The following is a 72089-nucleotide window of genomic DNA, read 5'->3' on the forward strand; positions in this document are numbered from 1 at the left end:
TTCATCTGTATGCTTGTCCTTCTCATCCCACCCTCCTTTACCTCCCTCTCTTTGCAGTTTATTTCTTGAAGAAACTGGGTTGTCAGAGTTTCTCAGTTTGAATTTTGCTGATTGCATCCCATTGTTTTATTTAATATTCTGTAAATTGGTAGTTAGGTATAGAGGCTTACTCAGATTCATGTTCAAGTTTTTGACAATATTTTAGAAGCAATGTTGTGTCCTTGAGGCACATAATACACCATTACTTCTCTTTTTTGTGATCACGTTCATAGCCATTGTGATATCTTGTCCACAGTGGCTGATAGGAATGCTCTTGATATCTTGAGGCTAGCTGTTGTTAGTAATCTAGTTTTTTTCCTCTGGGAATTCTTAGTAACTTTTTTTTTACCCCTGAGTTCTGATTTTTTACAGGATGTGTCTCAGGTATGATACACTGCAGTTGGCAAGCCTTTTCAACCTGAAGACTGTCACCTCAGATCACTTTTTTCCTTGTATTTCTTTATTTTCCCTCTCCACTGTCTCTTTTTTTGTTTTGTGACTTACTCTATCACTTTATTCAATTCTCTGCTCAAATGTTACCTTATCAAATCACATTGATCAATCTCTGTGAAAGCATCCTGCTACTGTCTTCTTATTCTAGTTTTATTTTTCTTTATAACACCTGATATGTATTTATAGAGTCTCCTATGACTTAAATAAATGCAGGGACTTTTTTTTAATTCACTGCTGTTTCCTTAATGTTTAAAACACTGTCTTCTACATAGTAGGTGCTCAGTAATATTTGCTGAATTAATTATATTAGGTTGTTGGACTCATGGGTCATTCATCTTGATCTCTTAACTTTTATAGCATATATTTTTTAAAGATTTTATTTATTTATTTGAGAGAGAGAGTGAGCAAGAGAGAGAACACAAGCAGGGGGAGTGGCAGAGGCAGAGGGAGAAAGAAGCAGGCTCCCCGCTCTGCTGAGCAGGGAGCCTGATGTGGGACTCGATCCCAGGACCCTGGGATCATGACCTGAGCCGAAGGCAGACACTTAACCGACTGAGCCACCCAGGCACCCCTTTTATAGCATATTTTAAATATATTTTATTTCTTCTCTACATTTAGAGTGTTTCTTTTCTTTCACTATCTTCCAGCAACCACTGAATGTTTGCTTTTGATAACTGTATGTTTAAATTCTAACATTTCTTATTCTCTGGTCTTCTTTCACTACACCATGTACTTAATGGCTGCAGGGTCCACTTCAGTCTAGGGATACTAAGTAGACTCCTCCACCCTTCCTTCTCCCCCATTAGATTATCTTCTGATCCCTAAATTTTCTTTATTCTTCCTTTGTTCATCTTGGTTCTTTATTTATTGTAGCTGGGTCTTTCTGGAAGCTGGGTTGGGTTTCATCAGTAGCTGTTTAGATATATTTCTCTAGGAGAGCTCTTTCATTTAAGTGGATGAGGTGGGCCTCCCAGTAGAGTGCTTGGACCTGTGGCATGGAGCAGAAGGGTAAGAAGGAAGGGTTCAGTTGGCCCAACTATTCTGAATGGATTTAATTTAATTAAATCCATTTTTGTGTGTGTGTGTGTGTGTGTTTCACAGCCAACTCTTCCTTGCTTCCAAGACTCTCGAAGAAAGAATTCTGTTTATTTGTGGTGTCTTTTGGCTATGGTTTTGCTTTGCTTTTATTTTTCTATCAATTTCATCCTGCTTGCTTACATTTTGTAGGACTCTGGCAAAATGTCTTTTTAGATGATACCCTTTTTTGTCATCTAGTAGTATGGTTTCATTTCTTTTTTAACTTTTTACAAGGTTACGTTCTTGGAAATGGTTGAAGAAATATACATATGTTCATAGAGCAAAATTGGAACACTCATTTTCTTCTCTTCCCCTACAACTTTAACTTCCCTCTCTGGAAGTAACCACTATTAATAATTTACTTATGTTATTTTTAACATAAATATGATCATTACTCGTTAGCTTACTTTGTTGACTTAATCATGTCTTGACCATTTTTCCATCTTATGAATTTATTAAATTTTTTCCAGATGTATACAATTTCTCTTTTTACTAATGAGTTAAAAGTAATATTTTATTGTTTTAATTTGCATTTCTTGATTAGAAATTAAGTTGAACATTTTTTTTAAAGATTTTATTTATGTCAGAGAGAGAGAGAGCACAAGCAGGGGGAGTGGCAGGCAGAGGGAGAAGCAGGCTCCCCACTGAGCAGGGAGCCTGATGCGGGGCTCGATCCCAGGACCCTGAGATCATGACCTGAGCTGAAGGCAGATGCTTAACCAACTGAGCCACCCATGTGTCCCTAGTTGAGCATTTTTTAATGTATTTTTTGACGATTTGTATTTCATATTTTATGATATGCTTGACTTGTTTCTACCTTTGCCCATGTTTTTAGTTATTTCTTAATGATACCTAGACATTGTATGTATTCTTATATTTGCCATGAAAAAATGTATTTCATTAATAGTTGCTTGTAGAGTACCTCTGTCTTATTTTATTTATGTTTCTTTTTTTTTTTCTCAGAGGCCTTACTATTTATTTAGCTAAATTTGTTGATTTTTTTTTCCTTTATGGATTCTCCATTTTATGTTTTACTTAGGTAGGACTGATGTTAGTTTTATCCTCAGTTACTTTACAGTTTTTATGTGCTATTGTATTTTTAAGTATCTGTCTTCTGTCACTTCAGTGGGTTCTTGGTAGGGAAGGGAATTAGGTATGTGTGCTCAATTTGCCGTCTTCAGCAGGAATTCAGACAGATATTTAATTATTCCATGTTCTAGGGTTTGTGTCCTGGCTTAATTTAATAATTGAGTATCAAGAAGTTTCACAAGAATGTAGTCACTCATAACATTAGATACGCTTCCATTTTACGCATTAAAACTATTCTAAGTTGAATTATTAGCAAGTAGAATGTAGGCTCTACTGAGGCTTAAATATACTAGCATAACTTAAAAATCCTTTTAAAATTTTATCCCTCAAAATCTTTATGATTGGGGCGCCTGGGTGGCTCAGTCGTTAAGCGTCTGCCTTCGGCTCAGGTCATGATCCCAGGGTCCTGGGATCGAGCCCCGCATCGGGCTCCCTGCTCCGCGGGAAGCCTACTTCTCCCTCTCCCACTCCCCCTGCTTGTGTTCCCTCTCTCGCTGTGTCTCTCTCTGTCAAATAAATAAATAAAATCTTTAAAAAAAAAAAAAAAAAGAAAAAAAAAATCTTTGTGATTAAAAAAAAAATCTTTGTGATTAATAATTCTTGTACGTTTGTGTACTTCCAGTTGGGTATTTAAAACTTTTATTTTAACAAAAAGCAAACACACATGCATGCATGCAGAATGGGGGTGTGAAGGACAGAACATGACAACACTGATATTTTAAGGATTTTGAGTGAGGCATTTTGGGGTAAAGTTACTTTTTCAGAAAGAATGTACAAGTGTCACCCCTTTCACCTTGAGGATCATAATCGATGAGAAAAAACTTTATAATTTCCTAATACTAAGGATGAGGTAATTATCTTTGGAAGTGTAGTCATGTGTTGTTTGCAAATGATGCTTTAAAAAACAAGTCAGTAGGGTGCTGAAAATTAAGGAAGAGTGAAAAGACTTGAAGTTTGATCCTTGATCTTCAAATAATTTGTCATGTTACATTGTATGAGTCACTTGACTTGTTTTCACATTTGTGAAATGAAGTGCTTATGCTAAGTTATTTCAGATACAAATTGTACAAAGCTTTGGCATTCATGGTGCAGGTATAATGGGCAGATGGAATCTATGAATACATTCACCAATACTGTGTTATGGAGAACTCAGTCACTTAGACTTTGGATAATTTTTTTTAAGTTTTTATTTTTAAGTAATCTTTACATCCAACATGGGGCTTGAACTTACAACTCTGAGATCAAGAGCTGTGTGCTCTACCGACTAAGCCAGCCAAGAACCCCAACCTTCAATAATTTTACATGTAAAACAGAGAATGCCAAATTTATGAAGCACCATTTCTTCATAGGATATGTATAGCTGTTTAAAATAAAGAAATAAAGCAAAGCCCACCTTCTGCCCACTAAAAAGATGGAAACAGACCCAAAGAATATATAGATGAAAAAAAATTCTTGTCAGGATTTACCTCTTTTGAAACATGGGGAGTGTGTATAAACACTTTGATTCTGAATCTTTGGTGCTGGTAACCTTATAAAATAAGGATTTTACTATTACAAGCTCAGGGCAGAAGAGCTCTTTAGCTGTGTGGTTGCTTCTTAAGCTTATAGGCTTAAAAAATTAGGTGAGAATATATGTAGCTCAGTGGTTCTTGGCCATTTGAAGTGTTTGGAAAAACACACAAAAATAATGTGAACATAAGGTACATTCCATTAAAAAATATTTGTACACATTCATATATATTCCTGTAGTCTTTCAGTAAGAAATATAGGCTAATGGTATATGACAGTGATAATTAGCTAGAAGATTTGCCATGTATGACTTAAGGATCTACTAGTGTAGATTCTCCACTTATTTAATAAAAATATCTCTGAGATTTTCTATTACTGTTTATTTACTCACATATAAATTCAAAGCAAATTAATTTCATAAAAGTACAGCTACTTCAAAAATTGTGATTTAGCGTATAAGGGATTCCAGAGTTGTATCATTACACACTGAACCCTGGACCCAGGATAATAAGTGAGCTTCGATTATATTGCCTGGATGTTGTAAATGTACTTCTTTTTTCTAGAAAATCTGGTATCAAAAAGGTCGGGGGTACCTGGCTGACTCAGTCAGTAAAGTATGACTCTTGATCTCAGGGTTGTGAGTGTGAACCCCATGTTGGGTATAGAGATTGCTTAAAATAAAACCTTAAATAAAAAAAGGTTGTTGAGTGAAAAAAATTTAAGTAGAATGTGACTTACTGACATGTGTTACTTATCTGTCATTGGCTACTGCTATCAGTAAGAAATTCTTTTGGATTATTATTCAAGTGATGAATGTATCAAGTGAAAAATAAGTGGTAAACATATCTTGGGAGAAAAGAAAAATAAAGTATTGCATTTTATAAACTTTTATATAGACTTAACTTACTATAATACTAGACCTTGTACTTTAGAGATATCCTAGGACAATTTGCCTTAACTTTTACAGGAGAGAAATTCTGGGAAGGTAAGGGATTTGCCCAAAATCACATACTTAATAGCAGAGTAAGGTTTAGAACTCAGGTATCCCAACTTTCAGACCACCTCTCTCCCCACCCATCATTATATTCTTCTGCTCTTAATTCATGATCAGGCAATGACTTCTAGTTGGAAAACAAATCACCGTTTTTCAAAAATTTATGTTTTAAAATCTTTTAAACAGACTGCAGATTTTTCACTCAGAATCAGTGAGTACAGATTTAGAATTTTAGATTAAAGATGGCTAAGCATGAAAATGAACTTTTTGAGACTATGAACAACTTAGCCCTTTATTTCTTAATTTGTTTTTGTCTCAAATTGCAATACTTATGTAAAGCATTATTTCTTTACACAAAAGGCTATATTCTTTTTTTTTTTTTTTAAGCTGTTTGGAGATATGTGTTGCTTTGGGGGAGGTATGTAAAATATTCTTTGGCATCAAATAATTAAAATTGCAACCTTTTTTTTTTTTTTTACAAGTTCTATTTGTAGGCACAAATATAATTTATTGATTCATTTTTCCACATTAATTTTGGAATAGGGAGTAGTTTTTTAATTATTAGGATGTAGGAGGGTTAGTCAGGCTCAGTAAATTGTTATTATAAAACCAGTGGAGTAGAATTGTTTATGGCCTCCCCTATACATTGTATTATCTGAATTTTCCATCTGTCAGTCAGTAAGTTTTTTCTTATATAAGACTAGCAAAGCTAACATTTGGGGGTTCATGACTTTAAAAAGAAATTAGGAATTCAAAAGATAAATAAATTGGAGGTGTGAGTACCCAAAGTTTAAATGACATCTGGACTTAAGTAATGTCCAAAGCCAAGGTAGTTGGGGCTATAATCTGTCTATATTCAAGGTTTTAGCATCAGTTACAGAGGTTTTATAACAAATGCATTTTTAAAAATTATAGTGTACTAACTTTATTAATTAAAATCCTCTTGATGAAAACTTGGCCTTAGGCATTCTCCTTTAATTTATTGATTTAGAACAAAGTGTTTGAAAAAGCATATGAAAAGATTTAGGATAATTGCAATGCACATGGTGTCCAGCTTGCCAATGATATTTTTTCTTTTTTGTAGTTTATAAAGCAAAGTATTTTAAATTCCTCCTACAATGGAATTTTACTTTTTCATTAATAAGCAGTGTTTTACTCAGGGTTTCCAACATTAGCTTTCGTTTTGTAATGTAGAAGCTTCCCTGTGGTATAAAGTGTTGGGACAATTTAATTAGGAAAAGAGATCATGGAACTCCATGTGATGGTATAAATTTTCCAATGCTTCCATGTTCTACTAAATTGGAATGAAAATACATTAAAATTTACATTAAATTATATCTGTTTTCAAAGTTGAGGAGTCAGGGGAAAAGGGGATGGGATAGAGATTGTGGAATGTGTTTGGGGCTCCATGGTGGGAGGTGGGGTCAAAGAAGCCTTTTAATCATAAGTAGAAAGGAAATTTTGACGAGGGCATTTAGGTTACATGGTTCTTTCCCCCTTTTTTGTTTGTTACAGGCAAAGGGGAAGATAGTGATGTACTCAGTATAAATGCAGATGCTTATGACAGCGACATAGAAGGCCCATGCAACGAAGAAGCTGCTGCTCCTGAGGTCCCAGAAAATACAGTCCAAAGTGAAGCTGGTCAGATAGATGACCTGGAGAAAGACATTGAGAAAAGTGTGAATGAGATTCTGGGACTGGCAGAGTCTAGCCCAAAGGAACCCAAAGCAGCCACCCTGACTGTTCCTCCACCAGAAGATGTTCAGCCTTCCGCACAGCAGCTGGAGCTGCTAGAACTTGAGATGAGGGCGAGAGCTATTAAAGCCCTAATGAAGGCTGGTGATATAAAAAAACCAGCCTAGTTATTTGACTTGAATCTGAGTTCTAGGTGTGTTTGAGCAAAGCCCCATCATATAATTTTGTATATGAAGTTTATTTTTAGTCTTATGTGATATTTCTCATGTAATCCTTATTAGATAAACTCATTTTAGGCCTAAAATACCTGTGGTTTTTTTTTTTACTGTTGTTACTTTTATATATGTGTTATTGCTTTATGAATTCATGGCAGATATCATTGGATAACCTGGATACTTTGTTAGATGAGCATTTAGCTATGTCTGCAAATTAATATCTGAAAAGCAATTAGCAAAGAGTCACTGTATATTTTCCTTCATTTTTAAATGTTTTGGCATCAAACCTAAAAGCTTAAGAAAGATTGACCAAGCATGTTGCTCTTAAGGTTACCTATATTTTGTGGTAGAATATTAAATTATTGCTTTTAGATTTGTTAACAATTTAAGAAATTTAGTCATGCTTATATGCACTTTTAAAACAAGTCTGTCTTGGAGACACCTTCTGTGGGTGTGAATTTACTGGTAAAAACAGAAGAACATTTTTTGTTGTAAGGCTTAGAGGTCTGAAATGGCTGAGAAAAATGTTTTTTATAAAAGAAAAAAAAGGACTTAATTTAAGGCCATTTTTAAAAATGTAGAAGTAATTGCCCAACTTTAATTCCAGCAGACAAGCCATTCTAACAGGTATTTGATATTATTGGACACTTGGTTCAAGTTTTTTTCTTCAGTAAAAAGGGAACATATTTGCATTTACATTCCAAGCTATTAGGAAAAGAGTATTTTATTGTACAGGCTTTTATCTCATGTTTTTGCTTGAAGATCTGATGTGCTATAATTCCATGAATTAAAAATAATAAAGACTATCATCCTGGATCTGAAGACTTTTGATACATTTCCAAAAGCAAAATTAATTTCAGGAAGCTTTGATAAGTCGATGTTATAATTAATCTAATTTTGTATAGTTTTTGTAAATAAATTAACATCCCGCACAATAATGGATGCTTTTTGCCCCATCACTAATTGTAGTTGTTTGATACTGAAATTTAGGTAGAGCCTCCTAAAATAAATTAATTTTTTTTCTAAAATATAAATCTGAAACCACTGTTTTTATAATTGCTAACAAATTACTATATTTTATTTGTAAACCATGCTCTACTAATGTATGAGGATTTTCCTCATACATAAAACTTATTGGAATTGTGTTATATTAGCTGGCTTAATTATATGTAAATTTTAGAGAGTTTCTTGTGGAAATAGAGAGTGTTTATGAAACATAGAGTTGCAAAGTTACAAATTTATTTTTTTGTTGTTTCTGAATATGCCTTTAAATAATCCTGTCATATTCCTCACCCCCCCCCCCCCCCCCCCGGGAATCTTTCTAATGTAGCACAGGCCTATGTCATCTGGAGTACTTCTCTTAGGCTGGTGAATGTGGGTATGATTCGAATAGTGAGTTCTGCTTCAAGATGAAAAAGCATTGATTATGGCAAAATAATTTTTTATTCCAACTGGAAGTTAAAATAATAACAAAGTAGTACGGAACAAACTCTATTGCTGCTTACTAATTATAAAATGCAGTAGATGACATTTGTGTGATTAAACATATAGCAGTAGGTAAGGGTCTGAGTGCTTTGTAGCTGCCTAGTTACCACCTTCATGAAGCATTGTGTGTCTGCTCTGTTCATTGTGCAGAATGGTCTAGAGGACGTTTGACTAGAGTGGTATGTGTGAGGTAGAATGAGCTTAACAAATTAGAAGCCACTTAGTTTCCTACCTTGGAAAATCAGCTCTTCTTCTAACTCTTTTTTTTTTTTTTTTTAATGTTGAAAGACACAAGAGCTTTTTGAAAAATGAATGGCTTTGGAGAATAGGAATACGTTTGTTTTAGGGAAGCCTACGTAAATGGGAGAATACCATATATTGATCTAATGTTGCCATTTAAATCGTCAGCTCATAGGTATTTATTAAATACCTCTGAGGTGTTTAGTCTTGTTCAGAATCTCAAACTCAGGGATGTTACAGTATAGATTTTAGCACAGAATAGACTGAGTAATAGTAAAGATACAGGTGCTACTGCTTTTTATGCTCCTCCCTTTTGCCAAAGTAAGGAGAATTTTTATGAAATGTGTAATTAGTAAATTAGAAGATCAAGAAAGGTTTTGACAGCCTTATTTTTTATTCAAATTGAAGTAATCCTGGTATTTGATCAGGAACTTGAATGATAGGTGGTAACTGATAATAATAGGTCCTCTGCGTTCGGCCTTGGGCCACTTTTTGATGATCCTGCTAATTCACACACTCAGTGGTGGGGGGGCAGGTTATTTGCTTGTTTTAATGTTAATCTTTTCCCTATCAAATGCCTTTCTTGAACATTTCCAGTCAATGAAATAAGGCATAATGGCATATGTAGCCTGCCTATGTGATGCCCTTGTTGGATTTGCAGTTGCCTCTCTACGTTTTCTTTCAAGTAGATTCCCTTTTTAAAACAAAAAAAAGCTAATGAATATTATCAATAGGAATGCAAATATATTTGTTTGATAATCATTTTAAAAATGCATTGTGATGAAGTGAAAAGCCTTTGAGTTAAGAGCAGAGGGTTCGATTCTGCACAAACCAGCTGTGTTACCCTGGAAAGTAACTGTAAAATGAAATAAATTGTTAGCCAATATATCAGATTTGTTTCTGCTATAATACTGTGTGATTTCAGTACAGAATGCTGTACAATTTGGTAAACTTATTTCTTACTTCCCTTCCCCTTTTCCCTGATTCAAAAATGAAGCAGCCTGTTTATTTTTTTTAGAGATTTTATTTATTTGAGAGAGAGCGCGTGCACGTGCAAGCGTGGGGGGAGGGGCACAGGGAGAGAGAGAAGCAGACTCCCCACTGAGAAGGGACCCTGAGATCCCAAGACCCTGGGATCATGACCTGAGCCTAAGGCAGCCTGTTAACCAACTGAGCCACCCAGGTGCTCCTGAAGCAGTCTGTTTAATCCTTTTTTGTACTACAGTGTTGCTGGCTGTGAACAATCCAGTTTTTGGTTTTTTACTTTTTTCTTTTTGCCTGTTAGAGTCTTTATTGTCAGGATTTTTTGGTAAGTACACTGTCTAGAATTATTCACATTGGCCCATAAATGTAAGTTATCTTTAATTTACTGTTTTATTTAATTTCAAGATAGTAAGTATATAATTTTAAGTTAGTAAAGGGTTTTTTCCCCAAGGCTTAAAATGAAAACTCTCCTTCCCTATTCTTTTTATACCAGCTTTTGCTGCTAAGAGATAACCACTTTCAAATCTTTTAGTGATTTTTCTATTTATCTCTGTATTTCTAAGTAACATGATTATTATGCTCTTTCTTGATAGTTCAGTTTTAGGTTTTATTGATCTATTTTGGAATATGAAGATGAAGATCTATTCCTTCTACCTCTTCCCTAAACACATACCTTCCTCCTCCATCCTTTCAAAATGGTGCAGTTACATCACACTTTTTGATAACATTCAATATTAACACTATTTTGACTATGTAAATACTATTCACAACTGGGTTGTGTGGTATCTGTAATTACATTTTCTTTTTGGGTCCAGTTATGTTTTAAGTTTTGGGGAATTAATAATGTAATTACCTTATTATTTCAATAGCTCAGTGTTCTATGTAGCACACATTAACTTATACCCTAACTGTCCTCCAGGATTAAAAATCTCTTCTCAGTAAGTTCAAATACATTATATAACCTAACTTTTTTTTTTTTCTCTAAAGACATTCCTCCTGGAACTCTGTTCTATGCTAATCTGGACTGGTTATTCTTCATCTCTTTCATGTTGGATATCCCAATTTCCTGAATCTTCTGTCTTCATCTTTTAGTTTATTCCCTCATTTTGGTGGTGTACCTTTTCTAGCAGCTTCCTGTGAAAGAATGCAGGAAGAGTAAATTGTTTTGATTCATTGGTGTGACTCCGCATGGCTTGGTTCTATCTATACACTGCATTGAAAGATTATGTGAGTGTTGATGTCTAGGCTGAAATCATTGTCCTGAATTTTATAGGATTACTCCCATGCCTTCCAACTTCCACTGAAGCTGTTGAGAAGTCATTTTGTCATTTTGATTCTTGATACTTAAGTGTGTCTTCTGTTTGTTTCTCTTCAGAAGCTGTTAGGATCTTTATTCCCAATATTCTGAAATTTCTTGGTGACGTGTCAGAGAATGGATCTTTTTCATCCATTGAGTTAATCACCGGTGAACTTTTTTAATGGGAAAATTCAATGTCATTCAGGTCTGGGAAATTTTTTTTTTTTTTAAAGATTTTATTTATTTGACAGAGACACAACGAGAGAGGGAACACAAGCAGGGGGAGTGGGAAAGGGAGAAGCAGGCTTCCCGCTGAGCAGGGAGCCCGGTGTGGGGCTCCATCCCAGGACCCTGGGACCATGACCTGAGCCGAAGGCAGACGCTTAACGACTGAGCCACCCAGGCGCCCCAGGTCTGGGAAATTTTTAAATATTACTTTAGGTAAGTTCCTTCCCTCTTTTTTTTTTTTCTAAAATCTATTTTTGGAGCTCCTTTTATTAAGATACCGGTACCTAGCCTTGTTATTACATTTTTTTATCCCATATTTTCTGTTTTTCATCTTTTTCTTCTACTTTCTTGTATATTTTCTCAGTATTCTCTTCCAGTTCTTCCACTGATTTTTAAAAAAATTTCATCATATTTTTAATATCTCAAAGATCTTTTTATTTTTTACTCTCTGAATATTCCAGTTTATTTTTTATTTATTTATTTTTTTGAATATTCCCTCTTAAAAGTAGCGTTATGCTCTTGTGTCTGTGGGGCAGTGGCTGCACCCTGGTGTCCAGGTGACCTTGCTCATATCCTGGTAGGCCATGCAGGCAGAGCTTGAACCTCCGGCCAGCCTACGTCTTGGTGCAACAACCTGCAGTCCTCCTAGGAACATGGCCAGACAGGTAGTCTTGTGGAGTCTCACAAGAACATTTAATTTACCTTTCTTTCTTGAGGGAGGCTCCCTGTCTTGCAGAAAGATGTCTTGAATCAGTTTTCCCATCTGCCACCCTGGTTTCTTTGAAACCATCTGGTCCCTTTTACTTTGGTGTCTCCCTGCACAAGGGCCATGAGGACTTGGCACCTTTGACTACTGTTTTCTCACTGTTTATGTAAGTAATAACCTGCTTGAATCTAAAAAGAGCTCGTTTTTTTTTAACCGACTAAATTTGGGAACCCCTGGGTTGGCCTTTGGTGGATGTAACATTTTACCTCTCTGAAGATGTTAATTAATTTTAGTGGTTGTTTTCAAGTTTTCTTCTTTTTGTCTTCTGTTTTCTTCAAGTTAATGTTTTTCTTGTTTTGTTCTCTGTTTTCTCAGATTTCCTTAAATCTTTGGTAATATTTGGCTGCTTTCATGTGTAAGAGTAAGACACTAAAAAGCTGATTGGGAGTTCTGTTTATGGATGAGGCACTTTAATGGGTGTAGTTCACTTTTCTCTTGGGTTGGCTAAGGATATCCACAGTTCACTCTCAAGACTTTTTACTTAATCCCCCAATTTCGATAGGCTAACCCTGCTGTTAACCACTTGGTATGCCCAAGTTTATCATTTCATGCTTCAACTTTGCTCAGGTCTTCTGTGAAGTTGGTGAATGAATGGTTGACTTTTGTGAGGAGACCAACTTTCTTTTTTTTTTAAAGATTTACTTATTTTAGAGACAGAAGACGTGTGGTTGGGAGGAGGGGCAGAGGGAGAATCTTCAAGCAGACTCCCCGCTGAGCGCAGAGCGTGATGCAGTGCTCAGTCCCTTGACCCATGAGATCATGACCTGAATGGAAACCAAGAGTCAGACACCAAACCGACTGAGCCACCTGGACGTCCTGAGGAAACCAACTTTCATGTTTCATCTGCTGTTCTCTTTGTTACTGAGCTTTGCTTGGGTTTGTGTTTAGAATCAAGTGGCTTCTTAGTTTCATTTGTCTATAGGCCCATAGGTTGCAACCTTCACCAGCTAAATCCATCCCACTCATGTATTTGTATTCCAGTTCCCAGATTTTCTTGACCCATCTCTGTCTTCTCTGCCACTGTCTATCTGAATAGATTACTGCCTTTAATCTCTTTACTCGTCATTTTAGTGGACTTTCATAAAGGCACAATGACAAATCTGTTTAGTATGCTTTGTTTAAGCAGATACTGCTTGGTTTTTTAATGTTTTTACCTTTGTCGACTGTAAATATTTTTTTTTTCTAAATTCCATGTTTAGATTAATGTAGAATCTTAATTGATTATAAGTGGAAAGGTGTAAGAAAGAGAATATACAAGGATGACAGCTGATTAGAATCAGTGATAACCTGAGGCTGGCAAGAACACTGTTGCTTAAAGGTGGCCATATTTCCTTCTTTCTTTCACTCCAGTAATTTTTACTAGAGTATGTGTTGGTGTTACTCAGTATTCATGTTCTCAGACATGCAATGTACTCTTCCATTATGTAATTTCACATCCTTTTCTTTTTTTCTTTTTCTTTTTCTTTTATTTTTTTAAAAAGATTTATTTGAGAGGGTGGGGAGGGAGGGCCAGAGGGACAGGGAGAGAATCTCGAGCAGACTCCCTGCTGAGCGTGGAGCCTGATGCAGGGCTTTATCTAACAACCCTGAGATCATGACCTGAGCTGAAAGGACGCTTAGCAGACTGAACTACCTAGGTGCCCCCCTTTTCTTTTTAATTTCAAGAACATGTACTTGAATTATTGTTTTGTTTGTTCTTTTGCCTTGCTTTGGTTTTCTTCTGGATTTTCTATTATTTGCATTGGGTCTTCTTGTCTATCATCAATATATGTCACTTTTTTGTGAATTGTTATCTTCATTTTGAGTTAAAATTTTTTCCCTTTTCACCTATTTAAGGCATTATCTTTTGTGTTTATTCACACCTGTGCTCCTTCTAGTTTAGTTTTCATGTCCAAAATGGTTTTTTTTAATTTCTAATTCTTCCCTGAATTCTGTCACCTCATATCTAATTCTGATTCGTGGTTATTCTTTTATGGCTTTTATCAGTTTTTAAATGACTGACATTTTAAATGCAAGTAATAGTTTTGATGTGTTCTGTGTGTCTGTCTTTCTGGTGAACTTTTATTGTCTATAGGGATCTTATTCTGCCCCTTATTTATTCTCTTTTAATTTATAACAGTATTGCATAGGATTTGACCTTGATATTTTTATTTCCCATTTTTTATGTGAAGCTCATTTTTTGGAACTTTATTTAGAAGGAACCTGGTTCAGATTAGTTTTTCTACTGTCATGGCCCTTTGACTGTTTCTTGTTCCCTAATATTCAAATTATGGTGGCTTTCTTTCTGAGATTTCCTGGCTCTGTTCCCCTCCTCCATTTTTACCTGGACTTCTCTTTTCATCCTGTTGTTTTTCTCTAGCTTGCTCAATTTGATTCCATAACCAGTTGATTCATTCTTCCTGGTGTGGAACTCTGTCCTAGAAGGGAGCCCTGGCTGATCAGTTTTAAGAGTTCTTAGGGGTGAGACTTTCCCAGCTTCTTCAGACCTTCTTATACCTTGCATTCACCTGATATTTTCACCTTCCAGTTTCAGTTCCTGTCTCAAGTTGATTTGCCATGATTTCTACTTAGTTTTTCCTACTGTCAGGTTTATTAGATTCCCAAATGGTTTCCCTTCTCTTTCTCCCACAGAAGTGTTGATACTATGGTTTTATGACTTGTTAGTGGTTTGTTCTAACCTACTTATATTTGGTGTTGTGAGGATACCTATACTTTTGTTTTATGGTTTTGGTTTTCTTTCTGTTGGTCAGCCTGGTATTATGTAGAGACTTGAAGAGATTAAGGAACTCTGTATTTCATATTAAGGAAAACTAATTTATATGTAAAATAGCTTACTGAATTATTTACAAAGTATTCTTAAAATTATTTGGTGAATTTTGACGAGTCTTTTTTTTTTTAAATATAAAGTGATATGAGAGTTTTTATTTAAATTCCAGTTAGTTAATATATAGTGTTATATTTCAGGTGTATAATATAGTAAATAAAAACTTTAAAAAAATGAATTAGGTTTGACAAGTCTTTCTTAAGTTTTTTTTTTTTTTCCTTAAGTTTTTAAAGTTATTCTAAAAACAAAGCCTGTTTATCTTATTGGGTAGAAGCAGTTGTCAGCCTAAGGAAAAACAAGTTAATATTGCTCCCTAATAGCAAAGGAATTTGGCTTTATTAAGTATATTTTCAAAATTGATAGTTATTGCCAGTTGAAAGATTTTTTTAATCTGTTAAGATTAAAAGTCATTTATATAAAAAAAAAAGATGACATGATAGAGTTAAAGGACCAATATTTCAATGTTTTAAAATTTGGGGAATAGAAGAATTGAATTCACTGTGTCATTTTTTAAAAGATAAATTGTTTCTTCCTTTGAACAATTGATATTTATTCATTACTCTTCTGTTTTAATATATTTTCTCTGCCTGGAACATATTTTCTCAAAGTCCAAAAGAGAACTGCATGTTTTGACAACTGATTTTTTTTCCCCTCCAAATATATTTGATGTAAGATTTTTAATAAGATTCTATCTTTAAGTGTGATATTTAAAATCACCAGATTAATGAAAATTTGGTATTATTGCCTATCATGTTTATCAGTCTATCATAACAGGGACACAAACAAACAAAAAGCACTCTGCCCAAGATGAGATTCAGAAAGGATGAGTACCCACTCCTATAAAGTTTTTCTGTCTGTCCCTTAGTGAAAACGAAAGCTTGATATAGTTGAGAGCTATAAAACAATTTTGGTATTGAACACCTGTGTGATAAATAACTTAGTTATTCTGGGATTTTTTTATTAGTAAATATGGAGGAGGAGAGTATAATATCAAGAACACTAAGATACCAAATTAAAATCTGATTATGCAACCCTTTGGCTTACTCATGATTATTTCAGCCTTCATGTTTATTTCTAGGGCAAATCTGCAGTGTGTAAAAAGAGAAAAAAGTGTGTTACATTTGTTTATCTTATTTACAGCCAAACTTAAATGTTAAAATGCCACATTTTTTTTTTTTCTGGTCAAGTTTCATGTTTTATAGGTCTTTCTTGCCATTAACATTAAAATATGTAAAGGGAATAGTTTTGCATTCTGAAGCCTACAAAAAGGTTTTTGCTGCACACTAGTTAATCAGACTGCTGCTGTAGTCACAGAAGAAGGAACTGAGATGATCACTATATATACAGCATGGTTGTGAGACTGGAAGACAAGTAATTATCCTTGGTTTTTTGTTTTGTTTTATTTTTTAAGTATATTCCTACTATCAGCTATTCTCTCTCTCTCTCTTTTTTTTAAGATTTATTTATTTGAGAGAGAGAGAGCAGGGGGAGGGGCAAAGGGAGAGGGACAGAGAGAGAATCTCAGGCAGACTCCCTGCTGAGCACCAGTGCTCAGTGCAGAGCTCGATCTCATGACCCTGAGATCATGACCTAAGCCAAAATCAAGAGTTGGTTGTTCAACCAGTTGAGCCACACAGGCACCCTAGTATTTTCTTTTAAATATACCCTAAGATATCTTTTTCCACCTAATCTGTAGACTCATTAGTCGGAACCTAATGTGAATTTTAGCTTACGGCAAAAATCAGTCTTAGATAACTTAGTGTTTTCCATGCTGAGTAAGTGAAATCAGTTCCATTTGTAGAACATGTTTGTATCAACATATGACAGCTATAAGAACTTGGTTTTCACATTTCTCTTTCTATATTAATTAATGTTAATTGATTTAAAAAAAAAAGTCTGCCAGCCTTTAGTGAAAGATAGGCATTTCATTGATATTTTTTTTAATACCCAAAATGAGCCTTTATTAGGTGCATTAATTTGGAATTCAGGAACCTTTGAATTGTAGCTCTTCCTCGAAGTATTTAAACATCATGAGTTTTCAATCTCAAGTGCATTTTATTATGAAATTTATGAAATTATGTGCCTTTAATAGCTGGATGGTAATAGAAAATAGAGTTTTGGTTGGTAGAAAAATGGAGTTGACAAGCTTATGGAGAGGAGGTGGAGGGGTATAGTTTACCCACATTAGCTTTGTTGATACGCCTGCCTTGAACCAGCCCTACCTGACCAACCCTCTTATTAAATCTTTTTTTGTCCTTTTTTCCCCCTTTGCTCTTCCACCTCACTATTAACTCTTTCCTTTGCTCTTCTGCCATTTTCCTATCCTATACTTTCTTCCTTAATCAGGATTTGAGACAAAAGCTTTTTTTATTCTTTGTTGTCTTCTCAACCTATACACTTTAAAAAAATAAAAATACATGTCAAAAACCTTTGCTTAATAACCTGTTTTTCATTTTTAAAGTAGATAATTGAGAATTGTATAATCATAGAAAACCAGAGAAACAGAATTTCCAATTGGATGGGATATTAAAGATCTAGTTCAAAATACCAAGAAATTGAGGGGCACCTGGGTGGCTCAGTTGGTTAAGAGCCCAACTCTTGGTTTCGTCTCAGGTCATGATCTCAGGGTCCTGGGATTGAGCCCCATGTGGGGCTCGACACTCAGTGGGGAGTCAGCTTAAGGATTCTCTCTCCCTCTTCCCAGCCCCTCCCCACCAACTTGTGCATACATGCACTCTGTCTCTAAAATAAATATTTTTTTTAAATACCAAGAAATTGAATGTTTATTACATATGATTGTCAAAAAAAATTTCTTTTTTAGTGTTTTTCTCTTACAAAAAAAGATTAAAATTTTTGGTCATGCCACTTCCTTCCTCCATTTCCCACAATAATTTCAATGCATATGTCACTAAAATATTAATTCTCTTCCTCCTACCTTTCTCTCACAACTTCAGTTTAAATCATCAAAAGTACCTAAACACTTGGGGTGCCTGGCTGGCTCAGCTGGTAGAACATGCGACTCTTGATCTTGGGGTTGTAAGTTCGAGCCCCACATTGGGTGTAGCAATTACTTAAAAATAAAATCTTTTTTTAAAAAAAGGACATGAACAGTAGGAGATTTGGAACAAAGCCTTTTTTTTTTTTTTTTAATTTTGTTTCCTAATTTCTTATTTCTCATTTTCAGGTTTATTGCATTTGTAGATTGATTGCAAATAACTTACATAAAAGAGGAAAGTATAGAGAGGAACTCTACTATCTAGATGTAATCTATAGTATTCTGGTTTCTCTTCAGATCGCATAAATCTTTCTAGATGTAATCTGTTAGCCGTTTTGCTTTGTTCTCCAAAATTTAAAATCATGTGTTGATCAAATTAGCAGTAAACACACACATACACACACTACATGAGATACTCCGGGTTGGCAAGAGTATAAGGAGTTAAAAGGCACACAGTCTGAAGGAAAAGGATTTGTACAAATATGAAAGCCATAGGTTTGATACCCTTCAGATATCAAGATCTAAGACACATAATCAAGAAATCACCAAGTGTCGGTATCCTAGAATTGTGTATTAACTATGGTTGCTGATTCGTCAGGCTCAGAGAAGGCAGGGGTGAGTGCTGGGAGGTGTGTGGAGGCTGGCATATACAATGGGGGAAGGCGGCACCCAATGAAAGAAGAGCTGAGGGAGTGTGGTCTTTGGATACCATTTAGCGCAGGGGCAGATTGTATCCCACTCCGTTTTTGTGTAAGTACTGCTTTACGATACAATAATTGATGTTTCTAATGAATCTCAGTCTGCAAGACAGAGCTTCTTGTGCAATTGTGTGCGAATAAGTTTTGTTGGAAAAATGTATAAAAAATGTTTTGGTGTAAGAACACTAGATAGGCAACTTCTTTTCTTGATTTACTGGTTAAATGAGGTGTCATCCTCGGGCAACTATTTGAAAACACCCTATAATATCCACATACATTTGCTTTGAGTCTTATCTACAGTCAGAATTTTTAAGATTGCTGGAAAATATATAATTTCTGTTCACTGAAACAATAGAATAAAGAAAATGTACTTGTGTACTTTGTGGTGGGTGGCCAGTTAATGTCATTTGAAGATAAGATATGTTTATCACTGAAAGTTGAAATTAGCCCCAGAACTAGTGGGCTGTGTTTGACACTTTAAAGATGTAAACTCAATGAGGAACATAATTAGAGATAACGGGCTTTTATGCCTGACAGGGGTAAGCGGCACATTTACTTAACATACATTGCCTAATGTTACTCTCTTGACAGATTCTCCAAATATCTTTTTTTTTCCCCATGGCAACATGTGCTCCTGTATCTGGTGCTTAATATGAACAAGATTTTTTTTTTTATGGGTGATTGCAGTTAAATGATGAGACTCCTGTGGTATGGTCAAAGTGACTTACACTTTCTATGTAGCAAGTATGAGTATTATAACTTATCTGAAACAGTTCAGTTACACCACAGTAAAAAAAAAAAAAATCGAACTTTTTATTAGCTGGGGGTTCACTGTCTCGGGCTTCCTCACAATTCAGTGCAGTATTGTGATGAACACTTTCTCTGGTGCCTTGTTTTAAATTTTTGTGTTTGTAATATCCTGAAAGGAGAGCTTCCAAATTATATTTTCATATCTAGTCCCTATAAATTTTTAAATTTAACTAGCCAAAGAAATGAATAATCTTTGTTGCAGAATGTTTAATAAACAAAGCCCAAGTAAAATAATAGAAACACAATAAACTTAAAATGTCCTTTTAATGTTTTAAATCTGTGTCTTTTCTTTCTTTTTTGTTTTAAAAGATGGGGGTGGGGAAGAAAAGAGAACTTCAGGTTTTATATTTAATTGAACTAACAGCATGTGCTGACAAGTAATAAATAACAGCCGTTCGAAGTGACTAAGTAAATTGGTTTCCACAAGCAATGATTCATCTTCTGTCTTTCATTGCCATCAGGCTAAGAGACAGCTTCTTTTTGTCAGCTTATAGGAAAAATATTTGATAGTATAACAATCCTATTTCTGTGTATACAATAGAAGCTCATGGTTTTCTATAGTAGTTGCATTTTAAAGTATTTAAAGACAATAATTAAGTTTACATTTGGTTGTTCATTTACCTAAAACTTTGTGAAGCTGTAATTGCTCAGTCTTTGTGGTGTTTTACAATATTCTGATAGGTTTGTTTACCTCTTAATTTTTTCTTTGGCTCATGAGTTATTTAGAAATGTGTTACTTAGTTTGCTAATATTAGAGGATTTTCTAAAGATCTTTCTATTATTGATTTTTAATTTAATTCTTTTGTGTTCATAGGACATATTTTTGTGTGACTTGAATCCTTTGATACTTATTGAGATTTGTATTATGGCCTAATATATGGTCTATGTTGGTAAGTATTCCTTGCACATTTAAAATGCATATTCTGCTTATTGTATGGTGGGGTGTTATATAAATGTCAGTTAGGTCAAGTTGGTTAATCGTGTTGTTCAAACCTTCTATAATCTTTTTTCCCCAAGTTTTTATTTAAATTCTGATTAGTTAACCCAATGCTAAACCTTCTATATTCTTACTGATTTTTCATCTGTATCTTCTTTATTTATTGAGAGAGGTCACATTAGTTTTGTAGTGCTACATAACAAATTACCACCAATTGGGCTTAAGGCAGCATGCATTTATTAGCTCACAGTTTTCGTGAGTGGGGAATCTGGGGACAGCTTAGCTGGATTCTTTGCTCAGGGTCTCAGGAGACAGCCATCAAAGTGTCGGCTGCAGGTGTGGCGTCGTCTGAGGCTTGGGGACCTGTTCCAAACTCATGTGGTTGTTGGCAAAATTCACTTCCTTGCAGCTGTAGAGCTCGTGGTAGCCTGTTTTTTTAAGTCCAATAGGGTCGAGGTCTCTGACTTCCATCTCTAGTCTCTAGACTCTGATTAGGTCAGACCCACCCAGGATAATGTCTGCTCTAATAAACTCAAAGTTAATGATAAATGATCTTAATTATATCTCTAAAATCTCATCACTTTTGCTGTATAACATAACTTAATCATGGGAGTGAAATTCCATTTTACTTACCAGTCTCTGCCAGGGATTATACAGGGCATGTGTAGCACGGGTGAGAATCTGGGGGATGCACTTAGAATCCTGTCTACCACAGAGATAGTAAAATCTCCAGCAGTACTGTGGATTAGTCTATTTCTCCCTGTAATTCTATAATTTTTGCTTTAAATATTTTGAAGCTGTTATTAGGTAGATAAATGTTTAGTAACAAACTATAGAAATGATCCCTGAAAGTATAGTCTTTAGGTAGATAAATGTTTAGGATTATTATATCCTCTTTAAAAATTCATCTCTTTATCATTATGAAATAACATTATTGTCCCTGGTGTAGTGCTCTTTGCTCTGAAATCTATTTGTTCTGGTAGTAGTATAACCACTTCTGCTTTCTTTGGATTAGTGTTAGTATAGTGTATCTTTTCCAACCTTGGAGGCAGCATATGGTTGGGTCTTCTTCCAGTATTGTAGTCTCTACTTTTTATTTTGGCCATTTACATTTTTAAAAATTTGTTTACAGTTTATTTTTTAAGCATAATATTTGTACATAGCATATCATTTGCAACACTCTCGCACCTTTGAGGTATCTTCCACAATATTTCTGTCACTTCTTTTGTCAACTTTGTTGATATAGAGCACTTGAGTGGGGGGCCAGAGGGGCAGAGAGTGAGGGAGAGAGGACCTCAAGCAGGCTCCGGGCTCAGTGCAGAGCCCAATGCAGGGCTCAATCCCACAACCCTGAGCTTATGACCTGAGCTGAAATCAAGAGTTGGATGCTCAACTACCCAGGCACCCCAAAGCTCGCTCTTTTAAAGTGTACAGTTTGGAGGTTTTTAGAATTATACATCCATTAACACTATCTTAATTCCAGAACATTTTTATCACTTCAAAAAGAAACGTAAAACCCATTAGCAGTACTCCCCATGCCCATCTTTCCTCGGCCTCTGATAGCCATTAATATACTTTCTGTCTAGGGATTCGCCTATTCTAGACATTTCATATAAATGGAATCGTACAATATGTAACTTTTTGTATCTGGCTTCTTTGTTTTCAGGGTTCATCCATGTTATAGCATAGGTCAGTGCTTGATTTCTTTTTACAGCCAAATCATTTTCTTTTGTATGGATACATCACGTTTTGTCCATCTGTTCTTCAGGTGGTTGACTATTGGGTTGTTTCTGTTTTGGGCTATTATGAATAATGCTGCTATGAACATTTATGCACAAGTTTTTATGTGGACATATGTTTTCATTTCTCTTGGATATATGCCTAGGAGTGGGATTACTAGGTCATATGGGAACTTTATGTTTAAGTTTTTGAAGAACTTGCAAACTTTTTCCCAAATGACTGCACCATTTGGCATTCCTACCAGCAATGTATAAGGATTCCAGTTTCCTTGCCAACACGTGGTATTGTTTGCCTTTTTTCTTTTACTATTCTGAAGATGTTGCTTCACTGTGTTCTTATTTGCTCATTTTCCACTGAGATATCTCCTGTCATCATTGTTCCTCTGTACATTCTTTCTCTGCTTTTAGGGTTTTCTTCGTTACTAGTTTTGAACTACTATGTGACTTAATGTAGTTTTTCTTCATTTTTTTTTATGTGTGTGTGTGTATGGGGTTCATGGTATTAGATTCGTGAGTTTATAATTTTTGTCAAATTTAGAAAATTATAAGCCATCATTTGTTCAAATATTTTTTTATTGCTCTTTTCTTCCTTTGAGGATTCCTGTTACACACAATGGCATACTTCAGGTTTTTACCCTAGTTCATCAAGCTTCTATTCACCTTTTTTTAATTCCCTTTTTCAAGTTCACTGTTTTTTTTTTCTCCAATATCTAACCTGCTGTTAATCCCATCTAATACATTTCTCATATTATACATCGTGATTTTCAATTTAAGAAGTTTGATTTGCATCTTTTTTATGTCTTCCATGTCTTTGCTTAACATTTTGAACATATAGAAAATGGTTATAGTAACTTTTTAAAGTCCTCATCTACTCATTCTGTGTCAGTTCTGGGTAAGTCTCACTTGATGAGCTTTTTTTTTTTCCCTAATGATGGGTTTGTATTTTCCAGCTTCTTTATAGGCCTGGCAATTTTCGATTGAATGCCAGACACATTGTGAATTCTACTTTGTTGGGGCTGGATTTTTTTATTCGTATAAATAGTCTTGAGCCCTTTTTTTATTTAGACACAGTTAAGTTACTTGCAACCAGTTTGACTCTTTCCGTTTTGGCTTTTAAGATTTGTTGGATCCCAATGGAACAAGCTTGTTCTAGGGCTGATCAGTCCCCACAGCTGATAAAACACCGTTGGTGTGCTTAATGACCTGAAAATCGTGAGGTTTTCCATTCTAGTTGTTGTGAATAGGCACTACTCCTAGCCTCATGTGGGTGCTAGGCACTGTCACTTCCTGTCCTTACAGTGATTCTTTCCCGGCCCTGGTAGTTGGCTCACACACCTGCCTTGTTTACTCCTCAGCTGAAGACTCCAGGGGCGCTCAGCAGTCCCCCAGAGTTCTCTCCCTCTGTTGCTTTCTCATCTCTGGTTTACAGTGTACATCAGAGTTTGTTCTCAGTGCAGACTTTTCTTCGGCTGGTTTATTCTGACTTCTGTTGTTTACGGTATTTCTTTAATCTTAATAAATTTGGGTCAAAACATACTCTGTTCAGGAGATCCTAAGCCTGTCTCTCCACCTCCGCTGACTCCTCTTTTCCTCTCTTCCCTGCCTACAGAGGAAAGAACTATTTCTCTTATATGATGTAGTGTCTGATTCTGGAGGCATCCTCATCTCTGTTTTGAAGAAGTAGAGAAGGGAAATGTTAATTTGTTTATCCACGTTCTGTTCTGCGAGAGGGTACTGCTTGTGCGAGAGCTTGGTTAGTGGAACTGGCAACTGCTAGTCATTCGTGTCACCCTCGTTTCGCTCAACAGTGTCAGCTGTGATTTCCATTGTCATCTTCCCCTCGTAACTGTTTCCTCAAAAGGCGTTAATGGATGCTGCTAGTAAATTTGAAAAAAATCTCTTTAAGACCTTCTTCATTTACAGTGAAATACTGTATTTTCATCTGTTTTTCTTAATATTGTAGGTAATGAATTTTAAAAAGAGTTGAAATGGTAACTTTAGGCCCTTATTAAAGTGGCAAAGAAGAATTATTGGGGAATAAATGTACAATTCTATGAATCATTGCTTTCTGGTTGTAAAATAATGTTTGTGTGTTGTTTAAATAATACAAAGGCAGATGGTTAATAACTCCTATATGAAGCCATAAAAGTAAAATAAATTTGTTTAAAAAAATTTTTTTTTATCAAATGGCATGTGGGCAATTAATCTGTTGCTATCTTTTGTTGGGAACAAATGTAGAATGGTATAAAATATTTAGAAATTTCTCCGTTGTGGAACATAGTTTCCTGTTTTCTTTCTCATTGATACCTCTTTGTTCTTGCTGGAAATGCTGAAGTATTAGAATACCTGTTTTCTGTAGAGGGTGGTCCTCCCTTTTCTCCAGGAATAGGTTTTGCGGCAAATCATTGAGTCAGCAATTACTTGGACTCTAACTGAAAGAGATAAAGTTCCTAAGAATTTATTATATATGTGTCTTGCCACTGAGTGAGCAAGAAAAATACATACCCATCAGTGCTGACTGGTTGGTAATTTCTGAAACGCGATGCCACAGCTCCTCATAAATAACAGAGTAACAGAATCACAAAGAATTTGGCAGAGATCAATCTCTAGATGGATGAGTTGGTCTATAAGCAAATAGCTACTCAACTTCTTTTGACTTTTAAGAATGTTCTATGCACTTTCTGATCCAGACCCTTGAATTTCACCGAGTCCTTAGAGATCAAGTAATTTTTGTAGAAACCAACAAAGACTAACAAGTCAGCAACTGTGTACTGGTGTATGGAGGTACATTTTTATTTCAGTGGGAGACCCCCATATGCTGCTTTTAGGAACTCTACTCCTTAACTTGGTATTATGGACATCTGCCATGACTGGTCAGTGAGTTGATTTGACCCTGATGTCATGGGATGGAAAGTAGAGGTTTCATCAATGATCAGCAAAAACCTGCCAATAAAATATTTGTGCTGCCTAGTTGTTTTATTTTTGGCATATTTGTAAGACTGAGTTATGTGCTATTTTTGCCATTTTGTCAAATGTCAATTAACTTTTTTTTAAAAGACTATTTATTTGAGAGAAAGAGAGAGAGAGCATGTGAGCATGAGTGGGGTGGACGGGGGAGGGTGAGAAGGAGAGAGAAGCAGACTCCCTGCTGAGCAGAGAGCCCGGCCCCTACAGCGCTCCATCCCAGGACCCTGAGATCATGACCTAAGTTGAAGGCAGACGCTTAATCAACTAAGCCACCCATGTGCCCCTCAAATGTCAATTAACTTTTATAGAAGCACAACCTTGGTAGCCAAAAACACTTCCAGCCCTTGCTACGTTTCTCTAGTATCTGTGCCCAGGGACTGTAAACTTGTAGCTCTCTGATAGGTATGTTGCTTAGTAACCCCTGCTTCCCTGTTTTGAACCTGCCAACATTCCCTACTCTATAAATGAACTGTGATTGAAAAGCAAGTGACTATGATTTGAACGTTCGAGTGAGATAGGAACCCAAGCTGTCCTTTATCCATCTGTAGACAAGGAAAGAAGTGGAAGGAAATGTCTGGAAATGTCCCCTGAGGTGCCGTCAGCTATCATCTTAGGTGTTTTGGTAGGTGTGGGCAGGCAGGGTGCTTAGAAGTCCAAAAACCATTTAAAAAATTATGTCACATTTTAAATAGTCTTTCTACAGTGTTTGCTTCATTGTACTGCTTCTTATAGAACAAACTGAGGTTTTTTTTTTTTTTAAGATTTTATTTATTTATTTGCGAGAGAGAGAATGAGAGATAGAGAGCATGAGAGGGAGGAGGGTCAGAGGGAGAAGCAGACTCCCCGCTGACCAGGGAGCCCAATGCGGGACTCGATCCCGGGACTCCAGGATCATGACCTGAGCCGAAGGCAGTCGCTTAACCGACTGAGCCACCCAGGCGCCCAGACTGAGGTATTTTTAAAAGGGTTTTTATTCCAGTAGGTCACTTCGCAGGGACAAAACTGTTGTTTGGGGAGTGTTAACTAATTTGGGGATGGATGGCCTTAGAAATAAGCCAGGTGCCTTCCAGGCAACCCACTGCCTCTTTCAAAGTGCCCTTTCTGCTGAAGGGACTTGTGCTATCTCTACTGGCCCCAAAGAGGGAAGAACTCTCACGTACACAAAGGTAGTAGGGACTTTGTGTGTTGCTCATATAAGCAGTGACATTTTAGGAGACGACCAAGGGAAATGGCAATGCTAGCAGTAAAGGTTACCTACTGTGTGTGAAGCACTGTGCAAGAGCTTTATATACATTGTCATCCCTCACGAAAGCAACCTTATGAGAAGTGATCCTTATCCCCATTGCCCACAGTCACACAGGAAAACAGCAGAGCGAGTTTCATCTGCAATGCAAAGCCAACCTCTTGCCTTTGGGTTCTGATTTTCTATTATGAATGGCTGATAACTGGAATTTTAGACATCCCAAGAGGATATAATTTTAGAGTAGGAACTCTTTTCAGCTTCCTGGAAGTAGGAGTGACAGAGTTCATTCTGGAGCCGGAGACTCCTTCACACACTATACGAATGTTTTCCTGGCTCTGAGACCATGGATGAATTCCAATGTATAATACAGCTATGAGCCAATGATAGAAAATAAACAAACTAAATACCTTGATAGTGATAGGAGGTCTTGTGTGATCATTGGAAAAACACCCTGGAAAGCGTGGCACCCATGGGCCATTGATGATTTTGCTCATTTGTACCTGAATGCCCTTAGTGCCTCTCTCTGAATATCAAGGGAACAGCATCTCCTTGCTTGAGTAGCTGCAAGGAGGGGTAAGAGCATCTTTAATCATTGATAGAGGCAGTGTTTTCTAGCTGTTCTCGTCCAATAGCATAGAGGTCACTTACCATACACTGTCCATGAGAGAGTTCCAAGTGGGTATTCTTGCTTAATTGGGAAATAAAGTGAGGGCAGGGAATTGATGGCTGTATGTAGGTCTCTTTTTGGTCACTTGTCAATTTTTATGAGGGATAGCATGTTTCTCACATGTCAACTCCAAATAATGGTAAGGCCTGCTCTGAGCACTATGTTAAAATGGATTGTGAGACCCAAACCTGGATTCTGCCAAAGGTGCAAGAAGGAGTAGTGAGTCATGAGTTTGCCACATCTTGTTAGGTCATTAAAATACATTCCAGAAAGACCCTCAGATACCAGGTGGTTTTCTCAAAACACTGATCCTGAGAATTGAGAAATCAAATACTAATAACCAAATACTAATTCTGCTCTGACTGCTTGGGTTCTAATCCTGGCTGTGCCACGTTTGTAACATTTGGCCTCAAATTCCTCTGTGCTTCAGTTCCCTCAGCTGTAAAATGGGGTTGATAATAGTATTTACCTCGATGAGTTGTTAGTTTAAACAAGCTAATACATGTAAAGTTCTTAGAGCAGTGCTTGGCACATTATAAATGTTCAATAAACATTAATTATGATTAATAAAAAGAGTTTTGAGTGTGTATTATGTATAGGCACATTCTGGGTTTTATGCAACCCCTCTGGCCTAACCCTCTGCCCAACTTAGGATAATGTTTATTCAAAGTGCTTCTTGATTTTCACTTGGTATCACTCTTTCTGCTAAAGACCAAGTGAGTTAGAACCCTCTCAAAACCAACCAGTCCTGTTTTGGTCTAATATGAAAACGTTGTAACTGGAAGAGTTGTAGAGCTTATGGAATCTACTTCCTTGTTTTCTCCAGTTGGGGAATCTGAAGCTCAGGAAGGTTGAAGACACATCCATTTTTGTTACTTAAGTATTTCTCCTATTTGCTAATGAAAAAATCAGATAGGCTGGGCGCCTGGGTGGCTCAGTTGGTTAAGCGACTGCCTTCGGCTCAGGTCATGATCCTGGAGTCCCTGGATTGAGTCCCGCATCGGGCTCCCTGCTCAGCAGGGAGTCTGCTTCTCCCTCTGACCCTCCCCCTTCTCATGTACTCGCTCTCTCTCATTCTCTCTCTCTCAAATAAATAAATAGAATCTTTAAAAAAAAAAAAAAAAAGAAAAAAATCAGATAGGCTGTGATTAGCATATTAAGACTTAATGTTTTTTTAATGTGTCATAGTAAGTAATTATGTGCACAGCAATGCCTCCATAGAAGGAGGTATCTAGAATAAAAGGAAAATTGGGCACTAGAAAGGAATCAGGTATGGGAAGATTTGATCTTTTAGGCTGCAAATAGAGTGTGTATGGCCAAGAGATGTGGGCCTCTCCTGAAAAGGATATACAACAGGATGTCTCAGGACTCCACCACAAAGAGGGGAGCACTGAGGTCTAGAACATTCAGGATGTTCCACATCCCCATTGTCAAATCACATAACGAAGGACAGGGATTGTTCATGTTGAACACCTGATTCCTAATCCCAACGTCTGCTAACAAAAGACTCTGACTATAATGTGCAATAATAGGGAACATGGAAATATTAATAAAAACGTGTGTGTGTGTGTGTGTGTGTGTGTATGTGTGTGTGTGTGTGTATGTGTGTGTGTGTGTGTGTGAAGCTATATTGTCTGTAAGGAGCATCCCCTCCAAACCTAAAGGCAGCATGAGAGAACTAAAGCCCAAACAGCCACTTCAGCAGTCCAGGATGGCAATCTCAACTGTTGACCTTGACCAAAAATTCTTTAGGCAGCTAGGCAGGTGACAGTGTGCCTACTAAGTATTTTAACAGTCAAGTACTAAAGACTATTATTTTTTTGTAAGAGGAAAAAGCAGTATTCGGTTTGGGACGTTCACTTGGAGAACTCTGAGAGTAGAGCAATCTAAATGGGATAGCATGAACAGTACATGGTATATAGAAGAAGCAGAATAAAAGATATTTCCCTTGTTGTCTTTTTGGAATATCTGTTTGAAGTAGTTGAAAGAAATGAACAGGATCATGGATTGTCAAACCTGGGTTTGCTCTGAAATCACATGAGGACCTTTTTGACAACTACTGAACTTCTGAATCAGAATCTCTGAAGTGTAGCTAAGAAACCTGTATTTTGGGCGCCTGGGTGGCTCAGTCGGGTAAGCCTCTGCCTTCAGCTCAGGTCGTGATCCCAGGGTCCTGGGATTGAGCCCCACATCAGGCTCCCTGCTCAGCGGGGAGTCTGCTTCTCCCTCTCCCTCTGCTGCTCCCCCTGCTTGTGCTCTCTCTCTGAAATAAATAAATTATTAAAAAAAAAAAAAGAAACCTGTATTTTTTAGGAAACTCTCAGGCAACTCTGATGCCCAACTAAGTTTTAGATCAGTGAACTACGTGAACTCTCGTTCTTTTGTGTTGTTAGTTTCATTGCTCACCACTGTTTATTTATCTCTTCCCCAGTTGCTGGACACTGGGCCTGTTCCTAGTTTGGGCTATATGAATAAAGCAGCTATGAATATCACAAGTCTTGTGGATGTATTTTCTTTTATATTGCATAAATACTTGTGTCTGGGACTGCTGGCCATTGGGTAGAAGAAACCTCCAGACCTTGGCCCAGTATGGTTGTGTCATTTTACCCTGCCATCAACCACGTTGTACCAGGTCTGTCACCTTGTCCTTGATTGGTGGAGTCAGTCTCTATATAGTCATTCTGGAGGGTTGGGGGGGGGGGGGGCGTCAGTATAGTGGCATCTCCTTGTGGTTTTAATTTGCATTTCCTTGATGACAAATGACATTGGATATTTTTTCTTGTGCTTGTTGGCCATTCTCGTGTATATACTTTTTGACTCTTTAAATCTTTTGCCCATTTTTAATTGGTGTGTTTGTCTTTCTGTTGTTAAATTGTCACAGTTCTTTGTAGATCCTGGATAACAGTCCTTTGTCAGATACAGGGTTCGCTGATGCTTCCTTCAAGTCTATAGCTTGCCTGTTTATTTTCCTAATGGTGTCTTTTGATGAGAAGAGTTTTTAATTTTTTGATGAAGTCTATTTTTAAGGTTATTGCTTTCTATGACCTAAGAAATCTTGGCTATCTTTAAGTCATAAACACATTCTTTTATACATTCTCTTTAGAAAGCCTTAGAGTTTTACCTTTTATATGTGGGATATTTATTTTGCCTTTTCACAAGTTTTCAAGACTAGATCTTCTAAAAAAAAAATAATGCCCAGTTAATGTTACTTTTACACATAAACAAATAAATGAAGCTGAATCATGTTAGGAGAAACCTATCACAATGGCTTTCCTGAAAAAATATGTGCAAATGTGGAATAATTGAAAAGATCAGAGCATCTTCCACATTCATGTTTTTTTTAATAAGATTTTATTTTTAAGTAATCTCTACACCCAGCATGGGGCTTGAACCCACAACCCCAAGATCAAGAGTCCCGTGGTCTACTGACTGAGCCAGCCGGGCAGACGCCCCTTCATGTTTTGTTTTCAAACACATAATTTAAGAAGAAGAATGGATTCTTTGATTCTAGATCAGCCCTGAATTAAAGAGGTGTTCTCAACATATATTTGTTGAGTTAAAAGAAAATTGACGGCTGTATGCATTTGTACGTAATGGTGAATGGTGGGGAGAGAGGAGTAGTCCTACACCCCCTGTGTGGAATCTGAGAAGAAGGGGAGAGCGGAAACCCTGTCCTCTTCGATTACACGGGAGAGAGAACCTTACTCTGCGGGTTCCCATTTGTCTCCATACTTGTTTTCTTCTGCCCCACACGTTCAGATCTGAGAGTCAGAAGATGACTCTGGCCGTACTGCCTCAGGCAGAGAATCCCTTGTGTTCCTTTGCAGGGCCTGGCTCCCAGCTGTTCCCTCGCAAGGGGAATCTGACACACTCCTCAGTGCACGGGCCGTCTGATATTCCATGCAACACGGGCAGTGGCTCATTTCAACTCTCACGTAACATTTGCTCCAGAAATGGATTTTCTGACACTTTCCACTTAAATAACTGTGGATTCACTTTCAGGGAGGCCAACATACTGGAAACTAAGCAGAGCATATAACCCCAGACTGTTGCAACGGCAGGCGCGCATTGTCACGATTCTGCCTTAATTCACTGCATCTTACTTCCTTTGAAATTTGCAGCCAGATTCTACACTATTCACCTTTTAATGTCTGGAAATAACGTAAAGCATTTGGCCATTTGTTCACCTTGTTTAAGCTGTACATCTGAGGAGGGTAAGAATATATTTGCCAAAGCATAGTGTACTTTTCTAAAAGATTAGACTGGTTCTCCTAACTTAGATAAGCCATAGAACGGTAGTGATGGTGTTTTTATGCAATCCTATGAGCGATAACATTACATATTATCATTGCCTCCCCCCAAAGTTTTTTTTTTTTATGAACTTAGAAAAGTTTCTAATATAAAGGTTATATTATCAACAAATGCTAGTTTGAAAGAACCAAATAGGATTTTGAAGATTACTTTTCTTTAACAATGCCTTAAATTTTTATCTCCTTATCCATTCCTCATTGCTTTCTTTCTCAAGACATTATGGTTTTATTGTGTCTCCACTAGGTACCTTGCATGTGATTTACACAGTGAATGGCCCTGCTTTCGGAGCAAGTTAATGATATAATATCCCCATTTATATTCAGAGCAGTCAACACTTTCCAGCTCTCAGAATAATAAAAGCACCTGCATTTAATATACATGGAAGAATGGGAAGGCAAATAGCAGATAAGGCACAATCAGGTAAGTGTAATCAGATAAAATATCACAATATTATAGTAGATCAGCATCTGGTAATGACTTGAATTTTGAAAGACTGACAAACAGCATGGTCTAAAGCAGCCAGGCATACCTCATTCTGAGCAACTTTTCCCAGAACTGATTGCTCCTCTCATGTGTTTTCTGGCAGATTAAGCAGGTTGGATTTCTTATTTTAACTCTTCTGGAACTGCTTTGTGCCACTGGAAAAACACTGGCAATCTTCCTTTTGAGCCCAGATCAGAAACAAAAACAAATGACGTATCCAAAAGTAAAGCCTTGCATCCCCCTGGCAGTTATCTCAAGTTGATCCAAACCAATTTTATTAAAAATAAAAATAAACCCTGCAGTGATAGGCAGAGAGCTTTCATTTCCATCTCTGTACTTGCCTGCATGGCGTTGATATTTTATTCTAACTTTTTTTTTTAAGGCAGGGGAAAGCAGTTTATTAGAGACTGATTTGTCTCTGAGAACTTCCTCACTTTGGGCCATGCAGATGGCAAACCTAGCTGTGTATCTCAGCTTGTGTGAGCCCTCATGTAACACAACCATATGGAGTCAAATAGAAAGCTTCAGATTTGCAAGTCAGAACTGAACAAACCTGGCTTGTGGAGTGGGATTTAGCAGTTTTCCTCTCCTTTTAAGTTATTCCCTGTGGGAGGCCAGCGATCTCGTCAATGAACTCCCTTGAGCTTACCAGATACCACTGAGGAAATGCGGGGTGCAAGGTACAAGGCACGGGGAGGGCGCAGGTGCAGGGGGCTGTTTGGCAAACACAGCCTGGCCCACACTCTGCCCTGACGTTCACCTCTTCTGTGTCAGGGCTCCAGCTCCTTCACAGGGATCACTAGTGCCTTTGCTCTTACCTGCTGCAATTGGAGTAGGTTATCATTTGTAGAAAATGAAACTGATCGCTCGTCTTCTGAGAAGAGCTGTATTCACTCTCTTGTTCCCCAATTCTGAGGCTTTTGTTTGCTTTTCTAGAGTGGCAGCCCCGGGTACTGGTCAAAAGGTGTGTGTTTAAATGAAAATGTTGGAAGTGTGAGCATGAAGGAGAGGAAATAACTGTCCATTGCTTTTAGAGCAACTCTATTTTTATGGAAATGACTCTTACCAAAATCTCTCTGTCTCCCCAGCTGGTTTAGTCAGCTCAGACTGTGGTAACAAAATACCGAAGACTGGGTGACTTAAAGAACAGAAACTTATTTTCTCACCATTCTGGAGGCTGGAAGTCCAAGACCAGGGGGCCAGTGTGGTCGGGTTCTGGTGAGACTTCTCTACCTGGTTTGCCAGCTTTGCGGATGCTGGCCATCTCAGTGTGTGCTCATATGACCTCTTCTTTGGAGAGAGAGAAAGCAAGCTTTCGGGTGTGTCTTTTGATAAGACATGATTCCCATGAGCCCCCCCCCCCCATGACCTCATTTAAACGTGTACACCTCCCAAAGGGCCCGTCTCCAAACACCATCACATTGTGGGTTAGGGCTTCACCGTATGAACCGGCGGGTGGGGGGGACACAATTCAGTCCATAGCATCACCCAATAGTATTACTGTGGCAATGTTAGTAAGGCTGAGACAAAGAGAGCCACTGTCTGGCCAAAAAGGTTGACATGAAGAGTATCAGTAGTTCAGTCCATGATGGAGCAAATGTCTGTTCTCATCCCTTTATTTCACACATGCCCACACCCTGTCACACCCAGGTTAGACTTGAAGAGAGAGAGATCACAGGAGAAAGTGCTGGGTCAGGGATTAAGTAGAAAAGTAACAACTTTTAGGATGTTCATGGTGTCAACATTCTCTTGTCTTTTCTACTGTACTTTCTACCTTTATGGTTAACAGGGACTAATCACTGATTTCAGAATGATGAATTGGCCCACAGGGGAGCTTCATTCACCAAGAAGTTTTCAGTTATATTCTAAATACCAAAGAGAGAACTAATTTTCAGAAGATTTCTAATGACCGGAGTGAAAGTAAGGAGTTTGTGGGGAATCATGGGTTCATTACAGCCCTCTCTTTTCAGAGCATCCCGTTTTATGTAATGTTTTCTTTTACAGAATTATTCATTATTGAATGCTTTTGGGAGGTGGACTGAGATTTCCACTTTATAGTAGAAAAACTGTAAGCTTCTTCAAGGTCATTAGAAGAGATCTGAATTATCAATTGAAGCATGAACTGCACATTACCGAAAATTGAAAACACCTCCCCCAGAGGTTGGTTTGTTTGTTGGGGGGTTGTTTTTTTGTTTTTGTTTTTTGTTTCATTTTGCATTTTAGTTGTGGCCTAAGAGGAACAAGCAAAGCAGCCTATTGTTGTTTAACTTGTCATCTTGTGAGTCTGAGCCATGAAAAGCCATGCTAGTCATGTTAAAAAGAGATGTATCACTATCTGATCTGTGATAGAGATAGCCTTAGATAAAGCACAACTGGGGCTATGTCAGCCTCTAAATTGAAAACATTTCTGCTTCTGCCTGAAGCCTCATTGAGAGGTGTTTAATAAATAGTAACAGTGATCATGCAACCAGCCAAATTATTTTCTGGTTCCATCTGCATTCCTCACCCTTTCATCAGTCCTCTTCCTGGAGGGTGAAGATACTATGGTAAGTAATTATGTAGTAACACAGTTATCTGAAGGAGGGTGTGTGCATTGATTCATCTCGAGCGTTGAGGTATGGATTGTGCTGTATGTAATGGGGTACGATGCATAAGCTTCCCTAACTTAAGACTGGGGTTTATATTGGGCGCCTGGGTGGCTCAGTTGGTTAAGCGACTGCCTTTGGCTCAGGTCATGATCCTGGAGTCCCGGGATCGAGTCCCGTATCGGGCTCCCTGCTTGGCAGGGAGTCTGCTTCTCCCTCTAACCCTCCCCCCTCTCATGCTCTCTGTCTCTCATTCTCTCTCTCTCTCAAATAAATAAATAAAATCTTTAAAAAAAAAAAAAAGACTGGGGTTTATACATTTTGCCACCATCATCCCATTTTGGGGGCAGGTAACGTGCTGATTTCTTAGAAATGATAGTGGGAATAGATCGAGGAGAATAAAAAGACGTGTGTGTGATGGCGTTGACCGTAAAGTGGGAGAAGAATCGTTACCTGGAGGGGCACCTGGGTGGCTCAGTCGGTTAAGCATCTGCCTTGGCTCAGGTCATGATCTCCAGGTCCTGGGATCAAGCCCCACGTCGAGCCCCACATCGAGCCTCGCATTGGGCTCCCTCTTCAGTGGGGAGCCTGCTTCTCCCCCTCCCTCTACCTCTCCCCTGCTTGTGCTCTATCTCTCTCTCTCAAATAAATAAATAAAATATTTAAAAAAAAGAAAAAAGAATCATTACCTGAAGACAGGATTTGCAATTACTTCTTAAGGACTGCATGATTTGTTCTTTTCCTCTGAACATAATTTGTGTTGAAGGTTTTGGGTGACAAGAAAAAGATACTTGTTAGTTACCTTTGCAATTATATTTGAGTCCTATGCTCTAAGGGAAGTACCTGAGTCTGCCTTTGTTAAGTGCACACCCCAAATCTAAATCTCAAGCTTCGAGAATGAGAAAATATTAGATCTTCATGCATGTTCGTTCTTAAAAAGTCATTTAACTTTTTGCTTCAGCTTTCTCATTTCAAAAGCAGGAACATATTATTTTCTGCCAGGTTTAATAATCTACTCATTTCTTAGCTGAATTCTCTAGGTATTTGTCAGAAGATTTTGTCATTACATGATGAGGCACAACAATTGTTTAATAAATTGTTGCTATAAAGACATTATAAAAATACATATATGAATACCTCTAAGAAACAAGCATGCATAGTTGGAGATGACAAATTGTTAAATATCAGAAATGATTAGTGGAGAAAAACCATTTGAAAAAAGAGTAACTTAGCTGAGTAATGAGTACTATGATTAACATATTCTGCAAATCTATCAATACTAGGGCTCGGCATGTCCTTGTTACTCTCTAAAATTAATAATGACAGATACCAAGACCCTATTAATATTTTAATAGTCTAATAGGCACAGGCAAGCATGCAGCAGAGAAGAATGTATATCAGTGGTCAGGGGTGCAGGGCCACCTCGAAGAGAGTCTGCCCAGTGGGAGAGTGAGGTCCTCCTACAGCTTTCTTCTTCCTGGGTTCACCCTCGTATCAGCACCCAGGTTCAGAAAATGTACTAATTTTGCATAGAGGGATGTGCCAACACAAGGCAGAAACCCACAGAGTGTTTAGCATTCTTTATGCCCACAGTGTATTTTAAGAAATACTAATGTTCTTGTCAGTGTGTATCCTTCAGTGCTCTGTCATCTGAAAACTAGTAGGAACTCTTACAAAGAATGTATTTTCTGGGAGTTTGAAGAAATAGGTTTGTCTCTGATTCTGACACTGGCAGTCTCCTTGCTCAAATCATCCCCAAGTTCATCCTCAGTAGAAATGATATAATGTGTACAGACTACTGTGAGATACTTGGAAGAATAAATGTGAGTGAAAGAAGGAAAGGCAACCATTAAAAAACACGTAAAGGACTTGCGGTGGTGCCTCGCACAAAGGAGGACCACAAGCAATGTTGGCTTCCCGCTTTTTGCTTCTGAGGGGCCCCTTTCTGCAGCGACCTTTGCTTGACCTTCCTGTGTGACTATTTTGCAGCATTCATGAAAGTTTCCTCAGAGTCGACTTTGAATTTGAAGATGTAATGATAGTTCCCTCTTGTAATAATATGTCCCTATCATTTGACACCCATAGAGGTTGTTCTGTAGAGAAGGAGGGGCTGCTTCTCGAAGGCTGTCAATCAGCACCTCCTCACGGGGCGGTTTTGAAGGATCATTTGTTAGAGGCTATACAGGTCCAGAGAGACTACATCACGGAGACGAGTATTTTTCATTGAATTTTCTTTTTTTTTTTTAATTAAAGATTTTATTTGTCAGAGAGAGAGACTGCGCGCACAAGCAGGGGGAGCAGCAAGCAGAGGGAGAAGCAGGCTCCCCGCTGAGCAGGGAGCCCCACGCGGGGCTCGATCCCAGGACCCTGGGATCATGACCTGAGCCGAAGGCAGATGATTAACCAACTGAGCCACCCAGGCGTCCCGAAATTTCTTATCTAAATACCACAACTGATTTCTACAGTGAGAGAGTAAAAGCCAGAAGAAAAGAGGCATGATTCCAAAAATAAAAGGAAAGAAAAAGCAGTGTTTTGCCAGGAATGGGTATGCTCGCCCCAGGACTAACACCCTTAAATGTAGGTTTGGTCACAGCTGCCAGAATCTGTCCAAGACCAGTATTAGTTCTGTTCCTGGAGTTTCCTTATACTTCATGTGACGATGATTCCCCCCCTTTTTTTTTTTTTTTGCAATGGTTCACTTTTAATCACCTGATTAGAGTTAGAGCTCAGAGACAAGACATACATTTCTTCTCTCTCTCTCTCTCTCTTTTTTAAAAGATTTTATTTATTTATTTGACAGAGAGAGACACAGCGAGAGAGGGAACACAAGCAGGGGGAGTGGGAGTGGGAGAAGCAGGCTTCCCGCTGAGCAGGGAGCCCGATGTGGGGCTCGATCCCAGGACCCTGGGATCATGACCTGAGCTGAAGGCAGCCTCTTAATCACTGAGCACCCAGGCGCCACCCCCCTCTCTCTTTTTAAAAATATTTCCTTACAACTTAAAAGAGGTCGGTTTTTACTTTGGTCTCGACTCTGCTGCCGAGTTGCCTGATGGATTTTTCTCTGTGCAAGCCCGACCCAACTCCCACTCTTCCATTTGCTTGCCATGTTTTCTGGGGATTCTCGTGATTTCAGCCCTCACCACTTTTCCCTGAGCTATTGCGCCGGGCACATCCTGGAACTGGCCGCCTTCTTGTCCCTGCCAGCTCCTCTGTCTCAGGGTCTCCTCCAGCATCACCTGTCAGGGAGGTTTTCTTTTCCCTCTCTCTCTGTCTGGTGACCCAGCACATTGAGCATTACAGAGTGTACTTGCAGGATGAAGCGTATTTGTAGGCATGCTTGTCTTCTTCACTGGGTTGGTGGCTCCTTGACCACGGGGGTCTGCGCCATTCATTTTTATAGGCGCTGCCGGAACATTTTACTGAATGTTCAGTACATTCTCTTTTGTTACATGCAACAAAATAATCCGAAGTTAGCAGGGAGCGTTTGATGTGAAAGAGATTCGTGAAATGAATAAGAGCTTATATTTTATTGTTTGCTCTAAGACTGGGAGAGCAACATATATTTAAGAAATATGGGTAAAGGGGAACATGGGTGGCTCAGTCGGCTAAGCGTCTGCCTTTGGCTCAGGTCATGATCCCGGGGTCCTAGGATCGAGTAGGGCTCCCTGCTCAGCGGGGAGTCTGCTTCTCCCTCTGCCTGCCGCTCCCCCTGCTTGTACTCTCTCTCTCTCTCTCTCTGTATGCCAAATAAATAAAACCTTTTTTAAAAAAAAGAAGTATGGGTAAAAATAATTGATATGGTGATTATGGGGCAAACCTTCTTGGAGGATGGCATAATGAAGCACAAGTTCACTGGCAGAGTTCTAGGCAGAATTTTGCCACAGAACCTCGCCATAGTCCCTGGAGCCTCCCCTTTCTGGGCTTAATTTTCTCATCTTGTAGAGCAGAGAGAGAGGACGAAATAGTCTTACATGACTTTCAGGTCCTTCAAGCTCTGAAACCCTATCATCCATCATAACAGTGGCCGTCAGGAATGGTCCGTCACTGCCAGGAAGGCTCATCTCTCTAGCCCCATATAAAGGCACCCAAACATTTCTTGTACCTTATTCAGATTTGGGGTCCTCTAGGTTCTTTTTCTTAGTGTCCTCTAGTCAAGCTCTATCTTCCCCTTCCTTTAGACCTGTAAGTTTTGCCCTGGAGCTGCAGAATAGGTTGAACATAGTATTACATGGCTCTCCCATTCTTCTATAGGGTGACCTTATTCCCCTCCCCACTGCCCACCTCTGCCTCATTGCACCAGACGAGCCTTAGCACCTCTCCAACTAGCCCTTATCTGCAGCTGCCCCAGGTAGGATTTTAGGGCCTCATGGCAAAATGCCCTGTCTTCATTTTTTGTGCAAAAGCCGTATTACCATGAACATCTGCAGCCACTTCACCATCAGCACACCTCCTTTTTTTCTCCTTTCCAGAACCTCCCCCCCTTTATTTATTTTTTAATTTTTTTATTATGTTATGTTAATCACCATACATTACATCATTAGTTTTTGATATATTGTTCCATGATTCATTGTTTGTGTATAACACCCAGTGCTCCATGTAATACGTGCCCTCTTTAATACCCATCACCAGGCTAACCCATCCTCCCACCCCCCTCCCCTCTAGAACCCTCCGTTTATTTCTCAGAGTCCATAGTCTCTCATGGTTTGTCTCCCCCTCCGATTCCCCCCCCTTCATTCTTCCCCTCCTGCTATCTTCTTCTTCTTTTTTTTTTTCTTAACATATATTGCATTATTTGTTTCAGAGGTACAGATCTGAGATTCAACAGTCTTGCACAATTCACAGCGCTCATCATAGCACATACCCTCCCCAATGTCTGTCACCCAGCCACCCCATCCCTCCCACCCCCCACCACTCCAGCAACCCTCAGTTTGTTTCCTGAGATTAAGAGTTCCTCATATCAGTGAGGTCATATGATACATGTCTTTCTCTGATTGACTTATTTTGCTCAGCATAACACACTCCAGTTCCATCCACGTCGTTGCAAATGGCAAGATCTCATTCCTTTTGATGGCTGCATAATATTCCATTGTATATATATACCACATCTTCTTTATCCATTCATCTGTTGATGGACATCTTGGCTCTTTCCACAGTTCAAAACCTCCCCCCTTTAATACAACAGTAGTAAATAGTTCTGCTTACAGAAGGTTTAGTGCATGCCAGGTGATTGTGATAGATATTTCCTTATACTGCTGATCCTTGCAGCATCCAGGGTAGATATTTTATATTAATTTTAGAGTTGAGGAGACCAATTCTCAGGTTGTGTAAATAAGTCCCCAGATTGTCCGACTGCAAGGCTGGTGCTGTTCCTGCTGTCCTGTGTTGCATTTCAGCACGCGGAGGCCCAGGGCAATTTTTGTTGTTTTGTTCATGTCAGCTCTTTACTTTGAGAAACAGTGTTGTCTCACCGAAAAGAAAAACATTCCACTGCACTTTATAACACATCAACTTGCTTTTTTATTTTTCCTTATATACTCTTCTGCTCAGTTTATCTTCACACATATTTTAAAGAGTTAAGATCATAATGTGGATATAATCTTTATTCTAAAAATAATTCCATAAGCACTTTCTTTGTTGCTCTCCTCTGTATTGTCATCTTAATGGCTGCATAATTTTTGTCAGATGGATTTATCATAGTTTTAAAAGTTTTTTTCCTACTGCAGAACTTTGAGGTTATTTCCATCTTGCGCTGAGATAAATTATGTTATAATAATGATATTTATGTGCTTTTTAAGATTAATGGTAATATAATGGCTTCTAAACCTTTTTTATTGTGGAAATTGTGACATAGTCACAGGAGACTAGAAGGGACCTGCATCTATCTGTCACTCCGCTTCAACAAAAATCAACATTTTGCTCATGTTGTCTCAGCGACTCCCCCACTTTTTTCTTGAGAACGTTAAAGAAAATTTCCAAGTATCTTGTCATTGCATTAGGATAGACTTGTAACTGATAAGGACTTTACCCAGTGTCCTCTAATAGTCTATGTTTAAATTTCCCTGATTATCACCAGAATGACTTTTCACATTTACTTTGTGCAAGTTAGGATCCAAATACAATCTACACATTGCAGTTGGTTGTTAACATCATTAAAGTTTCATTCTACACAGTGCACACACAAACACACACGTTTCTTAATGCCATCAATTTGTTGATGAAACCATGTCAATTTCTGTAAAATGTCCAACATTTCTAAGGTTGGTGGTTTCTTCAAGGTAGCCTCAACTACTATGTTTATCTACTATATTTGTTTTAGGTGATAGTTAGATGTGAGAGCTTAAGAAGACTGTGGTTCAGTTTCCTAAGAAAGAATACTTTGTAAGCGTGGGCCTTTTCACTTTGAGGTCAAACTTAGCATACTTCTTAGAATATTTTACCAGATCATAAGCTTCTTTTCTTTCTTGTTCTGCCAAAAAGCCTCATGGGTTGGCAGTTTATTCATATACAAGCCCATTCATGTCAGGCGCATGTAACTGGCTTGCTGCCAATCCCGGCCTCTTCTGCCTCATGTACTGGACCCAGTGTTAACATTAACTGATGTCCTTATAGCCCTTTCAACCTTAGTAGAAATCTAGGAATTGCCTGAAATACTTTTGAAAGCAGTTAGTGGCCCAAGAGAAACCTGGATTTGAAAGAGAAATAACTGTGAGTTGAGGAAGGATGCCTCAATTGCAGACAGGTTAAGTTCAAGTTGATCAGGCATGACTATCATATTGATGCCTTTACATGTCAGAGAAGGGCTGAGACCTACCTCTGTTTTTAGGCCTCTATACTCTTTGAGCTTAGGGTAGTTTGAGGTTCTTCTTTCTTGAGTGTTAATGTGAAAAGCCATTGTCATAAACCACTAAGTTCTAATGCATCTGCTTCCATCATACTGAATCCCTGGGCACCATGAGGGGGCCCTGGCGAGAGCTGGGGAGTAGGACACTTTCCTTTCTCCCTAGAACACATTCCTCCTTGTATTTTAGATACAGTGTTTGGGGGCCTCTTCAGGGCCACATGTAATGCCCCAGATCCCATCAAACAGAACAAAGAGATGTCCAAGATGTGAGATTCCCAGAATTGTCCAGGAATTGGGAGAGGCAGAGTGAGTCTCCTGTCTTTCTGGTCCCAGGAAATTGTAAGGCATGTGTGGTTTTGCCTTTAGGTCATTAGGCAAAGTGAGATCTTCCACATCCTAGTTGCCTGACTATTCATTCCAACCTACTACCTCTTCACACTCTGTAGGTAAAGCCTTAGCATTCCCGTGCAAGAACACGTAACATCCCACGGCAACCCTCTCTACCATCCCTGCAACTAGAAATGCAGGATCAAGGTGCTATTACATTTTTCAAACGTATGCCAAGGGCAGTTAATGTTACTGTGTTAATGGGAACATGGGTGGAAACAGCTCAAGACAATAGCTTCAGTGAGAGGAGAGCTGTGAAGTGCTTTATTTAAGGGGGTGGCTTCTCTTTGGGGACTAAATTCAAGGATCTGAATGTTTTTCTTTTATCTTTTTGAACAGGCTAGGGAGTGGAGACTTTGAATCTTGACTGTGAGCTGTAGGAATACAGAGACTTTCCTCATTCTTTTAGCTTTTGGTTGCTCATTTGTTTTATTCATTACCATTGTATGGTATAGGCACCCTCACTGGAAGGTCAGTCACAGAAATTGAGGATCTGAAAAAGGGGGGTGGGGGAGACTCAACAGTAGATCATCTAATCCGATATGCCATTGTTTAAAATTATTTTTGGCAACTTGGTCTTTTCCCAGTTTAAGTGTTAACCATTTTTTCCTATTTACTTTTCTTAAGTGGCTTTGCTGTGTATTAGGTATTACTGAGAATCCTCGTTACTCTTCTGCTTTTTGCCAATTGTCCCCACATATGCCTCTTCGGGCATAGTAAACAATTCTTTCTCTTTTTCAATTCACCTTTAAAATACATACAGCTTTAAAAATGGACACTCACGTAACCTGCAGTCTGTTTGCAGCATCTGTTCTTTGACTATATGATTCTTATTACTGTTTGATAGTTCTATAATGTGTGTGCAAATAGTAGGGTGAGTACAGTGAGTAATGTGTGTGCAATGGAGTATTGGTGAACTGCCATCAACGAGAGGAGAAAACAGTGTCCTACCTCTTTTGGTTTTGAACAAACCATGTAAGGAATAGAAGTGAAATTGAAAGGAGGATGTTGCTTTAATCTTGAGTTTACACAGATAACTAATATAAGGATCCTTTTAAATGTTAATGTTCGGTATTTCTCCAGGGCAGCAAGACCAAGGCTAGAAAGGGTGGTGTTTTCTTAAACTAGCCTGTAATTTGTCATTTAAGCACACTTGGAAGTTATAAGGCTCTGTACTCAATGGAAGGCAACAGCGTCGTGGCGGGTGGTCAATCATAGTGGACTTCACAGCTAAAACAGGACCTAAGAGATCACACTGTTTAATACTCTTACCTTGTACATGATAAAACTGAAGCTCCTGAGTTTTTCTAGATCACATGGCTATTAGTTGCTGAGCCTAGGTAAGTTTTTTTCCCCAATTCTTATGCTTTGTTAAGTCTAGCCAATACTAAGTAGGAATGTCCTTAGGAACTGCTAGCTTTCTGCATTTTTAAAAACTTCCTATCATGGATTATTTCTCATTTTACAATAAGTGTTAATTTTATATTCAACGTTGTTGTCACTTAATAGGGTTATTTGGCAAATACTAAAAAATCAACAGGCCCACCAAGATGATGCCAGACTAGGTCTTTTTGCTGGCCCTTTTGAAGTTGTAAAAACAGTGACTAGCTCCATTATGTTGTTTTGCCTGAGTTTTCATCAGCATCAAAAATATATATGTTCAATAATGCAAGGAGGACAAAAATCATTCAAGTAGTAAGTGAAGAATGTTGGTGATTATTTCCAAGGTCAATGACAAAAGTTTGCCCCTCATACTCCCTGATGGAAAATATAAGTAAGTTGGCACCAAAAATGGATAATCGATTTCTGTCTTGAGATCTGGTATGGACGTAACTCTTTGCTAGAAAAGGAAAGTATCCCTTTCATTCCTCTCCTGTATGCTTATCCAGATTCTGTCTTTTCCTTTCATTGCCTTCCATTTATTTAATTCTTTCGTTTGTTGTTGTTAAAAACCCCTTTATTGAGGGATGATTGACATTCAAAAACTGTACATATTTAATGTATGCAGCTTGAGGAGTTTGGGGAAACCATCACCACATTCTATGCCATCCATCACTTTGAAAAGTTTTCTGCTGCCCTCTTTACTTACTTTTTCTCATTTATTTAATTCTTACCTTCTTGCACTCTACTTCTGAAAAGAACCTTTCTGTAATCCATGAATACCTTCCACTCTTTGTTTTATAATGTTAACTTGGTGTATCCTTATCATTCTCTGTGAATATATACAATTGGTAATCTGGGAAATTGGAATGTACTCCCCAGGAGTGTTCAGTCTATATTCATTTCCTTCTATTGCATAAGCAGTTCTGGCTTTTAAGCAAACAAAGGAGTAAATTTCTGTGTATATGGATGCAACTAAAATAAAAAAGCTTGACTATCAGACATGAATCAAATGTGCTGTACAGACTAATCCATTATTCAAGTATATCTGGGACTGCATGAATTAATCTTAATCATGTTTATTCTTTTAAAAAACATCAACAGTTAAAAATTGCATATCTCATTATTAAAAATGATTTTAGAGCTGAGATGTAATCTCCTAAATTAAGGAATAAAAATAAGAGCAGGATGATCCAGCTAACCATTTTTCTTCTTAAAACTTGAAATAAATGGAGATCAAGAATGTTAGACATCTTTAAATAAATCAGAGGTCTTATGACATTTCTAATATTTTATTAACAAAGTTTTGATTTGATTTATCTATTTAAAATAACTAGCAAGGTATTCTCTAAGTGCTGAGACATAAATTACAAACATGAAACCTTGATTTATTGTAATGGTGGATAGTATGTGGGACATGGCAAGTTATCACAGATTTTACAATACTCCCCGAGTTGAGGGATGGAATCATAGAAAAGTACTGAAATAAAGTGCTGCTTTAGGCTCCATTTGTTGTTATATAGATGATGGTTGTCTTCTAAGAAATGATATAATCCTGATGATGTGAACTTGCACTTCTATTCCAGGCACCTCCAGACTTCAGCAAAATCTGCTCAACATTTCCGAGTCCCTGTGATGGATCAGAGGCATTCAGATCTCTGCAAAGACGTCAGAGGAGGAAAAACAATAAAGTGTCTGCATTGGTAAATATGGGGTCTCTCCGATCTCTTACAGAATGTTAACATCTTCATATTTCTCAAAGTACCTTCATCGCCCCTACCTCCTAGACCCTCAGTGACACCCACTGCCCAGAATTTTCAATTCTCTGTCAATCCAAAGTAGGCCCTCTGTAATGTTTACCTGGGCCTCTGAGCATTACCAGGGAGAAAATGCCCAGTTCTGCAGATCAGCACCAGGTCACACTTTCGTTTGCCAACCTCAAGAACTGTCGTTGGCCTCGTGCACCATCTCCTGTTCTTTGCCTGGCTGACTTCTCCTCGGCCTTTAGGTCTCAGCCTAAACTTAAAGCTTCAGAGAAACCCTCCCTGATCTCCCTATCTGATTAGATTTCCCCCTGGCCCGGTGTCCTCTTCATTTCTCTCATGACGCTTTGCGCTTGATAATTCTTTATTTACTCTCTGCCTGACTTATTGTTTGTCTACACAACTAATTTCTTGTGCATGGGGACGGCATCTGTGTTATTAATGACTGTAATATAGCTCTTCCTGGCACACAGTAGGCACTCAGGGAGAATTTTTGTAAGATTGGGTTTGGAGAAAAAACATTCTCTAGTAACAAAAAAAGTTTAAAAAGCATTGCTTTCGGTGAATATGGCCATAGCACAAGAGATACCCTTACAGATGTCAGGTTGCATATACCTGTCAAATAAACGTCTTGTGTGTGGTGAGATAGTTAAACGGACTCTTGAGTTCTGAATTTGGGACACATGGCAGTTGCTAAGCCTTTGTAACAGTGGTTCTCAACCTCCTTTTGTCTGCAGGTGCGCAGGCTGATGCTCTGCTGACGTGTCCCACGTGAACACCGCCAGCAGCGCGCGTGGTCCCGTAGCCCCGGCTCTTCCTGTGCTTCTTTCCCCCCCACTCAAGAGACCATTTGCGGATGCAAGGGAGTGAGTGAGTGTGAACGGAAGGCCTTTAGAAGGATTACCTCGAATCTGTTCTCATTTACATTCAAAAGCAAAAGATAAACCAATTATAAATTTGAGGTTTAAAAAAATAGTAATGAGTTACTTGCTGCCTATCTCAGAACTCAGGGCTCGATCCCAGGATCCTGAGATCATGACCTGAGCAGAAGGCAGATGCATAACCGAATGAGGCACCCAGGCGTTCCTGAATTGGTGTTTTAGAAATTTATCCCAAACTCCTGGGGAGAATTTTGTTGCTCATGTAACTTTTGGAGAAGAAGAGAATGTATGAGTTGAGAGTGCAAAGTAGCAAGCCCTGTAGGAGAGGAACTCATGGAAATAATAATTGCGTTAAAGTGTGCACTGTGACTTGTAAGGTATTGTCTCTGATGCCCTCCCTCAATGACTAATGTAAAAGACTTATTATTTAAGTTGAACATATGAATGCAGATATGAGATATCTTTAGCTAAAAATGCCATTTCATATGTTTCGAACTAATTAGTTTATTAATATTTTCTCTTGTTCATCAAAAATACACTTGGAACTGAGCTATCAGCACTTGCCAAAATGGGAAAAGGCAGCATTCACAGTGGATTTTTGGTGTCCCTTTTAGTGTCTTTTCTCAGGACAAGTCAACTAGTCAATGAACCTGTTGATCTTGGTTGCACATCCATAGCCCAGCGCTGGTCTCAGTGCTGTCTGGGGGACCCAGAGGAGCCGGGAGAGCACTGGCCATAAAAAGTTACAGTCTAGATGGAAGAACAAGACACATCTGGAAAATAAAACATTTTATACATACTAAATTGTGCAGTCCTAACAAAGAAGAATGGCTTGTCTGTCACGGTTGTTCCTCTTGTCTTGCCATATATATATATTTAAAAGCTTTTTATTTTAAAAAATAATTTTATTAATAAAGGAATTGCATGATAGCACAGAGATATACTCAGCTTTCCATAGTGTTAACATCCTTCATAACTATGGTACAACTATCGAAGCAGGATACTGCCCCTGGCACCTCACTGTTCACTAGGGTACAGACTTTACTGAGATTTCACAGGTTTGTCCATTAATATGCTTTCTCTGTTCCAGGATCCTATGTGCTGACAATACCACATCACATTTAGCATATGTGTATTTTAATAATGATACTACATAAAAGAAGAAAGGCATTTTACCCACACTCGGATATCACTGCTCTTAATATTTTGGTATATTTCTTCATGACACACACACGTAAACACACACCACACACGTCAGGATCAAACTGAATACCTGTCTTTGTACTCTATTTTTATAATTTAACAAATTGTAAATATTACCTTATGCTATTAGCGTTTGAAATATGTTTAACGTGTGTATAATTTTTACCATATGGATATGATAACAAAAACTATGTTCATACTACCAGGTTATTGAATGCTTGCGTCCATTTTCCCTCTTCCAGATGTCACCGTGATGATTTCCAGTGCACATGAGCTCTGGGCAGCTTTCATATTTCTGCAGGTTGATGACAAGGAAGAATATATAAGGTGAAGATCTATGGATTTTCCCCTTTTATTATTTTTTTTATTGAGACATCTTTTACTGTATTTTTAAATTCAAGAGCAACACATTTAAACTATACTGAAATCTCTCAAATTGAAAATGAAAATCTTCTCCTACTCTGGTAGACTTACTTCCCTGAGGAAAAGAAAGTATCATGAGGTCTCTGGCTTTAGCTTGAACCTGTGCTCCTGAAATTATGAGGGGTGTTTCCAGCAATGGTGTAAAAAAAGCTCAGCTTCAAACCTGAGCTTTTTTTACGTGTGCAAAGTTCCCATGGGTTCTCAGGAAGAATATCCTAGCCCCGTTATCTTTTGATTTGTGGACAGGGGTGCCATTCCTTGGACATTTCCTGTAGTTGTGGATGACCATTTTTATTTTCAGGATTTGGCTGCTCGTTTGTTACTGAGGAGTCAGTTTCATGACTAGGTAACAGAGAGCAACACTGGGGAAAAAAGAATCCCCCGATTATTCCTGCCTTTTAGAGTAGATCATTCATCTGTTCCAAAGACACTGAGGCCCGCAGGGGCAAGGCCCGCCCAGAGCTGCCATGCCTTGACACTCTTGTTGGCCATGAGAGGATCAGGGAAGCATCTTGGGTCCCTGGCTCCGAAAGTCACTAGCCGGTGGCTGGACACAGGGGCACACTGTTGATGTTGGGGCTGACCACAACCAGGGAACAGAGCTGGGTAATGAATGTGGCAGAGTGTGGCCTTTGAAATTAGACAGGCCTGGACTCAAAATGATTGGATCCAGTGCCTATTAAGGATTCTTTGACATTAAGCAAGTAACTGAGTCCCTCTGAACTTGAGCTTCTCAACCGTAAAATGAGATTGTTATGCAGGCTGTTCTATAATGTGAAGATGTGGAAATGGTTGGTACCATGCACCTGGCCTGTAGTGTGCCATCAGATAAAAGTTTGTGAAATGAAGGGATGGACGAATGACTCACGGGCCAGTTCAACACCCTGTTTTTATAAAATAGCAGTGTGGCTATTTGTGATTGAAAGTATAAGAAATATCAATGCCACGAGTTAAATGTCAATTTCATTTCTGCCCCAGGGTTGCAGAAAGCAGAAACCAACCCCAGCTAGCTAGCATGAAAGGAATTTATTGATGGGACACTTGAGTCCTGAAATCTAAGAATTAAAATAACCAGTCTTTGGATGGGCCAGATCCAGGCAACTCCAGGGACCTCAGAAAAAGAAAATCATGGATCTTTTGTCTAGAAACATCCATATTTCTCATTTTTAGTGACCTGCAGTGTCAGATGGACCAGCTCTGGCCAGGAAGGTAGGGTTGTGTGGTATACACATGGTTGCTGGAGGCCCCTCCTCTGTGTCAGGGGCAACAAGGCCAGGGGAATATTGGGAGCTAAGACATTTTTAAGGCTTTAATGAGGTGTAATTGTCATATAATAAACTACACATATTTTGATACATTTTGATATATACATAAAATTATATACAATTATGTTATATACATATATTTATCTGGAAAACTATAACTGTGATGAAAATAGTGAATATATCCATCATCCTGGAAAGTTTTTTTTTTTTTTTTTAAGATTTTATTTATTATTTATTTGTGAGAGAGACAGACAGAGATGGTGAGAGAGAGCATGAGCAGGGAGGAGAGGGAGAAGCAGGCTCCCTGCCGGGCAGGGAGCCCGATGTGGGGCTCAATCCCAGGACCCTGGGATCATGACCTGAGCTGAAGGCAGACACTTAACCGACTGAGCCACCCAGGCGCTCCATCCTGGAAAATGTTTTTGTGCTCCTTTGTATTTTCTCCCTCCTACCTCTCCATGCCCCTCCACCTGTTCTCAGGCAATCACTGATCTGCCTCTTTCACTATAGATTAATTTGCATTTTCTAGAATTGTGTATAAATGGGATTGTATAATATATACTGTTTCTTGTCTGGCTTTTTTCACTTGGCATCATTATTTTGAGATTCATTCATGTTGGAGCATATATCAGTACTTCACTCCTGGATGTGTAATATTCCATGGTATGGATATACCACAGTTCATTTATCCTTTCGCTTCTTCATGGACTTTTAGGTTGCTTCTGGTTTGGAGCTATTACCAATAAACCTGCTATGAAAATTCATGCACAAGTCTTTGCTTAGACGTATGTTTTCATTTTGCTTGGGTAAAAACCTAGGACTAGAATGGCTGGGTCATATTGTGGGTATGTATTTAATTTTTTTCAGAACTGGCCAAGCAGTTTTCCAAAGTGGTTGTAACATTTTACATACCCACCAGTGATGTATCAGAGTTCCAGTTGTTCCGTACCTCACCTCTACCTGGTATGTGTCCAGAATTTATTTTTAGAAAATTTTCAAAACTTAATACTAAGAAGACCAACAACCTGATTTTTAAAAATGAGTAAAAGATTTCAATAGATAATTTTCCAAAGAAGATGTACAGTGGCAAATAAGCACATCAAAAGATACTCAACGTCAGTAGTCATTAGAGAAGTGAAAATTAAAAGTGCAATGGCATGCTTATTCAAATAGCTAACATTAAAAGGAAGCTAATAATTTTTCATTATTATGATGCCCATTTTATAGATGAGAAAACTGAGGCTCTCAGAATTAAGTGACTTGACCAAGGATGACCAGCTATGAAGTGGTAGAAGTTGAATTTGAACCTGGGTCTGCTAACCCCTGCTTAATCTTTTTTTTTTTTTTTTAAGATTTTTATTTATTTATTTGAGACAGAGAGAGCATGAGCAGGGGGAAGGGCAGAGGGAGAGGGACAAGCAGACTACCTGCTGAGCATGGAACCAAAGGCAGGGCTCGATCCCACAACCCCAAGATCATGCCCTGAGCCAAAGTCAGAGGCTTAACGGACTGAACCACCCAGGGGCGCCACCCCTGCTTAATCTTGATGTTATGCCAGCAATAGTCCTTTGAAGTAGGCTTCACAAGCAAGATTGAAAACAGGGAAACTCATTTACTTCTCAGAATACATCCCTTTCCTCTCCTGAAGAGACAGGCTATCACCATTCACAGGGGACATTATGCAACCTCAAGTTTTGGTCTGTTTTGCCTAAAGAATAAATTTTGTTTTTCCAACATTCATCTTTGTCTGGGAGAAGTATTAAAAGTATAGAATGCCCACCAAAGCTTCATTGGTCCAACAAAGACAGAGGTCTATTTCACCACAATCATTACAAATATGAGGGTTTTTTTTTTTTTTTTTTTTTTTTTGGCTCAGACAGAAGATCTACTGTTTCTTAACTATGTGATCTTGGACAAATTACAATACTTTGAGTTTGATATCTTTGTCTGTAGACTGGGCGTGACACCGACCGTACTGTGTTTTAAGGGTTAGAGGAGCCGATGTATATATAGAGTTTACCACAATGTCCTAAAACACTGTTACCACATCACAAATAATAATATATAACCACCCCCATAATAGGTGTGTTAAGCTTCTCACTCATTATGAAACCTAAACAAAACAGGAACTCATCCCTAGCTGATGTCTTGCTGTTCTCTGGGGACTTGCTCCTTCCTTTAGGAAATGCTAACCCACCGACAGACGATGGTATTTAATTCTGTAGGAATGACTAAGCCAGCTTAGGGGCACCTGGGTGGCTCAGTTGGTTAAGCGACCTCCTTCAGCTCAGGTCATGATCCTGGAGTCTCGGGATCGAGTCCCACATCGGGCTCCCTGCTCAGTGGGGAGTCTGCTTCTCCCTCTGACCCTCCCCCCTCTCATGCTCTCTGTCTCTCATTCTCTCTCTCTCAAATAAATAAAATCTTAAAAAAAAAGAAAGGAATGACTAAGCCAGTGAAATATGTATCCTTTAGTCATAAATTTATCCTTTAGGTAGAAATATTCTCTGAAGGGAGTATCTGTGGTTGCTTTTGAACTCCAACTGAGTACCCGCATAGCGTCTTTATAGAGTTCAGTGATCAGATATGCAGGAATCACATGGTGTAAAGAAATCAGAGTCCATGTAATCAAGAGCTCTGCAGAACCCCATTCCCCAATCTGAGGTGACTGAAGGCCCACTGCAGTGTCACGTGGCTTTCACACCTTATCGGGCCCTCGCACTCCGCAGACTTCCTTCTCCCTTTCCCTCCTCTCCCGCCCCCAGCTCTCTTTCCAGGCCCCTGGAAGTGCAGCTTCAGCCACCGAGGACCGGTTTTCCTCCATCCTCTTATTTTGTTTCTGAAATACAATCTGTTTTCAGCCGGTGCTCGGGGACTATCGTGAGCTTCCTCTAAGCACTTGGATGTAAGATTATGAGGAGAGACAAACTAGCTTCTCTACTGGATGCCTCCAGCAACTTCCTCGCAGGTAGTCCAGTAATGAGCTGGCCTCGCAGAGAGAGCCAGAGGTTCTGCTGCTTGGCACTGATGCTCATGATGCAAACTTCGCAGAAGACGGCCACTGAGGATGGAATGTTGTTCACACTGGTGAAGCTGGGCTTTGTGTTCAGAGCACCTGGGCCAGGGGATCTCTGTCACCTCCCAGCTATTATTGAACGACGAGGTGGCAGAGCACTGGGGGTGGGGGTGGGGGTCTTTCTCCTAGAACACAACTTAAATTGTCTCCAGCTATGCCAGTTGAAGCAGGACACACTTAGCTGAAATCTCGGGATGGCCAGAGACTGGGGGACTGCCTCCAACCTGGTCCTTGAGCCCAAAGGTTGACATTTTCATTGTTATGTGTCATTGTAGTGTTTGACCCTCTTTTGCAACAGAGAAATACTACTTGGTTTTTTCATAATTTGACTTAAAAACAAGCACATAACGCTTTAGAGTGGAGATACCTAATTCAACCCCAAGGCCTGCAAGAGATGCTCATAACTCATCTGATGGATCCATTTATTCCTTTTTTTTTTTAAATTGTGGTAAAATACACATAACAAAATTTACATCTTTCCCATTTTTAAGTGTATGGTTCAATGGTATTCAGGACATTCATACTATTGTGAAACCATCACCACCATCCATCTCCAGAATTATTTTGTTCATCTTGCGAAACCGAGACTCTATACCCACTAAAGAATAACTCCCCATTCCCTCTCCTCAGCCCCTGGCAACCACCATTCTGCTTTCTGTGTCTATAAATTTGACTACTCTAGATACCTCGTGTCTGTGGAATCATACAGTATTTGCCTCTTTGTTCCACTCATTCTTTGATAGAATCATAAGTTAGTCAGAAGATGTTCTAGAATCCTTAGTAAGGAAATCCATGTGGAGGGCTGCCTGGCTGGCTCAGTCAGTGGAACATGTGACTCTTAATCTCAGGGTCATGAGTCTGAGTCCCCCACTGGGTGTAGAGGTTACTTAAAAAATAAAATCTTTAATTTAAAAAAAGAAAAGGGAAATCCATGTAGAAAGTTGGGTGAATCCTACTATTTATCTTGATACCATTAAGCATTTGTGTATCTGTTTTTCTTCATTCTGATTCCATGTCACAAATCAAACCTTTGATTATGGTATGGCTTCTTACAGTGGATACAATTAGTCGCCCACCAAGCATCCATCCCATCCCATATATACTGATTAGCATTGTATTATAGTTTGGGTGGTATTACCATCCTTTAACTCCAGAGATCAACCATAAACCAATTCTCATAAACCCATACTCTTAGTCACAGTGATTGACTCAGGTATGGACACTGACCTAGGCCTAAACCAATCCTCTGGCTACAGTGATATTCATGGACAGGTATTTACCTAAGTTGACCCAATCAAAATGAAGTCTAGGACCTTTGTTTGATAGCTGGAGAGAGAAGCCATCCTTCTTTTACTGAAGTTGAATTTTTAAAAATGTGCATACATCTTATTGCTACAAGCAGCCATTTTGTAGCCATGAGAACTAATCCTAGGAGGGTGCCAGTATGATGAAAAATAGAGCAAATAGATGGAAAGGAATTTAATCCTTGGTGATTAAACTGCTGGATCAAGCCTTACCTGGAACACTCCCTACCACAGTCCTTTTGAGTTCTTGGGTCAATAAATTCTCTTTATTGTTTAACCAAATTGGTTTTTTTTTCTTTTTCTTGGGGGGTGGGGAGAGTGCTTGAGCAGGGAGCAGAGAGGGGCAGAGAGAGGGAGAGAGGGAATCCTAAGCAGGCTCCACACCCAGCGCAGAGCCCAATGCAGGGCTCAGTCTCACGACCCTGAGATCATGACCTGAGCTGAAACCAGTCAGATGCTCAACCAACTCAACCACCCAGGCACCCCACTATTACTTGTTTTTAGGTATATTTTAGTAGATTATTCATAAAGATCTCTGTACAGAGTCAGAAAGCAATGATTGAATGGACCTTATACATTCCCTTTGATATTAATTTCTCATTGTGAAAAAATAAATTGGCATTTCAGTTTGATATATTATTTTCTTTAGCTTGTTTCAGGTAAGATGTGGATTCATTCTCAGGATCCTGACAAATTTTAATTTCTGGCTTTGTCCTGCGAGGGACCACAGTAATACCGTCAAGGTAAGGAATATCATACTAAGGAGGTGTTGAGAAGACCTTAGTGACCATGCGTGGTCTGCCTCAAAAGCTCTCCTCGAACTTGAGCTTGCATTTCATCTCTTTGAACTTCTGTAGCCATTGGAAATTCTTCTGAATATCAGGGATTGCTCTAAATTAGCAGCCAGTGCTAGCTGCACTGTTGGGTACCTGGTCTCTGACACTTTGCCTCCCAATCCTGGGAGCCTCTCACCTTAGGTCCTGTGGCATTCTCTGCTTAGCAAAGGGTAGCCAAGTCTTCTTTCTACAAAGGTGTTGGCCCTTTGCATGTGGCCATGATGGATGTGATAACATCTAGCCCATGCCTAGTATATAGTGCATTGACTCTCAATCTGAGGGGCCCCTCTACTTCTGTCATTGGCTACCCTGATAAGGTTGGAAGATACCAAGCTCAGTGAAGGTTCAGACTTTTTCCCCATATTGTTAGACACTCTTCTCAGTTATCTACAGGTACTAGATGAGAATTTTTTTATGGGAAATTGTGTCTTCTCAGTGTTTCCCTCCTTCCTCCTTCCCCTAAAGAGATTTGTGCATCATTTCTTCTTTTGCTGGCCCTGGGTAAAAATATATTACACACAGAATAGTAACAACACATTAACAGTGGGGTTGTTTCCACGTGGTGTGCTCGTGAAGCATTTCTTTCTAAAGGGATTCAAGATACCAAAAAAAAAAAAAAGTGCTAATAAAGACTGCAATTTTACCAAAAACCTGAGTGTTTATTGCTTTTAATTTTACTCTAGAAGTTGAGGACTCCTTGAATGAAGGGAAAGTTGTGAATGAAATTCTGTTCAGCCTTCCTTTAGAAATATCCATGGACCCCTACTCCATCAATTGTGGCTAAATGCAGAGCTATCAGTATCAAGACAAGATGCACTTCGAATTTAAGTCCATAAACATTTAAACTCAGTCACTCTAAACCTAGTGTGGCCCTGACTTGTATTTTCTCATTTCCAGTGACGGGACCATTTTTTAAAAGAGCCTGCTGAGTGAACTGGTTGAATGGAGTGCCATGAAGGTCTTTAATAAATTATAGGTGGATTTATGGGTTCTGCTCGGGGCCAAGGTAGGTTGGCTAAGTTGAAATGAAATGAGACATATTCATTCAGAAGGTCCAGTGGGTCCTCAGTATTAAGGAAAGAAGATTCATGAACAGATGCTATGTTTTTCACCTCATAGGCTTCCTATTCTACATGGACAATTGTCTCTAGGATTGAATAATCCCATCACATGAATGGGACACATTGTCTAGTTGGTTACTTAGGACAATTTCTTCAGAGTAACCCAAACTTACCTTATGTAAAATCATAGGCATGAGCAAACTCTCAAAACCAACCCCATGGTTAAAACAGGAAAGCCTCAAAGCAATCCAAGATGGATGGGCCTCGTTTGTATTCTTATCATCTCTAAGAATAGATATGTCACAACCTCTCTTGTGACTGGTGTTTCCCAGCCTGGATTACATTTTCTATCTCCCATGCTCTCGTTAGGAGGAAGAGATGACCATAGATGACGGGTGAAAGCTTCTGCTGAGCTCGGCCACTTGTAGGGATGTTGTTGGCTTTGTCAGTCCATTGTGACTTTCCATACACATTTATAAGTGAACCTCCTGTGAACTGTGCTCCCGAGAAAAGTGTGAAGATGAGAAGGAGTGAGGATCTAAATTTGACAACAGTGTTTCCCTAAACCGGGGCCAGAGTGTTGGCAGAAGCTGTGATGTTTGGAAATTATTGCTGAAATAACTGGGATTCTTGAAGGAGCGTTCAGGAATCCTGAAGATTATGGATGTTGAATACGTATATTGAAAGGGAGAGAGCTGTCCTATCTCCCGCTGAAAGCAGTTACATGGGCCTAATTCCTCCCTGAGCACTAATGATGTGCATCGGGCCTCCCCTTTCCTTGACATGAGTTTCTCTTCAACTCTCTTTTTGGGATGGTTGATAATTAACATGGGGGTTTGCTATCTGCCTTCATTGAACTTGTGGGGTCATTTTATGCTGCTCAGCCCAGTGATCTAGCTAGTGACATCATTGGGCTAATGACTAATGTGCCTGAAGCAAAACAAGGACAATTCTATCTAAAAGAAAATTTTCTTCTCTTATTTTCCTCTTCCAGAAGATCATTGGGATGGCTAGAATTTATATGTTGTGCATGCAGTAGAAGAGCTTCTGGTAGATAGTGCAAAGGACAAGGAAAAAAATAAGGGAAGGTAATGAGCAAACTCCTCTTTGTTGGAAAAAATATTTGCTGTTTTGCTGCCTCCGAGGTTTTCTGTAACGTTTCCTAGAATGTTGACCTGGAAGCTCGAGCGCTTTCTGGTGGGTTTCTTTGAAGGTCCTACTCTGTGGAGAAAGGCCAACAAAAGAGCACTTCCTGATGCAGGGGATGTGGAACCATCTCTCTTTGCTCTAGAATCAAGTTGTAACACGAGTCTGGACATTTGTCAGGGGGTGTCTTAACACTGGAAGCATAGGCAAGTAAGAAAGAAATGGGATTAGTGATCGAAGCGCATTGATATCGTTGGGATCTTGATACACATTGCCAGTTTGCACCCAAGAGAGGTTATACCAGTTTATCCACACGCTAGCTCTGTCAGAGCACGCTCACCACCAGTATTGTTACCTTTCACATCTTTACAAATGTGATAGACTGAAAAAGACATTGAGCCAGACTCAAAAGGCAGCTTACTGTATGGTTCTATTTCTGTGACATCCCAGAGAAGGAAAAACTATCAGGGAAAAAAGTTGGATTGGGGTTTGGGTGTGAGAAGGATTGACAGGAGAGAGATCTGAGGGAATTTCTTAGGGCTGATGGAAATGTTCTATATCTCGATTTTGCTGGTGCTTTCATGACTATACATTTGTCAAAACTCACTGAACTATACATTTGAAAAGGGTGAATTTTACTGTACATAAATTATACTTCAATAAACTTGACTTTAAAAATGACATTGCCTTGTGGTTTTAAGTCACAGTTCTTTTGCAGTGAAATTGAACAGCTTTATATTTATTTGCCATTTGTATTCCTTCTTTGGAGAATTGTCTTTTCATCCCATTGCAGAACTGTCTACGGACTCTGAGCCTTTTTTCTATTAATCGGGGTGATCTTTTAATATTGTCTGTTAAACTTGTTAAAAATATTTTTTTAATTTCTTTTTTTCACTTTATTTGTGACTATTTTACATCTTTATTTGATCTAGCCAAATTTATTGACTTTTACTCTAATGGTTCCTTTACTTTTTTAGAAGAACTTCCCGATAGAAACCTTTGGAACACGGAAATGTCTCAGTACATGCTACTTTAGTTTCTCTTGGGAGTTCACCAGGTAGGCTGTGGGTAGACTTTTCAAATTAAAAGAAGTAAACAACCCCTCTGTGCATCAGCGTAGTTGTTGACCTCCCTAAAAGATGCTCATTGGGCTCATGGCTCATCCTCTCTTCCTGCTCCTCGGGGCTCCACTGGGCTGAGAGCCGAGCCACACCCTGGCCTCACCGACTCTCTCTCTCCCCCCCAGTGGCAGCGGTGGTTTAGACCCAGGGCCCCGGGAAGTGATTTATAGCAATAGAAATCGACGAAAGCCTCAATCAGTTGAAAACCTCATTTAACATTTCTCACTGCTCTCCAGTTTTTGGAAGTTCTGTTTTGTCCTGATTTGCTCCATAATGAGATTTGGGGAAAAACTATGACCTCACCTGTACATTCCAGTAATTAATTATTTATTTAGTTATTTATTTTAAATATTTTATTTATTTATTTTAGAGAGAGAAAGAGAGAGACAGCGAGTGAGCAGGGGGAGGAGCAGAGCGAGAGGGAGAGAGAATCTCCAGCAGACTACGCGCCGAGTGCAGAGCTGGACACGGGGCTCGATCCCAAGACCTGAGATCAGGGCCTGAGCCGAAACCAAAAGTCGGATGGTTAACCAGCTGTGTCACCCAGGTGCCCCTCAGTAATTATTTACTGAATGCTGACCATGTGCCTGGAGCGTGGCCGGGTGCTAGACGTACAGTGGCGGGTGAGATAGACTAAGTTTTTGTCCTCATAGCACTTACAGGCTGGTTATGCCAATAGTCAATGAATAAGTATCAAATTGTGACATAAGATAATTGGCAATTATGATAAATGCTTTGACAGGAACAAAGAGGATGTTGTCCCCCTGTCGAAGTGGGGGTGCAGAGAGTGGCAGGGTTCTCCCTTTTCTCACACCAATCTGAAAGTTTTATTTGGCCCCAAGCTTCCTATAAATTTTCACTTCTAGGAAGACTTCAGCAGAAGAAAAATGTTTGCAAAACCAGTGCCCTGGGGAATTGTAAACAAATGTGAGACTCTGAGTGAGCTTGGCCAAGGCCATGTGTCTTCATCGTGTATTACCTGTCCCGGGGGTTGCTGTGAGAATTAGCAAAACTAGGTGTCAAAGAGGCAGGAGGGAGGCTGGCTGATGACTCTGGAGGCAGACAACTGGGGTTCAAATCCTGGCTCCTCCATGTAATAGCTACTGTTGTCTCGGGGAAGTTCTTTATCCTCCCTGTGCCTCAGTTTTCTAGTATAGCGAACAGGGGTTGTAAATAGTGTCTACCTCTTAGGGTTGATCTGAGAATTAAGTGAGAGAGAAGATACGTAGCTTTTTCAGTAATGCTTGGTGTGTGGCAAGTGTTCGGTCAAAGCTAGCTTCTGCCATTGCCACCATATCATCACTGGGTTTGGGTCCTAACATAAGAATGAGCAAATCTCTCATGTACTATAACCATGTAGTTAGATTGTTCTGAAACAGCCAAGCCCTGGGACTGTGAGCAATAGATACATGGAATAAAGAGAAATGTGGGCAGCACATTTCTGTGGCTATCGACTCTGTGTGAAAGGGGTCAGGGATCTCAGCTCAGTTCCAATCCCATATCCCCTTCCCCACTTTACTGGGGAAATGATCTTGAAGGAGGGCCAACTGCACTCTGAGTAGATAGAACAGCTTTGGCTACAGCCCAGCTCCACCACCCAGGCACAGAGGAGAGCTCTCTGCTGTCTCTTGAGTGATTTAGCTTTATTGGCTATTGTCTCTCTCTCCAAACTGCCTTCAGGATGAATGTCGTGGCCAGAACTCATAGAGGACACCAGCTTCCCAAGGAGTTCACGGGATGCGGATATTCTCTCCGTTTATGAAATAGCCTTCAAATTGACCATTAGTGGAGGCTGTATTTTGCACGTTATGAAGAGGAAATTACAGTGCATTGGAAGTTCTGCACTGCGGCTTAGGCAGTGCGTTAGAGGTGGGGTACAGGCTGGGGGGCTTTCCTACTGGGCATAATACCCAATTTATTCTCATTTACATTACTTTTCCTACATCACTGACTGCACGAGGCATGAAACTGTTAAATGCAAGCAATTCCCAATTGCTTGGCACAAATAGAAATGTTTAATGAATAATAATAAAAAAGGAGCCTATGGATGAAACCAATATGCAAAAATTATGAGAGCATGTTAATCAATTTTTCTCATTGCATAGAGCTCAACGAGCCTTCTTTTTCTCTTTCTCCCTCCCTCTCTCCCTTCTTCTCTCCTCCGCTCCCTGCCTCCTCTTTCTTTTCTTTTTTTTTTTAAGATTTTATTTATTTATTTGAGAGAGAGAGAGCATGAGAGAGAGGGAGAGCACAAGCAGGGGGAAGGGGCAGAGGGAGAAGCAGGCTCCCCACTGAGTAGGGAACCCAATGCGGGACTTGATCCCAGGACCCTGGGATCATGACCTGAGCCAAAGCCAGACGCTTAACTGAGCCACCCAGGTACCCCTGTCTAAGTTCTTTTTGAAAAGACAAACCAAATATATTTAAGTGGAACAAAATAGAGTAGTATAGTATTATTAACACAACAGATAAAATGCATGAATGTGAAAGGTTTTATCTGGAGAATTTCAAGAGAAGAAGGAAGGAGGGAGGGAAGGAAGGAAGGAAGGAAGGAGGGAGGGAGGGAGGGAGGGAAGGAAGGAAGGAAGGAAGGAAGGAAGGAAGGAAGGAGGGAGGGAGGGAGGGAGGGAGGGAGGGAGGGAGGGAAGGAAGGAAGGAAGGAAGGGAGGGACCTGGGCCGCTCAGTCGGTTAAGCATCTGATTCTTGTTTTCAGCTCAGGTCATGATTGAAGCGCTGTGAGATCAGGCTTTGTGCTCAGCAGGGAGTCTGCTTGTGATTCTCTTTCTCCCTCTCCCTCTGTCCCTCTCCACCCTCTCTAAAAGAAAAGGACAAGACTCTATTCCCTTCAGCTCTATGAATGGGGGCAGTTTGGCTGCTCGTATGAAAGGGGATTTTAATTTATGCATCTCATCTTAGTAACAGTTACATCTAACTAATGTTTTCCCAGCCTTTGGCTTGTTAGGAGAGTCAGCTTAGAAAAAAGGAAGACTGGCTCATGCAGGGGAGGTTCATCAGCACCACATTCCAAAGCTTCTGGTTCCCTTGTGGGTTCCCTTAAGCAGGAGTGGATTTTTAAAGCCTCCATCAAAATGGATGGATCTTCCCACCCCACCCCCCCATAGTTTTACTCCCACTTCGTAACTTCACAGCATATGCTGGGGTAGAAGAGGGGTGTTGTTAATGAGATCTCTGTTGGAATCCAGACTCTCATGAGCAGTATGACTGAGCAAAATGACTTTAACCTCTCTGGTCCTCAGTTTCCTTCTTTACAAAATGAGCAAAAGATATCTGTCTCTCGTGGTTATTTCCCACATTCTGATAACAGAAGCTCAAGTATATACAAATATACTACTGGAAGGAAAAAGAACAGAATGTCAGTAGTGGCTGTTTATTTTTCCTTTTTGTTCTGCATTTTCAACTTTCTATATAGGCAAGCATTATCTTTCAATAGGAAAATTATAGTTTACAAAAGCCATCTTTTCTTGTTTGAGCAAACGTGGATTGTAATAATACCTATTGATTTTCCTTTTCCTTTTTCTTTGTTCCATACAATCTGCCCCTCTCTTTCTCTTTTGAAAGGAAAGCAGATGTGGGCTGTATTAGTTTCTAATTGCTGCTGTAACAAGTAACAAGTTTAGTGGCTTAAAACCACACAAATGTATTCTCTTACAGTTCTGGAGATGAGAAGTCTTGAAATGAGTCTTAAAGAGCTCAACTCAAGGTGTGGGAAGGGCTGGTTCTTTGGAGAATGTGAAGGGAGAATCCATTTCTTTGTGGGTTTTTTTTCAGCTTTTTGGGGGCTGCCTGTATACCTTGCTTTGTGGCTCTTTCTCCATCTTCAAAGCCCATGATTCCAGTCTGCTTCTGGCATTTCGTTCACCATAGAAGGAGACATGCCTGGATAATCTGCCATTATCTCCCCATCTTAAGATCCTTATTCATACCTGCAAAGTCCGTTTTGTCATCTAAGGTAACATATGGACATCTTTAAGTGGGAGGCTGTCATTCAGCCTAACACACAGAGTTTATTAAGAGGTGAAGAACTAAATAAAAACTGAGCAAGAAAAAAAGCAACAAAGTTTCTGGTAATGTGAAATAACAAACCAAGTACTTTATGCAGAATATCTGTTCAATTCTTACAGAATTTAACTGTACTGGACCAAGTGCCCTGGCAGGAAATACAAGGCATTTGGGTCTGGCGTGAATACAGAAGCTGATGTATTCTATTATAAAAAACAAAATCATGGGGCATCTGGGTGGCTCAGTCAGTTAAACATCTAGCTCTTGATTTCAGCTCAGGTCGTGATCTCAGGGCTGTGGGATCGAGCCCCACATCGGGCTCCACACTCAGTGGGGAGTCTGCTCAAGATTCTCTCTCCCCTCTCCTTCTGCCCCTCCTCCCTACTCGTGCTCTCTCCCTCTCTCTCTCTAAAATAAAAAATAAATCTTAAACAACAACAACAACAACAAAATCATGACACACAACAGTGAAAAATTATCAAACCCCTTCTCCCAATATCTTTAAGGGGCCAGAAATTCAGTCTAAGATGATTATTATTATTTCTTTGAAATATCAATTCTTACTGTTGAAAGGCATTAGAAAGACCCATGTCAGGGATTATTCCTTGATTCAAAAGCAGCCTATTTTCTCCAGCTTGGTACGAAGATGTGCCAGGAATGATTTTTTTTAAAAAGCAAAAAAAGTTCAAATTATTTGTTGTTGCAAAAATGCCACAGGTTATTAAACTAACATCAGGAATGGATATAATCAGATCTCATCTATTATTAATGAGGTTCTGCCTTAATGTGGTCATTATCGGTATGTGCCTCATACCTAGAAGCTACCATCTAACATAATAACAACCTGAAATAATGAGTTGCCAGCATGATATTTTTCTTTTGTGAAGGGTTATACCTATAGGGTTCCTTTTTCCTTTCCTTAGAACAACAACAATAATAATAAACTGTAACATTTTAGACAGAGACAGGTGTAAGTTTTATTTGTAATATAATGGTTACTGCTTAACATCTTTACAGTTAAGATTTGTTACACAGCCAACACAAAAATGTTTTGGAAACCATATTATTACTCCTTAATAATGATGATCTAAGAGCCAGAAAAACTTGTATAACTTTTATAACATCTGCTGTGTGGGTGCCTGGGTGTCAAAGAGATAGAGAGAGACAGAGACAGAGAAAGCGAGAGACACACACACCCACACACACAGACCACCACCCACACACACACACAACAGAGTTCCGAGATATGACTATATTTATAGGTCAATTTACTAATAACTTTAAAAATATATTTTTTTTTCTCATAGACAAGACTTTTTTTTTTTTTTTTAAGATTTTATTTATTTATTTGAGAGAGAGAGAATGAGAGAGAGCACATGAGAGGGGGGAGGGTCAGAGGGAGAAACAGACTCCCTGCAGAGCAGGGAGCCCGATGCGGGACTCGATCCAGGGACTCCAGGATCATGACCTGAGCCGAAGGCAGTCGCTTAACCAACTGAGCCACCCAGGCGCCCCATAGACAAGACTTTTAACTGCAATCCCTTCCTTTCTCTAAGGCACAGGCTCAGAAAAGACATAAATTAAGCCTTCGTGAATGGAAGCAGAACCAGACCACGTCCTGAATAGTTTAGCTTTCTTTGGAGCGGGTTATTACAAATAGTTGTGCTGAGGCTTGCTCACAAAATCCTATTTAATCCTTAATGCAGTTGAATTCTATGGGGTGCAATCACCTAGAGACCAGATTAGGCAAACTTAAGTGTCAGGAATGAGAGTGAATGCAGAAATAAGGGGATGAGACCCAAGAATCTGAGCACCTAACAACAAAATCTGTTGAGAAGCATTCAAGGTTGGCCAATTATAACCCTCACCTCTCCAGTGGTTATTGCACAATCCTACTGCTCTCTCCCATCGCTGCTAGGCTCTGCTTCCTCACAATCTGCTTGCTTCCAGCTCTGCACTATGACTTTTGCTCTTCCTGCCTGGGTTTGGAGCAGCCTCTGGGATCTCTCCAGATTATTCCTCAGACTTGAGCTCTCCGTAGCGTGAGCGCTATTGCCCAGGTGCGGCAATCTGGAAGCTCTCTTCTCTTCCCGCTCCTTCAGCACCAGGCTTTCCTGCTTCCTTCCCACTGTGCTCTGCTGGATCCTGTGCCTCCACCCGCCCTAGAAACACTGTCATTCCCCAGGTCCCATTCTTGTCTAGCTTCCGTCTCTGCTAATGAGATCTGACTTGAATTTTCACCCACTCACCACATGGCTCCACCCCAGTGTCCCCCCAGCCTCACAAACCAGATAAGTCCAGTTTTGCTCATTAGCTACTCTTCTCTCTCCATCTTCTGTCCTCACCTACTCTGTTCTTACTGACCCTCTTGGTTAAAGGCTTCACCTTCTACTGACTCCTCAGTCAGGAAACACCTTTTTCTTCCTTTGCTAAGTTCCCTAAATCCTAAATTCTGCACTTTCTTGTTTGACGAGGAAACACATGTCTCCCCTCATTCCCAGTTCCTGCTATCATTGCCCGGATGATTATAGTAACCGCTTAACTGATTTCTCTGCCACCAGACCAGTCTTCATCCTGCTGCTAGGACTGACTTCCACTGGTGGACTCATGATACTTTGAGTAGTACTACTCAGTATAGTAGCTGCTCAGTAAATGTTACTTCATTATTTCCTTGGCTTCGGTGACTTTATCTGGTAAACCGGAAGGTTTAGACTACATAGCTTTAAAATCTAGCTTTCATCTGATATTGTGTATGCCTCTAAGAAATAAAAGATGGGGTTTTCATCTGACTTCTGCCTGAACATCTTATCATGATGAATCTGGGCCCATGCCTAAAGAATGATCCCAACATTTGAGAGCCATTTTTCACTCTGAACCTCTTTCTCTCTGCTCATGGCTTTAGCCAATGCCAGAATATCTGAAGCTCTAAAATAAGTGATAACTTAGAATACAGGATGTACTCTGCTGAGAAATAGGACATTGGGCTATTTTCTATAGGGTGGATTGTTTGAAATACATTCTTTGTATCTATAAAATAAGGAGGTTGAATTAGTGAGCTCTCATGCTGTTTCCAAAAAGTCAGTGTCTCTTTGGAACCTCATTTATATGCTGAATTGGGTTTTTTTTAATGACCTATCTTGCGGCACCTGGGTGGTTCAGTCAGTTGAGCATCGGGTTCTTGATCTCAGCTCAGGTCTAGATCTCAGAGTTGTGAGTTCAAGCCCTGTTTTGGGCTCCATGCTGGGTGTGGAGCCTACTTAAACAAAATAGTAAAAAAACTAAAATGACTTATCTCATAGAATCACCACTTTTGTGTGTGTAATCTTTATGGTTTTCCTTGGGGTGACCATGATGACACAGCTCTCCTTTCTCCGACTGTAAGGTGTGTAGCGGTTCAAGGCCCCAAATGCTGGCCTTGGAAATCCATCCCTGCATTTTTGTGAGGCCAAGCCCTCCCCACCCCGACCCCACCTGCTCCCAGCCAGTGACTGGGGAGGCAGGGGGGGGGATGGCTAGGAAACAAAGCGCACCCATCACTGGGAGGTGCCTGGCTCTGCTCATGAGCAACTGGCTCAAGAACTCCCCCTCCGCCTTGCTGAACTTTGCTTAGAATTGCACTGCATTCCCCAATACTTCTATCCCTTCCTCCTTTCTTCCTTTTCCTCTCTCACTGAGGGTAAGACCTATAGAACCAGTCTCACCCAGCTTTTCTTCATTTTTTCTCATAAGCATGACCTGTGTCTTGGATACTGCTTCTTGATGAGCTGCATTGATTTGCAACCTATATTTGGTACCATAAGAAAGTCACCTCTCTCCATGGAAGAAAATGGAAAATTGGGTCTGGTTTTATATCATCTGTACACCTACAACCATTCCCTCAGACTGTTTTCTCCATAGCAAAAGTATCCATTCACCTTTTTCTTAAATAAGTTTTTCTCCCCTAAGCTACAAAAAACACATAGCATTTGCAGAAAATACACATATGTAAAAGGAAGAAAATAAAATTATCCATAATTCTTCTGTCCCCCAAATAACCACTGCTTTCAGGTCTTTTCTGCCATATGCAGGTAATTCTTCCATAACAACAACAAATACAAGTTGATACAAATAATGGTTTAGTGGAGGGGTTGGCAAACTTTTTCTGTGAAGGGCCAGATTAATGAATGTTTCCACTTTTATTGGCCATACAGACTCTGTTGCAGCCTTTCGACTCTGGCCAGATTGGATGGAAGTAGCCATAGACAGTATGTAAACGAGAATGTGGCTGTGTTGCAATAAAACTTTATTTAAAAGTCAGGTGGGGGGCTGAAGTTGGCCTTGGGGCCACAGTTCGCTGAGCCATGATTTTGTAAAAGAAAAGATCTTGTAGGAAGACGGTATCTGTGGCTCAATGAGGATTTTCAGACCTTAAAACGACCCATGGGAGCCTGTAGAAATCAGCCTGAGACTTTGGCGAAGGGGCAGCTGCAGCAGAGGGCGCTAACGGGGTCTTGAGGAGAGTGTGCTGCCTCAGGCATGGCCAGCCTACCTCTGTCTGGGGGGTCCCAGGCCACAGGACACAGGCCTGACGATGTGTGAGAGGCCTATTGTGTGCAACTTCCCCGGAAGGACTAGCTGGGACTTCAAGTGGTTTTCCTTGGGGTGACCATGATGACACAGCTCTCCTTTCTCCGACTGTAAGGTGTGTAGTGGTTCAAGGCCCCAGCAGTTGGGGCCTTGAACCAGAAGTACTAAGTATATGGATGACAACAAAAAAGCAAAGCAAAGAAGTACTAAGCTGACAGCTACACTGGGGTCTTCTGCTGTTGTCAGGCATGAGTTAAGTAGGTTTCCAATGTTTTCCTAACGTGCTTTTCCTGTTTAATTTTGTGACTGCATAAACTTTCATAGCAAATAAGGAGTCAGGGCTGCAGCCCAAATGGTATGGAGTCTTTATGTATCTGGAGAGCCTGTGGAGTGCGGCTGTGCATCCTAAGGGCACGCTTAACCAGGCGCCGGCTGGGCCTGCAAGCTTGTTTTGGCTGGAAGAGGGATTCTGCAGAAAGTGAGGGGAACCCACCAGAGAGCTCCTTGGCCTCACTGTCTCCGTCCCCTCTCCTCAGTAGTGCTTTCCCCAAGACCTGACAGGTGTTCCTCTTGGGTCAGAGTGAATTTGTCCGTCCGCTAGATTTCTGACTCTGTCTGTCTCGATTTGAGTGTTGAAGGATAAATTCCTACCTAGGAGTCTGTTTTCAACATCCACACTTGATACTCCTATTTGTCCACGGAAATCAACGTTGACTACCTATTTTCCAGTCCATCTGCTGGGATGGCTCGGTGCCCAATTCTTGGCAGGGCAGGCCTGCTCCAAAGGGCTGGGGTTTCAGTGCACTGTGTTTGGAGGGACGGCTGTGAGGTCTGGGGAAGGGAGGGGCCTGGGAGGAGAAGAGCGGCAGGAAGTTGCTTTTGCTGGCATTGTGTCCAGTCTCAGGCTCCTGGCCCCTTACCTCAGCAGACCTTGGTTTAGGGGTCAAGCCCTTTAGAAAACCTCAGCAGGAATTGCATGTCTGCATGAAGAATGGTGAATGTTGGAATCTGGCTTCCATGCTCTCCCCAACCACAAATACCTAGAGGAATCATCACCCAAAATAAAACATAGGGAAGTGGAAAAAGCAGATGACAGCAGAGGGTCACCCTGAAAAATGTGTGCAGGTGTGGGTGTGCGTGCATGTCCATACATGCACACTGTTAGTGTTTCTGCAGGTAGGTGGTAGGATTATAGGTGATTTTTATTTCTCATTTCTTTATTATCTGCTTTTACATTTTTCTATGATAGATATATATGGATAACAACAAAAAAGCAAAGCAAAACAACAATAGCTTCAGAATATTAGGTATAAGAAAAAGACTTCAACCTGACTCCTCACTGATAAAGAATTTCCAAGCCTTCTGTAAAATGTCAGTCAACTAATGCTGGTGAAGTTCAGGTTGGAACTTTAGGACACAAGACAAAAATCCTGAAAACAGAGGAGTTGGTGCAGTGGCTGGAGCAAGGGAGCGTGTAATGTGGATTCTGGAAAAGCTGGGGTGGGTGGTGTTGAAGCAGAGCCAGACTTTTGGTGGAGACTCACAGTATCTGTTACTTTCCCTGAGGAGCCTTCAACCGTCCCCCACCGTACCCATCCCAGCTTTCTCTGGAAGAGTTGATTGCTCCCCACAGAGTTTAACTCCACAGAAACCTTTTGCAGGCTGCCATGGGAGTGGTTTTTCCAGTTAGGTGGGATTCATTGATACATTCCAGCCCCTTTCTCTAGAGGTACATGGGTTCTCTGATGGAAGGAATCATTCCCCCAGTGCTTAGAAGAAAACCTGGTTCATGGTGGTTGCTCAAAACAAATCTTTCTCCTCCCCCAGCCAGAAAAGCTTTTTGTTGTTGTTGTTGTATTTGTTGTTTTAGTGCTTTAGTTTATTTCTGTTTTTCTTTGCAGTAAAGTATATATAACATAAAATTTATCATCTTTCTTTTTTTGAAAAGTTTATTTATTTAAGCAATCTCTACACCCAACATGGGGCTTGAACTCACAACCCAGGGATCAAGAGCTGCATGCTCTACCTACTGAGCCAGTGAGGCGCCTCTAAAATTTACCATCTTAATAATTTTTTAAGCGTATAGTTTAGTGTTGTTAAGTACATTCCTGTTGTTGTGTGACCATCACCACTATGGATCTCCAGAACTCACTCATCTTTCTCAACTGAAACTTCATACCCGTTAAAGAACAATTTTCCATTCCTCCTTCCACTCAGTCTCTGGCAACTACCATTCTATTTTCTGTTTCTGTGAGTCTGAATATTCTAGATGATTCATATAATGGAAACTATACAATATTTGTCTTTTCGTGACTGGTTTACTTCACTTATTTTAACGTCCTCAGTGTTCATCCATGTTTTAGTATGTGTCAGAATTTCCTTCCATTTTAAGGCTGAATAGTACTCCATTGTAGTATATAGTCCATTTTGTTTATCCCTTTGTCTTGTCGATGGGCACTTGAGTTGCTTCCACCTTTTGGCTACATGAATAATGCTGCTATTATGAATATGGATGCACAAATATCTGTTCAAGTGACGACTTTCACTTTTGGGGAGTATTCACCTAGAAGTGGAATTGCTCAGAAGACTACTTTTTAAAGTATAGCTGTAGCTTACCATGAGGTAGAAGGAAGATGTGAGAGGGTTGGAGCCCAGATGTAATTGGAGAACTGCCTACCGAATCAGAAACTTTCTGGGAGCTGGGCTAGCAGTCTGTATTTTTTATAAGTACCCTGGGTAATTCTGGTGACAAGCTGGGCTTGGGGATCATAGAATGCCCTCTCCATGATTTTCAAGGTCTTTTCCCACTTCGCAATTGGATAAAACTCAGTTACCCCTGCTACCCATGGGCATCTGTGAAGTCCTTGGCTATTTCCCTGGCAGATGGAAAACAGAATTTTATGAGTGGCTCACTATCTAATTCTCACAAAAGGAGTCAGAATGGTAAATGGAACTATACCTACTAATGGGTTGTTTTTGTCCATGAGGGGAATCAGAAGTCCCCAAATTACACCTTAGGTACTTTGTTACATCACTATCTTTGTTCTTGATGTGTTCAGTATACCATGCAGATCTAGAGTAAGACCAGCTACCACTGATTATACAAAGAATATTCTTGGTATTCTTTTAGAAATACTGCATTCAATTTCCCCCAAATCTTGCAGGGCAGGTATTCCGTTTTAGAAATGAGGACACTAAGGCATCAAGAGCTTATGCAACTTGTCTTCAGTCACATGGTAATACACCTGTTTGTACGTATGTAATGACATATCAGAAATTTAGGGTTTAGGGGCGCCTGGGTGGCTCAGTTGGTTAAATGGCTGCCTTCAGCTCAGGTCATGATCTCAGAGTCCTGGGATCGGGCCCCACATCAGACTCCTTACTCAGTGGAGCGTCTGCTTCTCCCTCTCCCTCTGCTGCTCTCTCTCCCTCACTCTTTCTCTCTCAAATAAATGAATAAAATCTTAAAAAAAAAAAAAAAAAGAAAGAAAGAAATTTAGGGTTTAAAGGAAATCCAATCCGGTGCCCTCATTTTCCATAGAGGCTGAGGGGTGAAGTGTCCAGCAGAGGACTAGTGGTGGACAGCACTGGGATCACAATTCATATATCCTCATTGACTTTCTAATGTGTCTGTAGAGACTCACTCCCTTGAAAAATTTTTTAAAGATTTTATTTATTTATTTGAGAGAGAGAGAGTGCGAGCATGCACAAGCTGGGGGCAGAGGAGGAGGGAGAGAGAATCTCAAGCAGACTTTGCGCTGAGGGCAGAGCCCAACACAGGGCTCGATCCCAGGACCCCGAGATCATGACCCGAGCCAAAATCAAGTGTTGGACGCTCAACCGATTGAGCCACCCAGGTGCCCCCCCTCGAATTTTTTTTTTTTTTTATGTTTCTTCCCAGGTAGTCTGTGAGTTTCTTAGAGGAATGACCTCATCTTATACCTCAGCATCCCATTGTGCCAAGGACGGGGCTAGGCAGGTAACGGGGGTGACTGCCACATCTGGCCTGCAGGATGACCCCCACCCCCCCAAAACGGTATAATTTATATCTAGGAATGCTGTTCCTATTTACTATCTCTGTAGTGGGAAGGTACATGGGATTTAGAGCTCCAAAGACTTGGATTTGAATTTCATTTCACTGTTTACTACTGAAGAGGCTTAGAACATGCCACCCCAAATATCCCACTTGTGTGTAAGGATTATTTTGAGTTGAAGGTAATTGAGAATCAACAGGTGCAGGAAGGGTTCTCTGCCCTCTCCGCAAGTTGTCTAAAAGCAGGGCCTAGATTTCCCTTCGTGAGAGTGTCCACCTTCTACCAGGAAGGGGAGAGCACTCCTATTACCAGAAATGGAGAGTCAGCCCTGAGACAAGCTTGCGTAAACAGACCTTACTAAAATAACCTTTGTCTTCCTTTAGTTCCTCCATACATTTCCTAGTCACTTCACCACAACTTATTATCTCTTGAAGACCCTTTCCTTTGTCACCATGGTATATAAGCCCCAGAGGCTGCCTGCTTCTTTGAGTTTCACTGTGTGAACTCCTGGGCATGTACATATTAATAAAAATTGTGTGCCTGTTCTCCTGTTAGTCTATCTTTTGTTTAATTTATAGGCCCTCATACAGTGAACCTAAGAGGATGGAGGAAAAGTTTTTTCTCCCTGATACTTTGAGATCTTGAGCAAATTATTAAACTCTCAGCCTCGATTTCCGCATCTGTAAAATGGAGAGGTTAATATCTACTTGAAAGGTTTATTAGAAATAGAAATAAAAGCACACTTCACAGAGCCTGATACATATTGGACACAGTAAATATTCGATCTTTCCCCACCTCCCTCCTAGGAGAAAGCTCATCAGTCTCAAGGAGAAGGCTGGTTCATAATCACAGGGGTAGGCATTGCTAGTGCAACTGAAGCAATTGGAAGGTGAAGTAAAGGTCAAGTTTTTGACCCAGAAAATGTGTCTGTTTGTAGCAAATCAACGGAGGATCCCATGTTCAAGAGCAGTATTCACATAACCAAAAGGTGAAAGCATCTCAAGTGTCCATCGACAGGTGAATAAATAAACAAAATGGGGGCCATGCCTACAATGGAATATTTTTCAGCCATAAAAAGAAGGACATTCTGACACATGCTACAACATGGATGAACCTGGGGGACATTATGCTAAGTGAATTAACCAGTCACAAAAGACAAATACTGTGCAATTCTACTCATATGGTGTAACTAGGCAGTCAAAGCCACGGTGACAGAAAGTAGAATGATTTGCCAGAGGCTAGGGGCGGGGAGAATAAAGAGTTGTTGTTTAATGAATACAGACTTTCTGTTTTGCAAGGTGAAGAAATTCTGGAGACTGGTTGCATTGCACAACAATGAATATGCTTAACACCACTGAACTATACACTTAAAAATGGCTTGCATGGTAAATTTTATATGTATATCACAATTAAAAATTAAAAAGGGAAGAGTCCAGGAACAATAAATATTATTTTATTCCAGCAGCACATAAAACCACATCTTTTCTTTCTGAGTCCAACCTGAGAAGTCATTTCCGTGGCGGCAGAATTCCATCTGTGATGCAACAGGTGAGAAATAGCTTCATAATTTTCAGATTAGCAGACTTTCTCTGCTAATGTCTCACTAATTACCATGTAGACTTAGCATTGAACCATAATTATTATCAGTTAATTAGACCTTAAAATGTATCTTTGATAACACCTCTGGCATTTAATTATGTAACTGGTAACTTATGAATGTTATTAAGAGGATATATGACTACAGTAAAGTGTAATTAGATCTCGTTTTTGTTTCTTGATATCATATTGATTCTGATAATAGCGTTGTAGTTTTTACAGCTTATATGGAAATGGTCATATTAAATTGATAGTCTATAAAGCAAATGCACATTTTAGCAAATATTTAAAAAGCATATTAAAAAGAAAGAGTCTGTGGGAAAAGGAAAAGTAGATATTTTTCTTGATGTTCATCAAGTTCACAGTAAATACACAGCCTGTTTTCAAGGCCACTTTTTGCCTACAAACAAATAATATTCAAGAATTTATCTAATAAAAACTTAATTCTTACTGTTGGAAAACAGAAAAAAACCCTACCAAACTGTTGCCAATATTGTGAGAGTAACAAATATGTTTCCCCAATAGTTGAAGGCCCATCAACTCACTTTTCAAATGGCCTATTGCCATTTAGGAAAATATGTAGTGAATCTTTTTGTAAAATGAAGAATCCCTTTTTTAAATAATGTGGTTAATTTCCTCTCTTTATGGGAGAATTAAAGTCAGCTTGTCTAGTTAGATTGGCCGGTAGATGCTAAGCCCCTCAAGGGCAATGTTCTGTCCCTTTTACATCTTAATATCATTTACAGTTCTTAATAAGGTGGTTCATACAGAGTAGTCTTTTTTTTTGTCAGCTTTATTGAGGTATAATTGACAAAATTGTTAGATATTTAAAGTACACATCATGGGACGCCTGGG

General features: G+C 39.5%; 1 protein-coding gene, 2 long non-coding RNA genes and 1 pseudogene across 4 annotated transcripts in view; 3 read left to right on the forward strand and 1 right to left on the reverse strand.

Moving 5' to 3' along the window:
• The window catches only part of CAAP1 (caspase activity and apoptosis inhibitor 1), a 46331-nt gene extending 37452 nt beyond the window's left edge, over positions 1–8879 (forward strand). The window contains exon 6 of the mRNA XM_032393654.1: positions 6677–8879. Within this exon, the coding sequence (XP_032249545.1) occupies positions 6677–7023 (347 nt within the window). The 3' untranslated portion in view covers positions 7024–8879. The remainder of the gene's footprint in view (positions 1–6676) is intronic.
• Positions 8880–20219: 11340 nt separating this feature from the next.
• LOC116625231 lies at positions 20220–48520 on the forward strand. Of its 2 annotated transcripts, none has more exons than XR_004298033.1 (8): positions 20220–20288; positions 31506–31682; positions 32834–33064; positions 33535–33665; positions 33750–33905; positions 44525–44641; positions 45439–45571; positions 47028–48520. It is a non-coding gene; the product is annotated as an uncharacterized LOC116625231 (long non-coding RNA). The 2 variants fall into 2 exon arrangements; XR_004298034.1 differs by having other exon boundaries at positions 45439–45567.
• LOC116625264 lies at positions 21123–21196 on the reverse strand (annotated as a pseudogene).
• A 4791-nt stretch (positions 48521–53311) lies between the features above and the next one.
• On the forward strand, positions 53312–56528 carry LOC116625232. The gene is made up of 3 exons (XR_004298035.1): positions 53312–53596; positions 54587–54695; positions 55120–56528. It is a non-coding gene; the product is annotated as an uncharacterized LOC116625232 (long non-coding RNA).
• The last annotated feature ends 15561 nt before the right edge of the window (positions 56529–72089 follow it).

This window comes from Phoca vitulina, unplaced genomic scaffold, assembly GCF_004348235.1.
Source record: "Phoca vitulina isolate PV1807 unplaced genomic scaffold, GSC_HSeal_1.0 scaffold75, whole genome shotgun sequence".
In the NCBI taxonomy this organism is placed as follows: domain Eukaryota; kingdom Metazoa; phylum Chordata; class Mammalia; order Carnivora; family Phocidae; genus Phoca; species Phoca vitulina.